A 53,164-nucleotide genomic window follows, 5' to 3' on the forward strand; every position below is an offset into this window, starting at 1 on the left:
AACCCTAACCCTAACCCTAACCCTAACCCTAACCCTAACCCTAACCCTAACCCTAACCCTAACCCTAACCCTAACCCTAACCCTAACCCTAACCCTAACCCTAACCCTAACCCTAACCCTAACCCTAACCCTAACCCTAACCCTAACCCTAACCCTAACCCTAACCCTAACCCTAACCCTAACCCTAACCCTAACCCTAACCCTAACCCTAACCCTAACCCTAACCCTAACCCTAACCCTAACCCTAACCCTAACCCTAACCCTAACCCTAACCCTAACCCTAACCCTAACCCTAACCCTACCCTAACCCTAACCCTAACCCTAACCCTAACCCTAACCCTAACCCTAACCCTAACCCTAACCCTAACCCTAACCCTAACCCTAACCCTAACCCTAACCCTAACCCTAACCCTAACCCTAACCCTAACCCTAACCCTAACCCTAACCCTAACCCTAACCCTAACCCTAACCCTAACCCTAACCCTAACCCTAACCCTAACCCTAACCCTAACCCTAACCCTAACCCTAACCCTAACCCTAACCCTAACCCTAACCCTAACCCTAACCCTAACCCTAACCCTAACCCTAACCCTAACCCTAACCCTAACCCTAACCCTAACCCTAACCCTAACCCTAACCCTAACCCTAACCCTAACCCTAACCCTAACCCTAACCCTAACCCTAACCCTAACCCTAACCCTAACCCTAACCCTAACCCTAACCCTAACCCTAACCCTAACCCTAACCCTAACCCTAACCCTAACCCTAACCCTAACCCTAACCCTAACCCTAACCCTAACCCTAACCCTAACCCTAACCCTAACCCTAACCCTAACCCTAACCCTAACCCTAACCCTAACCCTAACCCTAACCCTAACCCTAACCCTAACCCTAACCCTAACCCTAACCCTAACCCTAACCCTAACCCTAACCCTAACCCTAACCCTAACCCTAACCCTAACCCTAACCCTAACCCTAACCCTAACCCTAACCCTAACCCTAACCCTAACCCTAACCCTAACCCTAACCCTAACCCTAACCCTAACCCTAACCCTAACCCTAACCCTAACCCTAACCCTAACCCTAACCCTAACCCTAACCCTAACCCTAACCCTAACCCTAACCCTAACCCTAACCCTAACCCTAACCCTAACCCTAACCCTAACCCTAACCCTAACCCTAACCCTAACCCTAACCCTAACCCTAACCCTAACCCTAACCCTAACCCTAACCCTAACCCTAACCCTAACCCTAACCCTAACCCTAACCCTAACCCTAACCCTAACCCTAACCCTAACCCTAACCCTAACCCTAACCCTAACCCTAACCCTAACCCTAACCCTAACCCTAACCCTAACCCTAACCCTAACCCTAACCCTAACCCTAACCCTAACCCTAACCCTAACCCTAACCCTAACCCTAACCCTAACCCTAACCCTAACCCTAACCCTAACCCTAACCCTAACCCTAACCCTAACCCTAACCCTAACCCTAACCCTAACCCTAACCCTAACCCTAACCCTAACCCTAACCCTAACCCTAACCCTAACCCTAACCCTAACCCTAACCCTAACCCTAACCCTAACCCTAACCCTAACCCTAACCCTAACCCTAACCCTAACCCTAACCCTAACCCTAACCCTAACCCTAACCCTAACCCTAACCCTAACCCTAACCCTAACCCTAACCCTAACCCTAACCCTAACCCTAACCCTAACCCTAACCCTAACCCTAACCCTAACCCTAACCCTAACCCTAACCCTAACCCTAACCCTAACCCTAACCCTAACCCTAACCCTAACCCTAACCCTAACCCTAACCCTAACCCTAACCCTAACCCTAACCCTAACCCTAACCCTAACCCTAACCCTAACCCTAACCCTAACCCTAACCCTAACCCTAACCCTAACCCTAACCCTAACCCTAACCCTAACCCTAACCCTAACCCTAACCCTAACCCTAACCCTAACCCTAACCCTAACCCTAACCCTAACCCTAACCCTAACCCTAACCCTAACCCTAACCCTAACCCTAACCCTAACCCTAACCCTAACCCTAACCCTAACCCTAACCCTAACCCTAACCCTAACCCTAACCCTAACCCTAACCCTAACCCTAACCCTAACCCTAACCCTAACCCTAACCCTAACCCTAACCCTAACCCTAACCCTAACCCTAACCCTAACCCTAACCCTAACCCTAACCCTAACCCTAACCCTAACCCTAACCCTAACCCTAACCCTAACCCTAACCCTAACCCTAACCCTAACCCTAACCCTAACCCTAACCCTAACCCTAACCCTAACCCTAACCCTAACCCTAACCCTAACCCTAACCCTAACCCTAACCCTAACCCTAACCCTAACCCTAACCCTAACCCTAACCCTAACCCTAACCCTAACCCTAACCCTAACCCTAACCCTAACCCTAACCCTAACCCTAACCCTAACCCTAACCCTAACCCTAACCCTAACCCTAACCCTAACCCTAACCCTAACCCTAACCCTAACCCTAACCCTAACCCTAACCCTAACCCTAACCCTAACCCTAACCCTAACCCTAACCCTAACCCTAACCCTAACCCTAACCCTAACCCTAACCCTAACCCTAACCCTAACCCTAACCCTAACCCTAACCCTAACCCTAACCCTAACCCTAACCCTAACCCTAACCCTAACCCTAACCCTAACCCTAACCCTAACCCTAACCCTAACCCTAACCCTAACCCTAACCCTAACCCTAACCCTAACCCTAACCCTAACCCTAACCCTAACCCTAACCCTAACCCTAACCCTAACCCTAACCCTAACCCTAACCCTAACCCTAACCCTAACCCTAACCCTAACCCTAACCCTAACCCTAACCCTAACCCTAACCCTAACCCTAACCCTAACCCTAACCCTAACCCTAACCCTAACCCTAACCCTAAGTTCGATTTTAATCCCAAAACCTAATCTTTAGCTTTATTCCCTAAACCCAACCCTAAAAACACTTTGTATTTATTTAGAATAATATTATTACGGATTTTAAACACATAAACTGCCCCCACATAGTCACTAGGAAGCAGGATCTAACATACAAATTGAATAACCCTCACATAGCCACTAGGAAGCGGGATCAAACACCATTAAACGGGCAAGGAGGGAGGAACAATTACGTCACGTTGGCCACGCCCACTTGACCCTATAAAAGTCGACAGAGAGATTGGAGGGCAGAACACATAGCCAGGCACGCAGAGAGGTTGCATCTCGAAGTAGCTCTACTATATTTCTCTCACACACGTTAGATACTATTCCCTCCCTTAGATTTCATAGTTATCATTCCAAAATGACCAACGAAGGCGACGGACAACTCTGAGGTAAGTATTTATTATTATTTTTTTATTACTTTATTTAAAACTAAACTATATTTAATTACTTGATGCTATGCTATGTATGAGGTACAGGTTATTTTGTAATTGTTTTAACATTTCCTGGGTTTATGCAATGTATGGAACAATTCTCTTTAGACTTCATCCCTACCACTTATCTAAATCTAAATCCTAACCTTAACCTTTAGCCTTATTCCCTAACCTTAACCCGAGTAGCTATCCCTACCACTTATCTAAATCCTTACCTTAACCTTTAGCCTTATTCCCTAACCTTAACCCGAGTGGCTATCCCCACCACTTATCTAAATCCTAACCTTAACCTTTTAGCCTTATTCCCTAACCTTAACCTGAGTGGCTATTCCTACCACTTATCGAAATCCTAACCTTAACCTTTAGCCTTATTCCCTAACCTTAACCCGAGTGGCTATCCCATCTTAACACCAACCGAACAAACCTTATAAAAAGGAAAAAGTTCTTGATGAGTTGTAGGACATTCCCGGGAGTTGATCGACCTCGGGAGGGCCTCCCTCGGGTGAGAGTGTCTTGTGATAACGGCCGAAACGCTCGATGATCCTGGGGACCACAACTGATGACATGTCCTGCAATTCTTGAAGAGATTTTTCAAAATAATATAAACCAAAACTTTAAAATATAAAAAAACAAAAAATAAAATCTATCCTTTCTTAAAACCAACCGAATAACACTAAAAAGGAAAAATCTTTCCTGTTTTAACACCAACCGAACAAACAAAGAGAAATCTATCCTATCTTAAAACCAACCGAGTAGCACTAACGGAAATTCTATCCCATCTTAATACCAACCGAACAAACGAAGGAAAAATCGATCCTGTCTTAAAAACCAAAACAAACAACGCATCGACCTGGAAAAATCCAAACTGGAAAAACGAAAGCTCTTTCTAAGGAACGGGTCAAAGCATATGAGGACATTAAGACCATGAATAACAAGCGCCGGCCAGTGCCTTGCCTTGGATCTCTATCCTAACTGCGAAGTCGTCGGACGACGTGGGGAGATCCATGAGATATTTCAATTTTCCTAACCCTGCCAGAGCCCTCGGACCATCTGGTCTTTTTTGAACCCAAGTTGTCTTTGACCCCACACCAACCTTAAAAAAGGAACAAACAAATACCAACCTGGAAAACTTGAACGATGAGAATTCTATCCTATCTTAAAAACCAACCGTGGAGCACTAACGAGAAATTTATCTGAAAACTTCCTAAACCTCCAACCTCATCTCGCTCTCTCTAATCCTATACCCTTTAACGTCCTATCACCCCTCTGCCCTCTGGGTTTGAGGGGTGAATAGGATATCAGAGAAGCCCAGACAGGCAGGGGAGGATGTAGCGACAGACATCGCACGCCTCCTTACCTCTGACTCCCCACCCTCCCTTACCCCATTCTTCTATATCTCTCTCTAACTCTATACCCTTCAACGTCCTATCACCCCTCTGCCCTCTGGGTTTGAGGTGTGAATAGGATATCAGAGAAGCCCAGACAGGCAGGGGAGGATGTAGCGACAGACATCGCACGCCTCCTTACCTCTGACTCCCCACCCCCCCTCTCCTCTAACTCTCTCTAGACCTAAGCCCCGTGGAGCACTAACGAGAAATCTCTCCTATCTTAAAACCAACCGAACAACATTAATGGAAAATCTTTCCCATCTTAACACCAACCGAACGATAAGAAATCTACTCTCTCTTAAAAAACCAACCGAGAAGTACCAACGATAAATCTATCCTATCTTAAAAACCAACCGTGGAACACTAACGGGAAATTTACCTGAAAAACGTCCTAAACCTCCAACCTCATCTCGCTCTCTCTAATCCTATACCCTTTAACGTCCTATCACCCCTCTGCCCTCTGGGTTTGAGGTGTGAATAGGATATCAGAGAAGCCCAGACAGGCAGGGGAGGATGTAGCGACAGACATCGCACGCCTCCTTACCTCTGACTCCCCACCCTCCCTTACCCCATTCTTCTATCTCTCTCTAACTCTATACCCTTCAACGTCCTATCACCCCTCTGCCCTCTGGGTTTGAGGTGTGAATAGGATATCAGAGAAGCCCAGACAGGCAGGGGAGGATGTAGCGACAGACATCGCACGCCTCCTTACCTCTGACTCCCCACTCTCCCTTACCCCACTCTTCTCACTCTCTCTAAACCTAAACCTTTCAACATTTAAAATTTAAAAAGTTCGATTTTAATCCCAAAACCTAATCTTTAGCTTTATTCCCTAAACCCAACCCTAAAAACACTTTGTATTTATTTAGAATAATATTATTACGGATTTTAAACACATAAACTGCCCCCACATAGTCACTAGGAAGCAGGATCTAACATACAAATTGAATAACCCTCACATAGCCACTAGGAAGCGGGATCAAACACCATTAAACGGGCAAGGAGGGAGGAACAATTACGTCACGTTGGCCACGCCCACTTGACCCTATAAAAGTCGACAGAGAGATTGGAGGGCAGAACACATAGCCAGGCACGCAGAGAGGTTGCATCTCGAAGTAGCTCTACTATATTTCTCTCACACACGTTAGATACTATTCCCTCCCTTAGATTTCATAGTTATCATTCCAAAATGACCAACGAAGGCGACGGACAACTCTGAGGTAAGTATTTATTATTATTTTTTTATTACTTTATTTAAAACTAAACTATATTTAATTACTTGATGCTATGCTATGTATGAGGTACAGGTTATTTTGTAATTGTTTTAACATTTCCTGGGTTTATGCAATGTATGGAACAATTCTCTTTAGACTTCATCCCTACCACTTATCTAAATCTAAATCCTAACCTTAACCTTTAGCCTTATTCCCTAACCTTAACCCGAGTAGCTATCCCTACCACTTATCTAAATCCTTACCTTAACCTTTAGCCTTATTCCCTAACCTTAACCCGAGTGGCTATCCCCACCACTTATCTAAATCCTAACCTTAACCTTTTAGCCTTATTCCCTAACCTTAACCTGAGTGGCTATTCCTACCACTTATCGAAATCCTAACCTTAACCTTTAGCCTTATTCCCTAACCTTAACCCGAGTGGCTATCCCATCTTAACACCAACCGAACAAACCTTATAAAAAGGAAAAAGTTCTTGATGAGTTGTAGGACATTCCCGGGAGTTGATCGACCTCGGGAGGGCCTCCCTCGGGTGAGAGTGTCTTGTGATAACGGCCGAAACGCTCGATGATCCTGGGGACCACAACTGATGACATGTCCTGCAATTCTTGAAGAGATTTTTCAAAATAATATAAACCAAAACTTTAAAATATAAAAAAACAAAAAATAAAATCTATCCTTTCTTAAAACCAACCGAATAACACTAAAAAGGAAAAATCTTTCCTGTTTTAACACCAACCGAACAAACAAAGAGAAATCTATCCTATCTTAAAACCAACCGAGTAGCACTAACGGAAATTCTATCCCATCTTAATACCAACCGAACAAACGAAGGAAAAATCGATCCTGTCTTAAAAACCAAAACAAACAACGCATCGACCTGGAAAAATCCAAACTGGAAAAACGAAAGCTCTTTCTAAGGAACGGGTCAAAGCATATGAGGACATTAAGACCATGAATAACAAGCGCCGGCCAGTGCCTTGCCTTGGATCTCTATCCTAACTGCGAAGTCGTCGGACGACGTGGGGAGATCCATGAGATATTTCAATTTTCCTAACCCTGCCAGAGCCCTCGGACCATCTGGTCTTTTTTGAACCCAAGTTGTCTTTGACCCCACACCAACCTTAAAAAAGGAACAAACAAATACCAACCTGGAAAACTTGAACGATGAGAATTCTATCCTATCTTAAAAACCAACCGTGGAGCACTAACGAGAAATTTATCTGAAAACTTCCTAAACCTCCAACCTCATCTCGCTCTCTCTAATCCTATACCCTTTAACGTCCTATCACCCCTCTGCCCTCTGGGTTTGAGGGGTGAATAGGATATCAGAGAAGCCCAGACAGGCAGGGGAGGATGTAGCGACAGACATCGCACGCCTCCTTACCTCTGACTCCCCACCCTCCCTTACCCCATTCTTCTATATCTCTCTCTAACTCTATACCCTTCAACGTCCTATCACCCCTCTGCCCTCTGGGTTTGAGGTGTGAATAGGATATCAGAGAAGCCCAGACAGGCAGGGGAGGATGTAGCGACAGACATCGCACGCCTCCTTACCTCTGACTCCCCACCCCCCCTCTCCTCTAACTCTCTCTAGACCTAAGCCCCGTGGAGCACTAACGAGAAATCTCTCCTATCTTAAAACCAACCGAACAACATTAATGGAAAATCTTTCCCATCTTAACACCAACCGAACGATAAGAAATCTACTCTCTCTTAAAAAACCAACCGAGAAGTACCAACGATAAATCTATCCTATCTTAAAAACCAACCGTGGAACACTAACGGGAAATTTACCTGAAAAACGTCCTAAACCTCCAACCTCATCTCGCTCTCTCTAATCCTATACCCTTTAACGTCCTATCACCCCTCTGCCCTCTGGGTTTGAGGTGTGAATAGGATATCAGAGAAGCCCAGACAGGCAGGGGAGGATGTAGCGACAGACATCGCACGCCTCCTTACCTCTGACTCCCCACCCTCCCTTACCCCATTCTTCTATCTCTCTCTAACTCTATACCCTTCAACGTCCTATCACCCCTCTGCCCTCTGGGTTTGAGGGGTGAATAGGATATCAGAGAAGCCCAGACAGGCAGGGGAGGATGTAGCGACAGACATCGCACGCCTCCTTACCTCTGACTCCCCACTCTCCCTTACCCCACTCTTCTCACTCTCTCTAAACCTAAACCTTTCAACATTTAAAATTTAAAAAGTTCGATTTTAATCCCAAAACCTAATCTTTAGCTTTATTCCCTAAACCCAACCCTAAAAACACTTTGTATTTATTTAGAATAATATTATTACGGATTTTAAACACATAAACTGCCCCCACATAGTCACTAGGAAGCAGGATCTAACATACAAATTGAATAACCCTCACATAGCCACTAGGAAGCGGGATCAAACACCATTAAACGGGCAAGGAGGGAGGAACAATTACGTCACGTTGGCCACGCCCACTTGACCCTATAAAAGTCGACAGAGAGATTGGAGGGCAGAACACATAGCCAGGCACGCAGAGAGGTTGCATCTCGAAGTAGCTCTACTATATTTCTCTCACACACGTTAGATACTATTCCCTCCCTTAGATTTCATAGTTATCATTCCAAAATGACCAACGAAGGCGACGGACAACTCTGAGGTAAGTATTTATTATTATTTTTTTATTACTTTATTTAAAACTAAACTATATTTAATTACTTGATGCTATGCTATGTATGAGGTACAGGTTATTTTGTAATTGTTTTAACATTTCCTGGGTTTATGCAATGTATGGAACAATTCTCTTTAGACTTCATCCCTACCACTTATCTAAATCTAAATCCTAACCTTAACCTTTAGCCTTATTCCCTAACCTTAACCCGAGTAGCTATCCCTACCACTTATCTAAATCCTTACCTTAACCTTTAGCCTTATTCCCTAACCTTAACCCGAGTGGCTATCCCCACCACTTATCTAAATCCTAACCTTAACCTTTTAGCCTTATTCCCTAACCTTAACCTGAGTGGCTATTCCTACCACTTATCGAAATCCTAACCTTAACCTTTAGCCTTATTCCCTAACCTTAACCCGAGTGGCTATCCCATCTTAACACCAACCGAACAAACCTTATAAAAAGGAAAAGGTTCTTGATGAGTTGTAGGACATTCCCGGGAGTTGATCGACCTCGGGAGGGCCTCCCTCGGGTGAGAGTGTCTTGTGATAACGGCCGAAACGCTCGATGATCCTGGGGACCACAACTGATGACATGTCCTGCAATTCTTGAAGAGATTTTTCAAAATAATATAAACCAAAACTTTAAAATATAAAAAAACAAAAAATAAAATCTATCCTTTCTTAAAACCAACCGAATAACACTAAAAAGGAAAAATCTTTCCTGTTTTAACACCAACCGAACAAACAAAGAGAAATCTATCCTATCTTAAAACCAACCGAGTAGCACTAACGGAAATTCTATCCCATCTTAATACCAACCGAACAAACGAAGGAAAAATCGATCCTGTCTTAAAAACCAAAACAAACAACGCATCGACCTGGAAAAATCCAAACTGGAAAAACGAAAGCTCTTTCTAAGGAACGGGTCAAAGCATATGAGGACATTAAGACCATGAATAACAAGCGCCGGCCAGTGCCTTGCCTTGGATCTCTATCCTAACTGCGAAGTCGTCGGACGACGTGGGGAGATCCATGAGATATTTCAATTTTCCTAACCCTGCCAGAGCCCTCGGACCATCTGGTCTTTTTTGAACCCAAGTTGTCTTTGACCCCACACCAACCTTAAAAAAGGAACAAACAAATACCAACATGGAAAACTTGAACGATGAGAATTCTATCCTATCTTAAAAACCAACCGTGGAGCACTAACGAGAAATTTATCTGAAAACTTCCTAAACCTCCAACCTCATCTCGCTCTCTCTAATCCTATACCCTTTAACGTCCTATCACCCCTCTGCCCTCTGGGTTTGAGGGGTGAATAGGATATCAGAGAAGCCCAGACAGGCAGGGGAGGATGTAGCGACAGACATCGCACGCCTCCTTACCTCTGACTCCCCACCCTCCCTTACCCCATTCTTCTATATCTCTCTCTAACTCTATACCCTTCAACGTCCTATCACCCCTCTGCCCTCTGGGTTTGAGGGGTGAATAGGATATCAGAGAAGCCCAGACAGGCAGGGGAGGATGTAGCGACAGACATCGCACGCCTCCTTACCTCTGACTCCCCACCCCCCCTCTCCTCTAACTCTCTCTAGACCTAAGCCCCGTGGAGCACTAACGAGAAATCTCTCCTATCTTAAAACCAACCGAACAACATTAATGGAAAATCTTTCCCATCTTAACACCAACCGAACGATAAGAAATCTACTCTCTCTTAAAAAACCAACCGAGAAGTACCAACGATAAATCTATCCTATCTTAAAAACCAACCGTGGAACACTAACGGGAAATTTACCTGAAAAACGTCCTAAACCTCCAACCTCATCTCGCTCTCTCTAATCCTATACCCTTTAACGTCCTATCACCCCTCTGCCCTCTGGGTTTGAGGTGTGAATAGGATATCAGAGAAGCCCAGACAGGCAGGGGAGGATGTAGCGACAGACATCGCACGCCTCCTTACCTCTGACTCCCCACCCTCCCTTACCCCATTCTTCTATCTCTCTCTAACTCTATACCCTTCAACGTCCTATCACCCCTCTGCCCTCTGGGTTTGAGGTGTGAATAGGATATCAGAGAAGCCCAGACAGGCAGGGGAGGATGTAGCGACAGACATCGCACGCCTCCTTACCTCTGACTCCCCACTCTCCCTTACCCCACTCTTCTCACTCTCTCTAAACCTAAACCTTTCAACATTTAAAATTTAAAAAGTTCGATTTTAATCCCAAAACCTAATCTTTAGCTTTATTCCCTAAACCCAACCCTAAAAACACTTTGTATTTATTTAGAATAATATTATTACGGATTTTAAACACATAAACTGCCCCCACATAGTCACTAGGAAGCAGGATCTAACATACAAATTGAATAACCCTCACATAGCCACTAGGAAGCGGGATCAAACACCATTAAACGGGCAAGGAGGGAGGAACAATTACGTCACGTTGGCCACGCCCACTTGACCCTATAAAAGTCGACAGAGAGATTGGAGGGCAGAACACATAGCCAGGCACGCAGAGAGGTTGCATCTCGAAGTAGCTCTACTATATTTCTCTCACACACGTTAGATACTATTCCCTCCCTTAGATTTCATAGTTATCATTCCAAAATGACCAACGAAGGCGACGGACAACTCTGAGGTAAGTATTTATTATTATTTTTTTATTACTTTATTTAAAACTAAACTATATTTAATTACTTGATGCTATGCTATGTATGAGGTACAGGTTATTTTGTAATTGTTTTAACATTTCCTGGGTTTATGCAATGTATGGAACAATTCTCTTTAGACTTCATCCCTACCACTTATCTAAATCTAAATCCTAACCTTAACCTTTAGCCTTATTCCCTAACCTTAACCCGAGTAGCTATCCCTACCACTTATCTAAATCCTTACCTTAACCTTTAGCCTTATTCCCTAACCTTAACCCGAGTGGCTATCCCCACCACTTATCTAAATCCTAACCTTAACCTTTTAGCCTTATTCCCTAACCTTAACCTGAGTGGCTATTCCTACCACTTATCGAAATCCTAACCTTAACCTTTAGCCTTATTCCCTAACCTTAACCCGAGTGGCTATCCCATCTTAACACCAACCGAACAAACCTTATAAAAAGGAAAAGGTTCTTGATGAGTTGTAGGACATTCCCGGGAGTTGATCGACCTCGGGAGGGCCTCCCTCGGGTGAGAGTGTCTTGTGATAACGGCCGAAACGCTCGATGATCCTGGGGACCACAACTGATGACATGTCCTGCAATTCTTGAAGAGATTTTTCAAAATAATATAAACCAAAACTTTAAAATATAAAAAAACAAAAAATAAAATCTATCCTTTCTTAAAACCAACCGAATAACACTAAAAAGGAAAAATCTTTCCTGTTTTAACACCAACCGAACAAACAAAGAGAAATCTATCCTATCTTAAAACCAACCGAGTAGCACTAACGGAAATTCTATCCCATCTTAATACCAACCGAACAAACGAAGGAAAAATCGATCCTGTCTTAAAAACCAAAACAAACAACGCATCGACCTGGAAAAATCCAAACTGGAAAAACGAAAGCTCTTTCTAAGGAACGGGTCAAAGCATATGAGGACATTAAGACCATGAATAACAAGCGCCGGCCAGTGCCTTGCCTTGGATCTCTATCCTAACTGCGAAGTCGTCGGACGACGTGGGGAGATCCATGAGATATTTCAATTTTCCTAACCCTGCCAGAGCCCTCGGACCATCTGGTCTTTTTTGAACCCAAGTTGTCTTTGACCCCACACCAACCTTAAAAAAGGAACAAACAAATACCAACCTGGAAAACTTGAACGATGAGAATTCTATCCTATCTTAAAAACCAACCGTGGAGCACTAACGAGAAATTTATCTGAAAACTTCCTAAACCTCCAACCTCATCTCGCTCTCTCTAATCCTATACCCTTTAACGTCCTATCACCCCTCTGCCCTCTGGGTTTGAGGGGTGAATAGGATATCAGAGAAGCCCAGACAGGCAGGGGAGGATGTAGCGACAGACATCGCACGCCTCCTTACCTCTGACTCCCCACCCTCCCTTACCCCATTCTTCTATATCTCTCTCTAACTCTATACCCTTCAACGTCCTATCACCCCTCTGCCCTCTGGGTTTGAGGTGTGAATAGGATATCAGAGAAGCCCAGACAGGCAGGGGAGGATGTAGCGACAGACATCGCACGCCTCCTTACCTCTGACTCCCCACCCCCCCTCTCCTCTAACTCTCTCTAGACCTAAGCCCCGTGGAGCACTAACGAGAAATCTCTCCTATCTTAAAACCAACCGAACAACATTAATGGAAAATCTTTCCCATCTTAACACCAACCGAACGATAAGAAATCTACTCTCTCTTAAAAAACCAACCGAGAAGTACCAACGATAAATCTATCCTATCTTAAAAACCAACCGTGGAACACTAACGGGAAATTTACCTGAAAAACGTCCTAAACCTCCAACCTCATCTCGCTCTCTCTAATCCTATACCCTTTAACGTCCTATCACCCCTCTGCCCTCTGGGTTTGAGGTGTGAATAGGATATCAGAGAAGCCCAGACAGGCAGGGGAGGATGTAGCGACAGACATCGCACGCCTCCTTACCTCTGACTCCCCACCCTCCCTTACCCCATTCTTCTATCTCTCTCTAACTCTATACCCTTCAACGTCCTATCACCCCTCTGCCCTCTGGGTTTGAGGTGTGAATAGGATATCAGAGAAGCCCAGACAGGCAGGGGAGGATGTAGCGACAGACATCGCACGCCTCCTTACCTCTGACTCCCCACTCTCCCTTACCCCACTCTTCTCACTCTCTCTAAACCTAAACCTTTCAACATTTAAAATTTAAAAAGTTCGATTTTAATCCCAAAACCTAATCTTTAGCTTTATTCCCTAAACCCAACCCTAAAAACACTTTGTATTTATTTAGAATAATATTATTACGGATTTTAAACACATAAACTGCCCCCACATAGTCACTAGGAAGCAGGATCTAACATACAAATTGAATAACCCTCACATAGCCACTAGGAAGCGGGATCAAACACCATTAAACGGGCAAGGAGGGAGGAACAATTACGTCACGTTGGCCACGCCCACTTGACCCTATAAAAGTCGACAGAGAGATTGGAGGGCAGAACACATAGCCAGGCACGCAGAGAGGTTGCATCTCGAAGTAGCTCTACTATATTTCTCTCACACACGTTAGATACTATTCCCTCCCTTAGATTTCATAGTTATCATTCCAAAATGACCAACGAAGGCGACGGACAACTCTGAGGTAAGTATTTATTATTATTTTTTTATTACTTTATTTAAAACTAAACTATATTTAATTACTTGATGCTATGCTATGTATGAGGTACAGGTTATTTTGTAATTGTTTTAACATTTCCTGGGTTTATGCAATGTATGGAACAATTCTCTTTAGACTTCATCCCTACCACTTATCTAAATCTAAATCCTAACCTTAACCTTTAGCCTTATTCCCTAACCTTAACCCGAGTAGCTATCCCTACCACTTATCTAAATCCTTACCTTAACCTTTAGCCTTATTCCCTAACCTTAACCCGAGTGGCTATCCCCACCACTTATCTAAATCCTAACCTTAACCTTTTAGCCTTATTCCCTAACCTTAACCTGAGTGGCTATTCCTACCACTTATCGAAATCCTAACCTTAACCTTTAGCCTTATTCCCTAACCTTAACCCGAGTGGCTATCCCATCTTAACACCAACCGAACAAACCTTATAAAAAGGAAAAGGTTCTTGATGAGTTGTAGGACATTCCCGGGAGTTGATCGACCTCGGGAGGGCCTCCCTCGGGTGAGAGTGTCTTGTGATAACGGCCGAAACGCTCGATGATCCTGGGGACCACAACTGATGACATGTCCTGCAATTCTTGAAGAGATTTTTCAAAATAATATAAACCAAAACTTTAAAATATAAAAAAACAAAAAATAAAATCTATCCTTTCTTAAAACCAACCGAATAACACTAAAAAGGAAAAATCTTTCCTGTTTTAACACCAACCGAACAAACAAAGAGAAATCTATCCTATCTTAAAACCAACCGAGTAGCACTAACGGAAATTCTATCCCATCTTAATACCAACCGAACAAACGAAGGAAAAATCGATCCTGTCTTAAAAACCAAAACAAACAACGCATCGACCTGGAAAAATCCAAACTGGAAAAACGAAAGCTCTTTCTAAGGAACGGGTCAAAGCATATGAGGACATTAAGACCATGAATAACAAGCGCCGGCCAGTGCCTTGCCTTGGATCTCTATCCTAACTGCGAAGTCGTCGGACGACGTGGGGAGATCCATGAGATATTTCAATTTTCCTAACCCTAACCCTAACCCTAACCCTAACCCTAACCCTAACCCTAACCCTAACCCTAACCCTAACCCTAACCCTAACCCTAACCCTAACCCTAACCCTAACCCTAACCCTAACCCTAACCCTAACCCTAACCCTAACCCTAACCCTAACCCTAACCCTAACCCTAACCCTAACCCTAACCCTAACCCTAACCCTAACCCTAACCCTAACCCTAACCCTAACCCTAACCCTAACCCTAACCCTAACCCTAACCCTAACCCTAACCCTAACCCTAACCCTAACCCTAACCCTAACCCTAACCCTAACCCTAACCCTAACCCTAACCCTAACCCTAACCCTAACCCTAACCCTAACCCTAACCCTAACCCTAACCCTAACCCTAACCCTAACCCTAACCCTAACCCTAACCCTAACCCTAACCCTAACCCTAACCCTAACCCTAACCCTAACCCTAACCCTAACCCTAACCCTAACCCTAACCCTAACCCTAACCCTAACCCTAACCCTAACCCTAACCCTAACCCTAACCCTAACCCTAACCCTAACCCTAACCCTAACCCTAACCCTAACCCTAACCCTAACCCTAACCCTAACCCTAACCCTAACCCTAACCCTAACCCTAACCCTAACCCTAACCCTAACCCTAACCCTAACCCTAACCCTAACCCTAACCCTAACCCTAACCCTAACCCTAACCCTAACCCTAACCCTAACCCTAACCCGAACCCTAACCCTAACCCTAACCCTAACCCTAACCCTAACCCTAACCCTAACCCTAACCCTAACCCTAACCCTAACCCTAACCCTAACCCTAACCCTAACCCTAACCCTAACCCTAACCCTAACCCTAACCCTAACCCTAACCCTAACCCTAACCCTAACCCTAACCCTAACCCTAACCCTAACCCTAACCCTAACCCTAACCCTAACCCTAACCCTAACCCTAACCCTAACCCTAACCCTAACCCTAACCCTAACCCTAACCCTAACCCTAACCCTAACCCTAACCCTAACCCTAACCCTAACCCTAACCCTAACCCTAACCCTAACCCTAACCCTAACCCTAACCCTAACCCTAACCCTAACCCTAACCCTAACCCTAACCCAACCCTACAGCAGGGGGCGTTTCTGCCACTGTGGAGACAGAGGTCAGAGGTCAGACTCTATGAGAACATTAAACCAATCATAACAGTAATGATGTTATTATCACCACAGCTAGTATGAGAACCAATCATAACAGTAAAGATATTAATACAACGGCTAGTATGAGAACCATTCATAACAGTAATGATATTATTACCACTGCTGGTATGAGAACCATTCATAACAGTAAAGATGTTATTATCACCACAGCTAGTATGAGAACCATTCATAACAGTAAAGATGTTATTATCACCACAGCTAGTATGAGAACCATTCATAACAGTAATAATGTTATTATCACCACGGCTCGAGGGGGGGATGGGAGGAGTTAAGGTTAGGGTTAAGGGGACGGAGAGGTTAAGGTTAGGGCTAGGGGAAGGGACTCCATCATCATTTATCTATTCAGTCTTCATCCATCATCATTCATCATCCCACTATCACTCCTCCTCCCCCCTCCTCCCTGTGACTCACTGTCAGCCTGGAGGGCCCGATGGGGCCCCAACTATCACTCCCCCTCTCCCCCCTCCTCCCTTTGACTCACTGTCAGCCTGGAGGGCCCGATGGGGCCCCTGAAGAGGAGGTAGGAGATGTCCCCCTTGTCCTTGCCGGCGTCCTGGTCCGAGGTGAAGACGTGAGTCACGCCCGCCGCCCGGATCAGAGGAACACACTCGTCACACGGGCACTTGGTGACGAAGAGCAGGAGCCGCTGTCCGGGGCACACCTCCCGGCTCCTGGGGGACCCACACACATGAATGAATACACCTGGAGCAGCATTCTGCTCAGTGGAGGAGGTCTAAAAGTTGTTCTGACCTGAAGGTTAGGGCGTTCTGCTCAGTGGAGGAGGTCTAAACGTTGTTCTGACCTGAAGGTTAGGGCGTTCTGCTCAGTGGAGGAGGTCTAAACGTTGTTCTGACCTGAAGGTTAGGGCGTTCTGCTCAGTGGAGGAGGTCTAAACGTTGTTCTGACCTGAAGGTTAGGGCGTTCTGCTCAGTGGAGGAGGTCTAAACGTTGTTCTGACCTGAAGGTTAGGGCGTTCTGCTCAGTGGAGGAGGTCTAAACGTTGTTCTGACCTGAAGGTTAGGGCGTTCTGCTCAGTGGAGGAGGTCTAAACGTTGTTCTGACCTGAAGGTTAGGGCGTTCTGCTCAGTGGAGGAGGTCTAAACGTTGTTCTGACCTGAAGGTTAGGGCGTTCTGCTCAGTGGAGGAGGTCTAAACGTTGTTCTGACCTGAAGGTTAGGGCGTTCTGCTCAGTGGAGGAGGTCTAAACGTTGTTCTGACCTGAAGGTTAGGGCGTTCTGCTCAGCGTGGATGATGTATCGATACTTGGTCCTCCCACGGTCCGGATGTTTGGTGTCCAGTTGTGGGTACTGGGCGTACTGGGAGCCCACTGGGTAGGCGTTGTAGCCACAGCCCACCAGGTAGAGTCGGCCAGTCCCGTCCCCACCGTCCTGGGGGGGAGCAGGACGATTAGAACCAAGACATCTTTAAAAGGACTTAAGGCATCAGGACTTCAGTTACCAGGACTTTAACCGACACATCTTTAAAAAGGACTTATCAGGACTAAAGTGCCCTGATGGATGATCACCTCCAGAACCGCCTATGTCCATCTGACATCAGGAAAGACCATCTGGATCTCATACACGGTGAGGTTTTAATAACTTGGGGATTCTATACTTACCAACTCCGCCTGGGCCCAGATCACGGCTCCGACGCCCACCTTGGGGTCCTCTGAAACAGAAACAGAGCCTCTGTTAGGAGCCAGCGAGGGGTCACACCTCCTAGTTAGAAATAGATCAGTGGTTCCAACTGCTTCAATAGAACCACAGACATTAGAAACAATCGAAGCGGATGCAGATGACAGCTTGAACACAATTTGTTTAAGTGAAGCCATGACCTCTGACCTCCTACCACGTGTGAAGGGTTCAGCCCCATGACCTCTGACCTTTGTAAATCAGAAGGCTCACCTGTCCTGAAGGCCAGCAGCGTTGCCTGGATGATGCAGTGGCGAGCCACAGCCTGGGAGACGGGCGGGGGGACCGGACCCCTGGGGGCCACGTCCGGACTCTCCTTAGAGAGCCATGCTGGGGGCGCCGGGTCCCTTAACAAAGCGGGGAGCAGAGGAACGTTACCAGGAGGGACCGGGGCTAGATCAGTGGTCCAGTGGGAGTCATGGTCCACCTGGTCCAGAAGGTATTGTGACAAAGATATCTCTATATGATCGATGCATCTATTTATCTATCTATCTCTATATGATCTATACATATATCTTCTGATAAATACTGCAAGTACAGTTTGTAAACTACAGGGTTTCTGATAGACACTGTAAGTACAGTTTGTAAACTACAGGGTTTCTGATGGGTACTGTTAGTATAGTTTGTAAACTACAGGGTTTCTGATAGACACTGTAAGTACAGTTTGTAAACTACAGGGTTTCTGATGGGTACCGTTAGTATAGTTTGTAAACTACAGGGTTTCTGATAGACACTGTAAGTACAGTTTGTAAACTACAGGGTTTCTGATGGGTACCGTTAGTATAGTTTGTAAACTACAGGGTTTCTGATAGACACTGTAAGTACAGTTTGTAAACTACAGGGTTTCTGATGGGTACTGTTAGTACAGTTTGTAAAGGATTACCTCACCTGGGTGAAGCGGCGCAGTAGAAGCCGTGGTGGAGCAGGGGCAGCCCTGCGCTGACGGAGGCCAGCAGCTCCACCAGCTGCAGCATGCTGCTCCTCAGGGTAGAGAGGTCCGGGTCCTGGCAGAAGGCCTCCAGACCCAGCAGCTCCAGGACCGCCCGGTGCTCCCGCTCACACGGGATCAGGAACGCCCGGGACAGCTCCTGGAGGTGACTCCTCCGCTGCCTGGGGAGAAGGAGGAGGTGGAGGTGGAGGAGGAGGAGGAGGAAGAGGGGGAGGAGGAGGAAGAGGAGGGGGAGGAGGTGGTGGTGGAGGAGGAGGAGGAGGAGGAGGGGGAGAAGGAGGAGGTGGTGGTGGAGGAGGAGGAGGAGGAAGAGATGGAGGAAGAGGAGGGGGAGGAGGAGGAGGAGGAGGAGGAGGAAGAGGAGGGGGAGGAGGAGGAAGAGGAGGGGGAGGAGGAGGAGGAAGAGGAAGAGGAGGAGGGTGAGGAGGAGATGGAGGAGGAGGAGGAGGAGGAGGAGGAGGAGGAAGAGGAGGGGGAGGAGGAGATGGAGGAGGAGGAGGAGGAGGAGGAGGAGGAGGAGGGGGAGGAAGAGGAGGAGGAGGAGGGGGAGGAAGAGGAAGAGGAGGGGGAGGAGGAGATGGAGGAGGAGGAGGAGGAGGGGGAGGAAGAAGAAGCAGAGAAAGAAGAAGAAGAAGACATTTAGTTTCAGACAGACAGACAGACAGACAGACAGACAGACAGACAGACAGACAGACCGACCCCCTACCTCCTGAATAGCTCGTCTCCGTCCTGCTCCGGCTGGTCTTCCTGGACCCGCTCCATGAAGTCGGAGGTCCTGGCCTTCAGATCCACGTACTGGGGCAGACCGGGGGCGAGGGGCCGCAGGGCCACGACCACCGGGGGCCCGCCTCCCGCCCGCAGCCTCTCCACCGCCCCCAGGTCCAGCAGGGCCTCCGGGCTGGGCCCCACACCCGGACCTGGGGCGGGGGACCGGTCCGCACCGCGACCCGAGAGCACGCTGACCTCCGGGTCCCCCGGCCAGAAGAAGACCTGAATCACCCCCGCTGGAACCAGGAGGGGGAGCATCAGACCAGGACCACTGAGGACCAGGACCACTGAGGACCAGGACCAGGACTACTGAGGACCAGGACTACTGAGGACCACCAGGAACAGGACCACTGAGGACCAGGACTACTGAGGACCACCAGGACCACTGAGGACCAGGACCACTGAGGACCAGGACCACTGAGGACCAGGACCACTGAGGACCACTGAGGACCAGGACCACTGAGGTCCAGGACCACTGAGGACTAGGAACAGGACCACTGAGGACCAGGACCACTGAGGACCAGGACCAGGAATACTGACTATAGTTCTAGTTTCTCTCACCTCACTGGAGAAATAGAGCTATCCTCTACTCTAGTTCTAGTTATACGCTAGTTTTAGTAATACTCTAGTTATAGTCATAGTTATATTCCAGTTATAGCTATAGTTATACTATAGTTATAGTTATACTCTGGTTATAGATATACTCTAGTTTTAGTCATAGTTATCATAGTTCTAGTTGAACTCTAGTTCTAGTTGAAATCTAGTTCTAATTGAACTCTAGTTCTAGTTGAACTCTAGTTCTAGTTACCGTTGACCACCATCTTGAGGCAGGCAGAGCACGGCCGTCTGGAGAAGTAGAGCTGGCTGCCCTCTAGCCCCGCCCCCCCATGGCGGAGCACCGCCTCCTGGCCCACGTGGAGGAGGGGCCCCGAGACGTGGAGGCCCCTGACCCGGCCCCCACGGACCACAACCAGACCACAGGGCCGAACCTAGAGAGGGGGGGGGGGGGGGAGAGAGAGAGAGAGAGAGAGAGAGAGAGAGTGAGAGTGAGAGTGAGAGAGAGACACTATCTCTATCATTGTTTCCTGTGACGGCTATATACATGAACGTGAGTGAGTGAGTGAGTGAGTGAGTGAGTGAGTGAGTGAGTGAGTGAGTGAGTGAGTGAGTGAGTGAGTGAGTGAGTGAGTGAGTGGTCCGGTCTACGTACCACCGGGTCGTGGTCTTCAGAAGTCTCTCTGGGGAACCTCTCCATCCACAGGCTGAGGAGGGTGAACAGGTTGGCCTGACACAACCGGGGGACCTGACCTAGAGAGGTTAGTTATAGTTAGTTAGTTATAGTTATATACACAGGACAGACATGGAACCTGACCTATAGAATGGGTAAGGTTATATAGTAATATACTAACACTACCAGTATACACTAACACTACCAGTACTACCAGTACACACTAACACTACCAGTATAGTTAGTCTGTACCAGAGATGGGACAAAGTCACTGTTTGGCCTCAATGGGACCAACTCAAAACGCAGTCAATATGAAACTGAAACTGTTATTCTGAAGAAAGCAGTCGGCAGAGTCCAAGTCATGTGACTCGAGTCCACATCTCTGGGGTCTCATTTATAACCGTTGCGTACGCACAAAACGGGGCTGAAATTGGCGTGACTTTCCACGCCAAGGTTGTGATCTATAAAAAACCAACTTGACAGGAAAATGTGCGCAGCCCTAAGCAAACTCTGACCCATGCGTACGCATGGTTTGGAGGAAAGGAGAATTTGCGACACAGATGGTGTGGTGGTGAACTGAAGTCAGACCGAAGAATTGTAGAGTGAGAAGAACCATTATGTTATCATCGCCCTTCATAAATTTAATTTCAACCTGTATCATGCGTTAAATCTATGTGATCAGAATAATTTAAGTCAACTGCGTTATTTCTCAGTTATAACTCCAGAAACATCTCCTTAGAATAGAAATAAAAAAAAAATCTCTATATTTAATCCCGTCACTCCATAGGCTACTGTCCACTGACGGCGCGACTGCATGGAATAAAGCATCTGTCCAACATGTGTCAATAACATACTATTTTTATGTGACACTGTAAACGCATAATCAAATGTCAATTAAAATCCCAAGTGTGGAAAACCAAGCCACACTCCTCATCACAATCGTTGTCCGTTACTCTTGATGCTTTTCATGACAAATAAGGCATTAAAAAGGGGTTATGTTCAAGAACATTTTACGTGGGTGATTACAAACTGATTATCCAAGGTGTTCTCGGTCAGTCTTATTACCGTAACCCTATAAATGCAGAGGTGAGCGCCGTGGTAATGCTGCACCATATGGCACTTCTGGCGGACCATTCACAATTTATTGGTAGTCTACATAAAAATATGTAACTTTATGTCAGACCACTTCTTTTTTAATTCTGGGACTGTGCGCTCCTTGCTACTGACAGAGTTCACTGCTGCAGCAACATGTTGCCACTCACTCTGCTTTTTGTCGGATCCATGCGTTGGATCCATGCGTTCGCACACTTTGATACATCTGAATTTATTTGTGCGTAAGACAGTTTCTGGGTTTTGGCGTACGCCAAGTTCCAGTATGAAATCCACGCAACTCTTAGTACATGAGGCCCCAGGTTTATACACTACCACTACCACTACCACTACTAACGCTAGCAGTACCAGTACTCCCAGTTCAGTCACCAGCACTCCCAGTCCAGTCAACAGTACTCCCAGTACTCCAAGTCACCAGTACTTACTCCCAGTCCAGTCACCATTACTCCCAGTCCAGTCACCAGTCCGCTCACCTTGTGGTCTGTAGTCGGTCTGCGTCTCGCGGCTCTGTGTCCGCCGCGCCTCGCTGAGGTTCTCTGTCTCCATCCTTCCTCAGGCTGTGATACTACATAATATATATGATATTATATATAACATAATATATTCAATATATAGAGCAGTCTGTGAGGGACTACGGTGACCCACTTTAATCTCTCCTTCCGACAACACGTCCACTTCCGAGTATGATGCGCACTGGAGACGCCACGATATGGGCAGGACCGACCTGTCACTGTGATGACAACGCCCCCTTTCTGAACGTCTCGGGTTATGGAAGTTTCGCCCCTTTGGAGTCAATTTCCCATTCATTTTTTATGCAAGTTTTATCAATATATATCTATATATATATCTATATCAATATATATCAATATATCTAAAGAGAGAGAGAGAGAGAGAGAGAGAGAGAGAGAGAGAGAGAGAGAGAGAGAGAGAGAGAGAGAGAGAGAGAGAGAGAGAGAGAGAGAGAGAGAGAGAGAGAGAGAGAGAGAGATCAATATATTCCCAACCTATCATTAGATATAGGCAAGGCAAGGCAACTATTTTGATATCGCACTTTTCATTCCCGAGACAGACTCAATGAATGTAGAGGGATGCTGTTCGAGTCAGTCCAGCAGGGGGCGCTATAACCTTTACTCCATGATTTTAGGGTCCAGAGGAAGAAGAGCAGTGCCTTGTGCAACGCGGATGTAGAATCAGACTTTATTTACTTTATCATATTCTATCATTTAAAGCACATCTAATCCTATAAACTACAACGCCGCCTAAGTATAACTAGCATAACCTCAGTCAATCATGTCAGTCGGAGGAGTCTCTCCTATTCCTGGGAGATGTGGATTCTTCGTGGAGAGGAAAAGACGGTTTTGTAAAATGATCGTTAGGACTGGAAACTCTTATTGTGGAGAGCATGCTGACGTGGTAAGATATATATATATATAATCATATCATGTAATATAATATATATAATATATAGATAATAATATATAATATATTTTATTCATTACACGGAATAAAATATAATAAATAATAATAATACACATGCATATTGGAAGTAGAAATTGTGGAGAACATGCTGACCTGCTAAGATTGTTTATATAATAATAATTTATCTATTATAATAATATATATATAATATATAATTGAATATACAAACTATAACATCACGTGGTGAGATGCTTTCTAATCATCTTATCTATTAAGCTGGAACAGAAAAGCTTAAGTGCTTGAAATAGTGAAAGGACCCATTTTAACACCAGGTGTGATAAGTAAAATAGGCCTTTTAAATCCTGCAATACATATATTAGACGATTTTCCTGAGTGCTATAAGCTTTACTTATCAGAACAACTGTTTGTCTTTAACACATGTCTGTCCTCGGATGTCTTTTCAGTTTTGTTGTGGTGTAGCCTGATTCAGTTTTCTGTTCAGGAGAATGGAAACTCTAGGCGAAGGATACCCTGCCCGCTGGATCCAAAACAGTAAGGACCTAACTCTGACCCGCAGTTCGTATCAATGTATTCTATGAATATATAATGCAGTTTGCATTCATATTCTGTGAATAAATCAGTTGTGAACTCATCTGTTTCTCTGATGCGCAGCACAGTATTTGAGGAGCAACTATCGAAACATCTACAAAAGTGCAACTCCAGGGAAAAACCCAAACCTGTAAGTGGAATTTAAAATGTGATTGATTAATTTAAAGATTGAAATGTTTTCCATTGTTATTAATTCATGCTTTAACCTTTGACCTCAGGTATATTATGAACAAAACATCAACGCTGGGTCCGGGGACGAAGAGACGTCAGAGGACCAGGTACTGGTACGGAAATATCAATATAATATATAGTATATAAGAGATAATGAACGTAACACTAATTAAAGCGACATGGATTGTATATTAGGTTAATAACCTTATATTATTAACATACAGGTTATGCATACAGGTTATACATACAGATGATGTAAACAGATATACATACGGTTTATACATGCGGATTATACATTTATACATACGGGTTATACATACGGGTTATACAAACGCGTTATACAAACAAGTTAGTCATACAGGTTATGCATGGAGGTTATGTAAACAGATATACAGACGTTATACATAAAGGTTATACAAACAGGTTATTTTGTTATACATTGTGATGTTGGCCTTTTCAGTGGAATGTCGCTGGCTGTATCCTGTTGAAGTGGATGATAATAATGTAGAATGTTTTACATTATGTAGAATGTTATTTATTATGGAAATAAATTCATAATTTTAGGCTTTGGGACATCGCAGCAAAGCAGCGCTAGACTCACACCTGGAGAAGCTAAAGGCAGCCGCTAAAGGTAGGCTCGTTAATTATATTTACTACTAACCCTACTACCACTACCACTACCACTAACACTACTACTGCTACTACTACTACTACTGCAACTACTACTACTACTACCACTACTACTACTACTACTGCTACTACTACTGCAACTACTACTACTACTGCAACTACTACTGCTACCACTACTACTACTACTACTACTGCTACTATTACCACTAACACTAATACTGCTACTACTACTACTACTGCAACTACTACTGCTACCACTACTACTACCACTACTACTACTGCTACCACTACTACTACTACTACTACTACTACTACTACTGCTGCTACCACTACTACTACTACTGCTACTATTACCACTGCTACCACCACTACTACTACTACTGCTGCTGCTACCACTAACACTACTACTACTACCACTACTACCACTGCTACCACCACTACTACTACTACTACTACTGCTGCTGCTACTACTGCTACCACTACCACTACTACTACTACTACTACTACTACTGCTACCACTACTATTACTGCTACCACTACTACCACTACTACTGCTACCACTACTACTACTACTACTACCCATGGGGTAGTAGTAACCCTAACCCAGGTCAGGATAGGGTTAGGTTAGGGTAAGGTCTGCTTAGAGGCTGTGATAAACTATTGTTAGGGTTAGGGCATTGTTTGTTTTCCGGTTGGGGATAATGGGGTGGACTTCAGTGTGTCTTCTTGATGAGATGACGAACATAGAAATGAAAGGAACCAAGGATGATGAGTGGTGTAGATGATCCACAGAGCAGTAAGCTCTGGCTGATAGGGGAGCCACTAACAGAAATAATAAGAATAGTCTGAGTCTAACTAACTAACTAGCTTCTGGTCACTTGTAGCTTTTGGGGAGAAGCTGGAGGACAGCATTTTGTCCCATCCTGTTCTGACAGAACAACTTCACGATCCAAACAACGGCGACTCTGCATTGAAACACTTGAAGCAACAGGTATTAACGTACTTAAACCTGTTATCTATTATTAAGCTTAACCCACTTACCTTAGTTGGTTAACTAACTAGGGTTAATTAACCCTAAACCCTCATGTTGAACAAATCTAACAGGCATCCATATTAGGAAACATGGAGGAGATTGGATTGCTGGGATCCAACAGATGTTTTGTTGAGTTTGGAGCTGGGAAGGGCAAACTATCTCACTGGATCCGTGAAGCCGTGAAGGGACACAACGACCATCACTTCCTCCTGGTGGAGAGATCCAGCACACGCTTCAAGGTTTGAAGCCATCTCATTCAAGTATTCCTCTCTGATCTCGTTCTTATCGTCAGCTGGGGTGAGGGTTAGTGATGCTGTATTACACAAAGCGACCATGGCTTTGTTCATGGCATATAATACAGAGAGAAGTATTATTTAATGATTATATATTATAAACAATATATATATATAACTGTTTGCAGGTGGATGGAAAACACCAACAAGCTGATGGTAGATTTGAGCGTCTGCAGGTGGACATCCAGCATTTGGATCTAGGTAGGGATTCACTGGGTCTAGAACCCTAACCCGTACCCTAACCCATACCCTGACCCGTGCCCTTCTCTAATTTCACACAAAAGTGAATGTTATGACGTTTCTGTTGTACGATTTGTGGGTCGAGCGATGTGATGACTGTGGTATGACTTGTACGTCAAGTGATGACTGGTATGACTTGGAGGTCGAGTGATGACTGGTATGACTTAGAGGTCAAGTGATGACTCTGTGGTATGACTTAGAGGTCAAGTGATGACTGGTATGACTTGGAGGTCGAGTGATGGCTGGTATGACTTGGAGGTCGAGTGATGGCTGGTATGACTTGGAGGTCGAGTGATGGCTGGTATGACTTGGAGGTCGAGTGATGACTGGTATGACTTAGAGGTCAAGTGATGACTGGTATGACTTGGAGGTCGAGTGATGGCTGGTATGACTTGTAGGTTGAGTGATGGTTCTGGTATGACTTGTAGGTTGAGTGATGGTTCTGGTATGACCTGTAGGTTGAGTGATGGTTCTGGTAGGACTTGTAGGTTGAGCGATGGTTCTGGTAGGACTTGTAGGTTGAGCGATGGTTCTGGTAGGACTTGTAGGTTGAGCGATGGTTCTGGTATGACCTGTAGGTTGAGCGATGGTTCTGGTATGACCTGTAGGTTGAGCGATGGTTGTGGTATGACTTGTAGGTTGAGCGATGGTTCTTGTATGACTTGCAGGTCGAGTCCCCCTCCTCATGGAGACTAGGGTCCGTCTGGTCGGAGTTGGGAAGCACCTGTGTGGTTCTGCAACCGGTGAGTTCCTCATGTTGGCATCACCATCATGGTGTGATGCGGTCAATCCGTTTTGTGTCTTGGAACAATGAGTGAGGAAACGTTTGGTCCTGTCCTCTGAGCAGACCTCGCCCTCCGCTGTTTGTTTGAGGGCGTTGCCTCGGAAACCGCACCGCCCTGTAAACGCAGCCGATACCAGGAAGAGCCAGCACCACCCAGCCACCACCCAGCACCACCCAGCCCCCGGCCAGCACCACCCAGCCCCCACCCAGCACCACCCAGCAGGGCGGATGTGTGTGGAGTGGCCATCGCCTTGTGCTGCCACCACCGCTGTGCCTGGAGGCCCTACGTGGGGAAGCAGTTCTTCAGAGAGAACGGTTTGGGGGCGTCCGAGTTCGCAGCTTTCCGGCGGATGTCGAGTTGGGCGACATGCAACGGTTGTCCTGACGACCAAAGCAGAGATCATGATGGAGACGTTGAACCATCAGACAAAGACATCTTGAATGGGTATTACTTATCGTACTTCACATCACCGCATATGTCTTCAATAAAACAAAAGCTAGAATATAACATTTTCAACAAGATCCACAATGTCTAAATAGGGAATCATTGTCCTTAGCCCTTAAAGCCGGCCTTAAAGAGCACCTATTATGCTTTTTCGACTTTTATGACCTATAAACGTTGTTATAATAATTTATAGTCATGTTTAACCATACTAAAGTGTCAAGTAATGACGCACATGCATTTAGACGTATTCCCTGCTGACCGTCTGGGGTGGCTGTGCAGAGCACTAAACACTAGCGACGCCGGTCGCCATTCACTTGTTCAAATTTCCGGGATTTATCTACGTAGAACAATCCAGATTTTCCATTTATGGTAATGCTGCAACATGCTCTTCCGGATGGTAACCAATCACAACGGAGTGGGGTTGGCAGGAGGGGGGCGCCCAGATGAGTTTCCAAAAAATCGACATCGTTTTTTGTGGTGTGATTCATGTCAGGTTGCTCTATAGGAGTCATTAATAAGAAATTAAGACCAGAAAAAATGGAGATCTTTAAGGCCAGAGGAAGGTGTGGTCCAATAGGGTGAAGGTCCCGGCTGAATGACACCCAGAGTTCTATCTCTGTGGCCTTGCTTCCGACTGGTTCATCTTGAAACAAACAAGAGTAGGATGCAGTAGTCATGGGGTGTCGTTGACTAATTGCAGGCAGCGGTGTATTGGGGGTGTGTGGGACAGTTCTACTCAGGTCTACCTTCAACCAAGCCAGAGTGAGGGTCTGACTAACATGTTGTTGGCAGGGTGAGGGTCTGACAAACATGTTGTTGGCAGGGTGCAGGTCTGACTAACATGTTGTTGGCAGGATGCAGGTCTGACTAATGGCGCGTTTCCACTGCAGGGTGCGGAACGGATCGGATCGCAAAGGTGCGGATCGGGTCGCGTTTCCACCGCCAAAAGTGGGCGTGACCCGGACTTTGCCGTACCCGTTCCGGCCTCGTTCTCCGGACTCCTCCGTTGGGGTACCGAAAACGAGACGAGACGCCTGAAAGGGTCCCGGGAAATTCTAGCTACACAGCCCCTCCGTTGATTGGTCGACAGAATCATCACTTCCGGGTGACGCGGGGATAAAAACAAACAAACAGTAGCCTCGAGGTATTATTCTTTACAATTAACATTTCGCGTAAAACGCTTGCTTGGGCGAACAAGGAGGTGGAGACGTTCGTCTGCATTCTTGGGGAGGAAGACGTTGTTTACGATGTTTACGTAGCTGCCGCGGCGATCGACATCCGGCCTACCACAAAGGGTACTGTCGGCAGTGGAAACGCGACCTCGGAACTGAGGTCCCGTCCACACAAAGCCGATTTCATGGCGAAACCGCAAAGGTCTTGTACGGTTCGGCCTTCCGTCCACACGAAGCCGGCGAATCCGCTGACCGAAACTGCAAACTTCTGAAATCACCCTCGGAGGTGGTTTCAAATCTACCCGGTTTCGTTTTGGATTCGTGTGGACGCCTGAAACCGACTGAAACCGTAAACCATGACGTCATCGCCCCACCCCTCGACCCTCTAGCCAATGACTGTTAAGCCCGCGGAGTCTCAGAACTCACAACAACAAGGATTTCTGTAGCAGAAGCAGCGCCCCTTATGGGCCTGGAATGTGTACTACAGCGTTTCTACAGATCTACCCGGTTTCGCTTGGCTTCGTCTTTACAGAGATACTGCGAAACCGGATAGATCGAAACCGTAACGGTTTTGCCTGTTTCGGCTTCGTGTGGACGGGGCCTGAGCTGGGCTATACCGCCCCCTCCCTACCGCACCTTTGCGATCCGATCCGTTCCGCACCCTGCAGTGGAAACGCGGCATAACATGTTGTTGGCAGGGTGCAGGTCTGACTGTAACATGTTGTTGCAGGGTGCAGGTCTGACTGTAACTTGTTGTTGCAGGGTGCAGGTCTGACTGTAACATGTTGTTGCAGGGTGCAGGTCTGACTGTAACATGTTGTTGGCAGGGTGCAGGTCTGACTGTAACATGTTGTTGCAGGGTGCAGGTCTGACTGTAACTTGTTGTTGGCAGGGTGCAGGTCTGACTGTAACATGTTGTTGCAGGGGGCAGGTCTGACTGTAACATGTTGTTGGCAGGGTGCAGGTCTGACTGTAACATGTTGTTGCAGGGGGCAGGTCTGACTGTAACATGTTGTTGGCAGGGTGCAGGTCTGACTGTAACATGTTGTTGCAGGGTGCTGTCTGCAGAGGAGCGGGGTCGTGTCGGTCGTCTCTGCAAGAGGCTCATTGACCATGGCCGAGTCTGTTACCTGCAGAGCAAAGGCTTCATGACCAAACTCCAATACTACACAACACCACAGACCACGCTGGAGAATGTCCTGCTGACCGCCGTGCCCCCTCAGCCCGCTGACGACGAGGAGAGTACCAGGGGAGCCTCCAGAGAATGACATCTCTAGTGGAGCCTTACTTTGTACATTACCAACGGTTCCTGTGTCAGTGTTGAGATGACAACATTCATTTTACCTTTGAGCTATTTGAGATGAGCTTTTTTTTTTTTTAACAAACCGTTTTATAAACATTTTTCGTTGATTTGGAGTCTGGTATAAACGATTTCTTTGTAACTTTTTGACAAAAGCAATTCAGCAAAGGAGAAGGTTGATAATCTTCTTGCTATGGTATTCCTTTTAGCTTTCAGTTTGATACCATAATAATATAACATTTTAATAGAGAACTTATTTTATTATTCATATTCATTTTACTTTTTAATATTATTAGAACATCAAAGCTATCCGTAAACTACTGACGTAAACCGGAGCACGAATACGTCTTAAGTGAAGGTAACATTGGGATACTGGCTTTAGAGTCACGTTGACATCATGTCTCTCCTGCGGGCTTCCTGGATGTACATGTGCATGAAATCAAGCCCAAACATCTCTCTGTCTTCGTCTTCTCCCTCCTCTTGCTGGGTCTTGTTAAAGAGCACCACATCCAATGTGAGGGGATTGTCCCGAAAGTTCACAAATCTGTAACAAGAAGCGTGTATTACATTCTCTATTAAAACCATTGTATTTTGATAAAAGCTGCAGTAAACTGTATCTTTATATTGTATTTACCAGTAGGGGTCAGGGTCTATAGTGGGGTCTCCAGGGTAAGGGTCTATAGCGGGGTTAGGGTCTATAGGGGGTTCTCTAGGGTTAGGGTCTAGTTACATATTGGTCCAATAGATCCGGAGGTGGAAGAGGTGAAAGGCTGACCTCAGGTTTGCCATTCCTTCCATCTGGGCAGGGATGTCTCTCAGTCTGTTGTTGCTGAGGACCAGCGTCTCCAGACTCTGCAGGAGACTCAGATTCTCAGGGAGCTCTTTCAGTTCATTCCTCTGCAGCCACAGGGTGTGAAGGTTCCCCATTCTATAATAACATCCATATACAATCCATGTAACATTATGTAACAACATACATATAACATCCATATAACGTTCTGTAATAACATCCATAGAAATTATGTAATAACATATATATAGCATTCATATAATATTCTATAATAACATCCATATACATCCATACAACATTCTGTAATAACATTCATATACAATTCTGTAATAACATCAATATAACATTCTAGAAGGTGGTATGAAATTAAATTTATTTTTAAAAAAGTTAAAATGATATTGAAGGTCAACGGTTAAAAATTGACCAAGATGCAAAGTCTGAAGTAATTGGAAAACGAAATAAACATATTTGTAGCGCCCGTTTCCAAGCTAATATGAACATAGTTAAAAATAAACGCGTAATGTCTCTAGATGAAAGATTGTGGAAGGAGTAGGGTCTCACATTTGTAGAGAATAAGAAAGAAGGAAAGCCTAAGAAGAACAACAGGTGAGCAATGCTTGAAGCCCTCACCTAATAACATTCTGTAATTCATATGATAAATTTATGTAACATTCCTTACTAACAATTACATTAGTTTATTACACAGCTCTTCTGAATGCTTTGGAACGCTCCGTTCACTTGCATGGGCCTTCACAACTTCCGGCTGAGAATTATTCTTTGATAATGACAGTTGCTAAGCATAATGACAGCTGTCAAGGAAATTCGATTTTTTGCCTCTCATTCAAGTCTTTGGTAACACTCCTTAAGTAGTCCCGTAAATTATCAACCCCAGCGTATTCGGTTGCTAAGCGACGTCAACGTCTTTGGCGGACTACTTCTCTACTGATCGACACTACGAATGGTAATTGTTTCAGTTCAAGCTTTTAATGAATGAATATACACATCAAACGCGCACTGCCTTATGGGCTTCAGCATAACGTAACATAACACTAGAACGTAACGTAACGTTCACACTCAACATCCATAACATCTTCCTTCCTTTAGATCAATGTTCTTAGATTAGATTAACACTTCAAATTCTTCACTACTCAATAACCATTGCAGGCTGTAACAACATTGATATCAACAACTCTGTTATAGTTTCACAATCGAACATGCATGGCATTGGACTCTTTCCACAATCATTCCCCTTTTTTTTTTTCTTAACAGACCAACAGTCTCTCGTGAGGTTTCTTCAAGTGTGTGTGTTGTCACTGTATGTATGTGTGTGTGTGTGTATATTGGGAAAGGGCAGCGATCCGCCTACACCCTAATCAAACCCATGTTCTAATGGCACTTGTCAGTGTATGTGTGCTTTGAACCTAAGTTCTCCTAAAGTCACCAGTTCAGTCTCTGAGGTGGGCGTGAGAGGCGGCCACAACGTGTGAAGACCTCCTGGCCCGGGGTGCAGCTGTGCTTCTCCGGTGTACTCAGGGGGTGAGGAGCCGGACTGCTTGTGGGGGGTGCGTCTTCCATCCCGTCTGGTTCGCCCTGGCTTGACCCATGCCCGGTCTCGGCTGAGGCTGACTTCTCAGTCATATGTCCCTGTTCAGGACTGTTCTGCTCCAGCCGTCCCATCGGCCGTACTTCAGCTGAGCGCTCTGCCACTCGAAGATCCACACGGTTGCGCCTGTAAAGTGTGCCGTTGACATCCACTACGAATGAGCGGGGAGCAACTTTCTGGATACATTGGCCCACCGGCCATCTTCCTGTGCGATCACCTGGCAGCGGTTTCATCCTGATCCGGTCTCCCACATTCAGCTCAGGGAGGTCCCTGGCGGATCTGTCGTAGGTTGATTTCACCACCCGCCGTTTCCACCGCAACTTCTCTGTCACTCCGATCACCACGTGTGGCTGCAGTAGGCTGTCTGCAACTGGCAGCGAGGTCTTGAGCCTTCGTGACATTAAGCGTTGGGCGGGGCTGCTGTCCAACCCCTCTGTGGGCGTGTTGCGCCAGTGGAGGATGGCCATCCATGCATCTGTGCCATCTAACTTTGCCCGCTTGCAAAGTGATTTTACAATTTTCACAGCCGCTTCGGCCTTGCCGTTTGACTTTGGGTGACGTGGGGAGGACGTGACATGGGAAAAACCCCAGCTTGTTGCAAACTTCCTGAATTGTTCACACGCAAACTGGGGGCCGTTATCAGAGATCATTTTGTCAGGCTGCCCATAACGCGCAAACTGGGCTCTGCAGCGTGTGATAAGCGTGTTGGCTGATAGGTCTGGCAGCTGGTCGATTTCCCAGTAATCTGAGTAGTGGTCTACAAGGATGAGAAATTCCTTGCCTGCATAGGAGTAGATGTCCATGCTCACAGTTTGCCATGGACGTGTAAGTATCTCATGCGACATCATGGATTCCTTCTGCTGATTTCTTGCGTACTCATTGCATGCAGAGCAGTTGGCTACATAGTCCTTGATTTCAGCTCTCATGCCCGGCCAGAAGAGGGTATCCCTGGCCCGCCTATAACAGGCCTCGCCACCTATGTGGCTAGAGTGTATCCGCTTCAGTAGCTCTGCTCTCAGGGCCTTTGGGATAATAATGCACTGTCCCCTGTACAGCACACCATTTTGCACATTCAGCTCATCCCGGAATGGCCAGTCGTCCCGCACCGCCAGTGGAGTGTCCTCCTTGAAGTCAGGCCACCCGTCCAGAATCCCCGTCTTCAGCTCTTGGAGTACATCATCTGTTTCTGTGTGTTGTGTTATTTGACGGAATCTGAAAGTAGTGACATTCAGGTGCTGGGCTTGGTCCAGCTGTGTGTACTCCGTCTGGGTGGCAAACACTGCATGTCGCACGTGTGGGGTGTCTGGCCCTTGGTGCGGCAGAGTAGCTCGACTTAAAGTGTCACTGACGTACATTTCTGGCCCAGGCTTGTACACAACATCTAGGTTGTAACACTGCAGCTGCATCAGCATTCCCTGGAGACGTTTCGGTGCACTTAGGAGTGGCTTCTTGAATATTGTGATCAATGGTTTGTGGTCTGTTTCAGCAGTGAGCGTTTCTCTGCCATATAAGTATTGGTGGAATCTTTGGCATGCGAAGACTATGCTCAAGCACTCTTTCTCTATTTGAGCATAGTTTTGCTCCGTTTGAGTCAGGGCTCTAGAGGCAAAAGCCACAGGCTGCCCCCCTTGCAGCAAGCAGCATCCCAGCCCATTCATGCTGGCATCACTCTGGACAGTGACAGGCTTTGTAACGTCATAGTATCTGAGAACGGGTGTATTTGAAACCAGTCGCTTTATTTCTTGCACTGCGTCCTCATGTTTGGCTAGCCAGTGCCATTCTGTGTCCTTGTCCAGGAGCCTGCGGAGTGGCTCACAGACCTCTGAGAGCTTTGGCAGGAATTTTGCAAGGTATGTCACGAAGCCGATGAAGCGTTGGACAGCTTTTGCATCCGTAGGGGTCGGCATCTCCAGCACAGCCCGCGTTTTCTCTGGGTCAATCTTCAGTCCTTCTGAAGACAGAATGTGTCCATGGAAGTGGACTGCTTGAAGTTTGAACTGAAGCTTGCGCTCGTTCAGTCTTAGCTTCACAGCTCTGCATCGCTCCATGAGGGCACGTAGGTTGGTGTCATGATCCCGTTCCGCGTCCACCTCTGTGTCGCCACTCCCAACCACCAGGATGTCATCAGCTATTGGTTCAATGCCAGCCAGGCCTGCTAGCAGTTCGTGTTGTTTGCGTTGGTAGATCTCCGGTGCTACAGAGACACCGAATGGGAGTTTGAGCCACCTCATGCGACCCCACGGTGTCCAGAAGGTCGTCAGGCGGCTGCTTTCATCATCAAGCTTGCACTGTAGAAAAGCATCGCGAGCATCCACCAGTGTGAAAATGCGAGCCTTGGGTAGCTTGTACAACACATCTTCCAGTGTTGGCATGTGATAGTGAGACCTCAGCAATGCTCGGTTAAGGGGTTTGGGGTCAATGCACAGTCGTATTTTTTCTGGTTTTGCGACAGTCACCATATTACTAATCCACGCTGTGGGCTCGCTCACTGGTGTGATGTTGCCTGCTCTGATGTGCCTATCTAATTCTTCCTTGACTTTCTCCCTCAACGCTACCGGAACATTTCGAGGTGCACATTGTACAGGGGGTATATTTGGGTCCTGCTCAAAGTGTATCTCACCTGGGACTGACTCGATTGGGCCATTGAAGATGTCAGTGTAGTTGCTTAGCAGCTGCTCTTTAGTGAGGGGCATGCACTGATCTGCCTCTATCTTATGCAGCTCCTCTGGAATTGTGAATGTCATTAGGCCTAGGCGCTCGCATGTGGCCCCAGAGAGGAGAGGCTCCTGCTGAGTTTCCACTACCTCAAAGACCAGGTCATGCTTTTTCCCTCTAATGACACATTCTGTGTGGAATCTCCCCTGTGACAGCATAGTTTCCCCAGAATATAGTTTTAGCTTAGTTGTGCTCTGTTGTAGCGCTGTCCTAGGTGACAACTTCTCTTTGATCTTTCTGCTCATCACGTTGCAAGTGGCACCTGTATCTAGCTGGCATGCTTGCTTTTTTTTGTTCAAACGCAGGTGCACGAACCATTTGAGCCCTTTAGATTTTATATTGCTGATGCATTCTGTGGCCAGGAACATGTCATCTGTATCTGTGTCCCCTTGCTCAACATCTTCAAGCGCATTTACTTTTTTTGTCTTGCTACTAGCCTGACATACTTTTGAAAAGTGGTTTGAGATGCCACACGATCGGCATGCCTTACCGTAGGCTGGGCACTGCTCTCTGCCCCGCTTGTGGCTGTTTCCACAGTATTTGCAAGCCTGCTGTATATCTCTTCCTCTCCTGTCTTGAGGTCCACGTCTCCCGTATTGCCTGTCTGCGGAGTTTACACTGTCCGTTTGCAATTGTGGGCTCTCCAAGGTTTTCATGCGTGTATCGGTTAGCTCTGCCGGGCGACATACACCGACTGCCGTTGCTAACATCAGATCACGTTCACGCAGCAAGCGCCTCCTGGTGTTTTCGCTTGCGACACCAAGCACGAGCTTGTCCCGAATCATCTCGTCCTTTAGCCCACGGTACTCACACGATGCAGCTCTCTCCCGTAGTCTCGTTATGAAACTGTCAATTGGCTCATCAGTCTCCTGCTTGCAGCATCCAAACTTATATCTCTCATAAATCACATTTTTTTCCGGCTTAAAATGTTCTCCGAGAGCATCTAGGATGGCGGTTGGGTCTTTCTTTTGGTCGTCATCCAAAATCACATTGTGCATATAGATATGACGGCACTCGCTACCCATTAGCCGTCTTAGCGCGGCTGCCTGCACTTCTTCTGCCTTTTCATTAAGGCCCGTAGCTAACACAAAGTCCTCGAATTCCGCACGGAAAACTTCCCAGTTCTTCGCCAGATCCCCGGACATCTGCATGCCCTCTGGTGCCGGAATCATATTGCTCGAGTTCGCCATATTATTCTAGTTAACTTTGTCAACTATCCCACTTCTGACGCCATGTTTCAGTTCAAGCTTTTAATGAATGAATACACATCAAACGCGCACTGCCTTATGGGCTTCAGCATAACGTAACATAACACTAGAACGTAACGTAACGTAACACACTCAACATCCATAACAGTAATTGTACAAAGAAACACGTTGTTGGCAAGTAGCCGTGTAATAAGCGGGATAATGTATGGAACGTCGCTGGTCATTAAAATAATCCCCTTCAGGGCTTATTTTCCCGATACAGACCGCCTGGCGTTCTAAACATTATACCCAGGGCCGGCGACCAAGGCGATCGCCTAGGGCGGCTAATGTGTCAGGGTTACCCTCTGGTGGTGCCCTTAATTAATTAATTAAAATATACGAAACAAGCAAAATGAAACCAAACATGTTCCCAAATTGAAGGACAAGGGAGGGGGCGGGGGATTCATTGTTAGGGCGCACTGTACCCTCACTGTAGTACATTCAGATGACATTGTCTAATATCAGGTAGTGTGTAGTGACCTGTGGATATCTGCAGGTAAACCCTGCAGGTGGTTCCCTCCCATGTCCAGCCACTGCAGCCCGGCCAGGCCCACCACGCACTCGGGGAGGCTCAGGAAGCGGTTCATGGACAGGTCCAGGTAGCAGAGCTTCTTTAGTTGGCTGAGCTGCAGACAACACATTCAGGCATCAGCAGGCAGTGTAGAGCAATGTGTCATGTTGGCAAAAAGTGTGAACAATATGATTTCTTATTAGATTAGGTTTGGGTCGATTGCTGCTATATCATATTCTGATTTCAAAAAGTGTGTAGATGGCTTCATTGATGTTAGGGTCCTAGGATCAGGGTGCTAGGATTTCGGCTATTATGGTTAGATTAGAGTCATAGGGTTAGGTTAGAGAGTCTTAGGGGACAAGGGTGAGGTTAGAGTATTAGGATACTAGGGTTAGGTTAGGGATTTAGGGTTAGGGTTAATCCTACCTCGGAGGGCAAATCACTGAGGTTTCCATTCATCGCCAACTCCAGTCTCTCCAGATTTTCACAACGACCAAGTTCCTCAGGAATGTCTTTTAGTTGGTTGTAACTTAGCAGCAACTCGCGTAAGCGCCTCATCTCACCTGGATGTTGATAGAACAAGCCTTCAATGGTAAAGAAAAATGTAGGACTCAAGGATATGGTTAATGAGGTGGAACGTGAATTGAAATGACAAAGTTTTGTTTGTTCATACGTTGAAGGACGATAACTTTATTAGTTTACATTCTGCAGGTCTGCTAATGCTGTGAACTATATTTAATAGATACTGGTTGCCATTATGGTATTTCAACATCCGTTTAAAGATTTTGGTGGCCCATGATTCAAGCCTATCCCTAACCACTAACCATGAATATTACTAAAATATGAACTTCATGATTTCTATAATACCTAATGTTTCAAAGGAGTGAAGTTAAACATACCAATCTCTCTTGGAATCACGTTGATGGCATTGCGGGACAGGTCAAGCACAACCACATGTTCAAATCTGCAGATGAAATTAGGAATGCTCTGCAGTCCTGTTCTGTGGATCTGCCATTCCTGAACTTGAGTGAGATGTACTAATGCTTGAGGTAAAGTCTGTTATGGGAAACAAAAGCTAAATTGGTGTACAGCTCAAAAGGGTTAGGATCACCTAATAACCTTAGCCCCAAACCTGCTTTTACACTCAAATGTTGAAATGAGATTTAAAATATAAATGAGATAATATGCATGTCTTCTTCTGTGTCAGCATATTGCATATAACTTGCATTAAAAATGTGCTATCCCCTGGTGGATCATACAATTTTTCCTAAAATTAAGTGACTAATTTACTCAATCTTGGGAGCCATGCTTTGTAGTCTCAGGGGCAATATGCTGGGGGACCAGTGCAGCAGGATAATTAAGACCGGGCCGTGCCTTCCCCCACCGGGCTGCTTGTTGTTTACGGTCCGATTAGAGACTTGAGACGTAGCGATAGAGGTGGAGGGACAGACGACTACCACCGGATTGTTCCATTAGACTTGTCCAACCTTTCTCCACAGATTCTCAAACTCTAGATCTTTTGTTTCCGGTCCAGGCGTCATGTCAGCTAATCTCCATAAAGAGATATCAAAGCTCAGTCGTCGTGAGATGATTGTTGCTCCACGGACGGTTGACTTGGATTTAACCGAAGCCCGCTCAAACGTGATTGGTCAATACTATTTGGCCTACGATGCCAAATGCATTCATATGCAGATACCTTTTTTTCTTTTTATTAATCGTTGCATTTTTATGCTTTATTAAAGAGTGAGATAGAGAGGAGGTGTGGGGGGAGTGCCCCTGAGGATCAGAGTCTGGTCTCGGTGTATCAGCTGTCAGTTAGCAGTCCCAAAAGCAAGTAGAAGAAGAGACTTAAGGGTTAGTTAGGACCCTTAAAAAAGAGTGGGGCATAGTGATATTCTATTTAAGGGTTTGTTAGGACTAGCATTAGAAAAAGATGGGCTACAACCTTCCATTCTTCTTTCTCCAGCCTGAAGATGAGACGTCCGTCCTCGTTGACCAACTTCTCTTTCAGTTTGGCCAAAACGATGCGATTCTCCCAAACGTCACTCAGTCTATGGGGTTAGGTTCTGGGTTAATATATCCAGATTGTGCGGGACTCTCTATATATAATTCCCCATTGTGTTTTATTTACATGTTTTCCAATGTACTATCTCTTTCTGTGTTAAAGGGACGCTGTCTCTTTAAGATCGCGCGATATGTTTGTTGATATGCGGGCGGTGCGATGTTTGAATTTAACAGTTTCGGTTTAATAAGTAAATGGCACTCCACGCTGTTAAAGACAGTCAAACTTTCTGATGCTGACAGGGCTGGCCGGCAGTTTTCTCTGCAAGAGTTGACAGAAGACCCTGTGAACCTATGGACGGATGTTGGATCTGCTTGGGGAGCACAGGCCAGATTTCCGCTCTCTTACATCAACTCCCTTCTCAGGTACGGGCTGCTTTAACCATCACTGACCGCGGTTCACTGGCCGAGGAGGCTGACAGGTCTAACCCTCACCCCATGGCTTGACCACCTGGAAAATGAAAACCTGAAACGAGTTATGATATTATAACTCTAGTTCTATGATTGTTGTCACAGCCGTCTAGGCTTCACTTTATGGGCTTGTCCCGTGCGCGTGCTCGCGCGCACTGACAATTTCAACTATGCACCAATCAACGTGGGCACCGCCCACATTTCCCACGGCACCGTGTATATAATGCGGCGCATACCGCCGCTCATCCTCCCTTTTCTTTCAGCATTCTACTGATCAACATGACTAAACTTCTAGAACCCTGTGGCAGCGGCGTGGGCGAGGCGTCAGACCCTGTGGCAGCGGCGTGGGCGAGGCGTCAGACCCTGTGGCAGCGGCGTGGGCGAGGCGTCAGACCCTGTGGCAGCGGCGTGGGCGAGGCGTCAGACCCTGTGGCAGCGGCGTGGGCGAGGCGTCAGACCTGCCCTTTTCAGGGCCACTGGGGAGCGCTTCCCTAAGAGCTGGGCCTCATTGTGCTTCCTGTCCCGGTTCCCTGGCGCCGGGTGACGGGTTTGACTCCAACGACGTGTTTCAGATGCCTCGGCGCTGAACACGCCGCGGGTGCCATGGTTACACCTGCCTCCCGCGCCGCCTACCACGCGCAGCCTGAAGAGGGGCTCCTCTCCGGGCACCTATTCTTCTCGCCGTCGGTGGACCTCTCCGAGGCCATGGACATTTTTGAGGCTGGAGTTCCGGACGTCGACGACGACCACATCGAGGTGGACGACTTCGCCTCCTTGGACGACGTCTTTGCGGTCTCTGCGTCCGGGTTCTCCCTCTCCAGGGCTTTCACCGCCACGGTCGTCCCCAGGGAGAAGCCACGCCGGATGGCCGATCTATTCGGCAAAATCATGGGCGAGGCTGCGGCCATCAAGGGCATCCCTATGCCAGCCCCACCTCTCTCCCCCATGTCGGATGAAATGCAGGGCGAGTGCTTTCGCACCCAGTCTTTCTCCCGGCGGGCTACCCAGTGCCCCCTGTTCCCACCGGTTCAGCATTTCTTAACTGCTGCGGGTGGAGACCCTTCTACCCTGAAGGCCCCGGTGAAGGCCTTCACTGACTTCACTACCGTGGAGGGGTGGGCTGATACAAGCCCATAAGTCGAAGCCTAGACGGCGTAGCCTACATGAAATAGGACCGTTAAATTCAAACATTGCGCCGACCGTCAGAACAACAAACAAGCCACGCGATCTTAAAGAGACAGCATCCCTGTAACACAGAATGAGACATTACATTGGAAAACATAAACATAATAACACAGTATGGTGAATTATATCTATATAGAGTCCACCACAAAATACTATAACCAGTCTGTGGGATTAGGTTAAGTTCATGGTTACTATATCCATTTGTTATTATTATATATATAGGTATTATTAACAGTCTGGTACTATTACCAGTCTGGTGCTAACGCCAGTCTGGTGCTAACACCAGTCTGGTACTAACACTGGTCTAGGTACTTCTACCAGTCTGGTACTAGCATTTGATAGCAGGTGAGTAGGTTCAGGGTAATATTATTAGGTACCTATTTAGGCCGTCTTGGTCCTTAGGCTTTGGTCTCTGAATCTCCTCTTGATTCTTTAGGATCCTCCCCTCCCACAGAGCCTTGATTGAGCCGACAGATCCGCGACGCACGGCAAATCCCGACATCTGGACTGGAAAACACACAAAGTATAGATGCTAACTATTTACTATCCTACATTCATATTTAGGGGTATGTCAGTGATAGGTAAGGGTTGGGGTTGATAGGTTAGTGTTAGTGATAATTAGAGGTGGGGTTGGTAGTTTAGTGTTAGGGTTAGTGATAGTTAGGATTAGGGTTGGTAGTTTAGCTAAAGCCTGTTAGGGGTAGTGATGGTTGGGGTTGATAGGTTAGTGTTTGGGTCTGTGGTAGTTAGGGGTGGTAGTCTAGTTAGAGCCTGTTGGGGCTAGTGATAGTTAGAGTTGGTAGTTAAGGTGTATACCTGATGTGTTCTCAGCATCCTGGTTGGGAGGTGCGGTCACAGCCCTGATGGTTCATCTCAGAGTCACTCCTGTGGAGAAGAGGTTCCTGTCTCAAACCCTCTTTGACGTTGACCAAACAGAAGGATGCTTTTTAAAATAGATAAGCATGTTACCATTCAACGACATGAACACTTGACTCCAGAACGGTAGGGAAAAGTCTCAGTAAAATCACTTAAAGGTTATAATTAAGTTACCTTCCAACGTCCACAAAGCAAAAGGCTCTGAGTTAAATCCAGTGAAGGACTGAGTTAGTGTGCCTCTGACGGTACTGTGAAATCTGAAGCCCAAGGAACTAAGTTTAGCCCCGACAGCATGTGATCACGTGGTTGTAAGATAGCATACTTGGAGCCCACTAGCCCCATGCCCAACGCTACGACAACACAGTATGGTACGGTCTAGATGTTGCTAGCTTACAGGGCCTGCTACTGTATGGTACAGTCTAGATGGAGCTATCTTACAGGGCCAACTACTGTATGGTACAGTCTAGATGGAGCTAGCTTACAGGGCCTGCTACTGTATGGTACAGTCTAGATTGGAGGGGGTCATCCCTATGTTCCCCAGGTCCTATGTTCCCCGGGTGCAAAGGGTTAGGGTCAGGTTTAACCATAACGAATCACAGGCGAATCACTGGCGAAAAAGGCGGGGCTAAAAAAATATTTCCTATGCTCCCCGGTCACATACAAAGCGGGGAACATAGGACCCGGGGAACATAGGTACGCTCCCAGATGGAGCTAGCTTACAGGGCTTGTTGCTGTATGGTTCGGTCTTGATGGAGCTAGCTTACAGGGCCTGCTACTGTATGGTATTGTTTAGATGGAGCTAGCTTAAAGGGCCTGCTACTGTATGGTATTGTTTCGATGGAGCTAGCTTAAAGGGCCTGTTCCGTATGGTATTGTTCAGATGGAGCTAGCTTAAAGGGCCTGCTACTGTATGGTATGGTTCAGATGGAGCTAGCTTAAAGGGCCTGCTACTGTATGGTATTGTTTAGATGGAGCTAGCTTAAAGGGCCTGCCAGCCCAAAGCTACTGGGGTTAGTTAGCATCTTGGAGACCAGGCCTTCCACTGACATGACGAGGAACTGGATAGCATATATCATCCTGGAATGCTAGTCTACTGGGATAGCAAACTGGAATACTAGTCTACTGGGATAGCATCCTGGAATACTTGTCTACTGGGATAGCATACTGGAATACTAGTCTACTGGGATAGAATCCTGGAATACTTTTCTACTGGGATAGAATCCTGGAATACTAGTCTACTGGGATAGCATCCTGGAATACTAGTCTACTGGGATAGCATCCTGGAATACTAGTCTACTGGGATAGCATCTTGGAATACTAGTCTACTGGGAAAGCAGACTAGTCAAATACCTGGGTATTTGGTTGGATGATAAACTGTCTTTTGGGGTCCATATTGACAGCCTTTAAAATAAACTCAGTCTTGGATTATGGAGACCTCATTTATATGCATTCGATTGTCTAGACTGTTTTCCACTGCTAAAGCACTAATGGGTAAATGACCCCTCTACAGTTCAAATGTTACTTACCATGGTAGTGTTTACAGGGTAATCAAAAATAAATAAACATGCTGGAAGACTAATAAAAAAGGTATAATATAATGTGCGCACAAAATATAATATAGTAACTTCATGAAAAGTAGCAAATTCTAGATACTGCTGAATCCCATTCTGCTTTGTAACCTTTATAGGAGCTGCTGGAAAATGAAAGAAATCTGCTGATGCGTTTGTTATATTCTTTATTGCTAGGTAACAAGGCATAGATATATTATACATATATATATGCATTTCAGTTGAGAGGGTTAATAAAAGCATACCACAGGCGTGTTTAGTGACTTAATGGTCCTAACACCACTAACCTAATTAACTAACACCACCTATCACGTCGTAGAACACTTGGTAGAAAGACGCTCCATCACAAAGTGCAATCTTCTAGTCTCAGCCAGACCATTTCAGTTCATAAAGACAATACATACCCAACAGTTGCACTCGTTACTTTTAGACTTGTAACGTAGCGCACAAAAAACAGGATAAAATAGTCTGCTATCAAGAGACAAAGTTGTGTTGAACACCTGACTAACCCAAGGGAAAGTTCAAAGCCCAAATGAAGGGTTAGCAGATGAAAGAGCGACCCCATAAGCCTCGTCCACCAATCACACAGGAAAGAGGTGCCGTAACGTAAGGCCACGCCCACTGGAAGGAGGTGCTGTAACATAAGGCCACGCCCACAGGAAGGAACAAGGCATGGAGGAGGTCTTCAGGAGATGAGGCTGAGGTTTCATTTCAGATCCAGGACCATGGACGCTGGGTTCTCCAGGTACTGCCGCCACAGGTTGGAGAACCTGCACATGGTGGCCCCGTCGATGACCCTGTGGTCAGCCGACCAGCTGACGTTCAGAATGTGAGCTTTAACCAGCTCTCCGTTGGAGTCAAACCTTGGAAGGATCTGGAAAGGGACCAGAAAGGTTTGATTAATATAGAACAAGGCATTCTTTTGGTTAGTGATGAGGACATAAGTATGGTTCCAGATGTTTCCATGGTAGAAACAGGCCTCACCTGGATCTTGCCCAGAGCTCCGATGGCCACCTCAGGGGGAAGAATCACCGGCTTGGCATAAGTTCCTCCAATCTTATTCCGAAATTAAAGGAATTTCATCATTAGCCTATTAGTGCAATTGCAGGCCTCGCCTCTCTACCTCAGAGCTAAAGGAGACTTACGGAGCCGATGTTGGAGAGCGTGAAGGTTCCTCCGGTCAGGTCGGAGGTCCCCAGCTGACCGGAGGACCCCAGCACCTGGAGGCGGTTCAGCTCTCTGGCGATCTCAAACACGCTGAGAAGCTGAACGTTCTTCACGTTGGGCACCAGCAAACCCTGGCTGGTGTCCATGGCCAGGCCGATGTTGTGAGCCGCCTACACAACAACATTCAAAATCACTTCATAGAATCAGCAGCAACTATTGGGTTAGGGTTCTAACCCTAACCCAACTGTAGGTCGCCAAGAGTAGATACCGGTTTTAAAGTAAAAAGAGTAGAATCCTGTTTCACATCTGCTCAACAAGAGCAGAAACCCATTCTCCACCGACTTAGGAGTAGGAACGTATAGTATAGTAGACAGATGTTCTCAGAGCTCCTATGCTGACCTTGTAGGTGATGTTCTGACTGGCCTCGTCCAGAGACGCGTTGAGGACGGGGAAGTGGAGCAGGCCGAGGGACGCCGCCTGCAGACCAAGAACATCATCAAAGAGATCCCAGGGACCCAGAGACAGACAGATAGTCCAGAGCCAGAGGGACAGAGTCTCCAGAGACAGAGAGACAGCAAGCCTAGAGACCCAGAGACAGAGAGCCAGAGACAGAGAGCCCAGAGACAGAGAGAGCCCAGAGACAGAGAGAGCCCAGAGACAGAGAGAGCCCAGAGACAGAGAGAGCCCAGAGACAGAGAGAGCCCAGAGACAGCGAGCCAGACCTCACCTTGATGAAGAAGGGCATGTAGCTGAGTTTAACACCACGAGCCTCACTGATGCCCCTGAGATCTGATCTCAGAGCAGCCAAGCGACTCAGGTCCACCTCATCACAGAGGCCAAAGTGGGGGATCTTCAGGGCCGCCGTCATCGTCTTCATCATGGCTCTATGGAAGCCTGTCCAGAAACAAGAAGAATGAACCATCATGAAGTACTCCTCCTCATCACTACTACTACTACTACAGTGGGGTACTAGTACTACTACAGGGGGGTACTAGTACTACTACAGGGGGGTACTAGTACTACTACAGGGGGGTACTAGTACTACTACAGGGGGGTACTAGTACTACTACAGTGGGGTACTAGTACTACTACAGTGGGGTACTAGTTCTACTACAGTGGGGTACTAGTTCTACTACAGTGGGGTACTAGTACTACTACAGTGGGGTACTAGTACTACTACAGTGGGGTACTAGTTCTACTACAGTGGGGTACTAGTACTACTACAGTGGGGTACTAGTTCTACTACAGTGGGGTACTAGTTCTACTACAGTGGGGTACTAGTACTACTACAGTGGGGTACTAGTTCTACTACAGTGGGGTACTAGTACTACTACAGTGGGGTACTAGTTCTACTACAGTGGGGTACTAGTTCTACTACAGTGGGGTACTAGTACTACTACAGTGGGGTACTAGTACTACTACAGTGGGGTACTAGTACTACTACAGTGGGGTACTAGTTCTACTACAGTGGGGTACTAGTACTACTACAGTGGGGTACTAGTTCTACTACAGTGGGGTACTAGTACTACTACAGTGGGGTACTAGTTCTACTACAGTGGGGTACTAGTTCTACTACAGTGGGGTACTAGTACTACTACAGTGGGGTACTAGTACTACTACAGTGGGGTACTAGTACTACTACAGTGGGGTACTAGTACTACTACAGTGGGGTACTAGTTCTACTACAGTGGGGTACTAGTACTACTACAGTGGGGTACTAGTACTACTACAGTGGGGTACTAGTACTACACTGGTGCAGTGTCCTCTACCTTTCAGAGGCTCGGTGACATCCTGGCTGCTGAGGACTGGTTGGGGCCTGGCTGGCAGGCTGGCTGGCAGGCTGGCTGGCAGGCTGGCTGGCTGCACCTCCTTTGGTCTTTGGGACTCACGGGTCTCATGGAATGGAGATGGAGGCAAGATGGCTCCCGTCTGCTTCGCCAGAAAGTTGAGAATATCCTCCTTGAGAATACGTCCATCTTTCCCAGTCCCGACAACTTCGCTCAGTTTGATCTGACAGGAGAAAAATGGAGTTAAGACCCAACAGCTAGATACCAACAAGCTATGCTGTCTATATTATCAGGTCAGATACCAAACAAGCTAATGCTTATGATATTACCAGTGCTAGATACCAAACAAGCTAATGCTAATGATATTATCAGGGCTAAAAACCAAACAAGCTAATTTTAATGATATTCCCAGGCCTAGATACCAAACAAGCTAATGCTAATGATATTACCAGTGCTAGATACCAAACAAGCTAATGCTAATGATATTACCAGTGCTAGATACCAAACAAGCTAATGCTAATGATATTATCAGGGCTAAAAACCAAACAAGCTAATTTTAATGATATTCCCAGGCCTAGATACCAAACGAGCTAATGCTATTGATATTACCAGGGCTAGATACCAAACGAGCTAATGCTAATGATATTATCAGGGCTAAAAACCAAACAAGCTAATGCTAATGATATTCCCAGGCCTAGATACCAAATGAGCTAATGCTATTGATATTACCAGGCCTAGATACCAAACGAGCTAATGCTATTGATGTTGCCAGGGCTAGATACCAAAACCAGACCTTCTGTTAATGATATTATCAGAATCTACTGTATATGTTGTTTACGGTTCTATTCTACTACAAGTTCTTTAAGATTATATTCTAGTACGCATTATGTTTAAGGTTATATTCTACTATATGTTGTTTAAGGTTTTAGGGTTAGGATTAGTTCTAGTTGTATGTTGTGTTTAAGGTTCTATTCTAAGGTTCTATTTTCGGGTTGCGTTTTAGGTTCTAGGGTTAGTTCTAGTTGTACGTGTGGTCCTACGTTGTTCTCCAGGGCCAGTCTCCGGACTGCGGGTGTGGCCTGGGTCTTATGGCCTTTGATCTCCTGATGGGTGTGCTCCTCACGAGACATGGCCGGGGTCTCCACAACGTCTTCCTCCTGGGCCACTTCTGGAAAATGACATAAAACATATCGTACATGTAGAACCTCTGCAGCTTCTATAGCAAATAGAAAATATGCAACACATATAGAATATACATGTATCACACAGAGATAGGGTTAGCCTACAAGACTAGAGATAGGGTAAGCCTACCAGACTATAGAGATAGGGTTAGCCTACCAGACTAGAGATAGGGTTAGCCTACCAGACTATAGAGATAGGGTTAGCCTACCAGACTAGAGATAGGGTTAGCCTACCAGACTACAGAGATAGGGTTAGCCTACCAGACTAAATCAGGACCTTCTCATTACCCGGTATCATCAGGACCCTCTCATTACCCAGTATCATCAGGACCCTCTCATTACCCGGTATCATCACAACCTTCTCATTACCCGGTATCATCACAACCTTCTCAATACCTGGCCCGGTGTCGGTCTCGATGTCCACTAGGGGCTTCCCCACCAGCGCTGTGTCGTCCGCGGCGTAGTGCAGTCTGCGGATGACGCCGTCGTAGCGGCTGGTGATGGTGACGGACGCCTTGTCGCTCTGCACCTCACATATGCTGTCGAACTGGGAAACCTTGTCGCCCTCCTTAACGTACCTGAAGAGACCAGGGATCAGAAAGGGGACACCAGGAGACACCAGGGGTCACCAGGAGACACCAGGGGTCACCAGGAGACACCAGGGGTCACCAGGAGACACCAGGGGTCACCAGGGATCAGCAGGAGACACCAGGGGTCACCAGGAGACACCAGTTATTTTGGTCTGCAAGCGTGACACGTTGGACACACACATACTGCATGAATGCTTGAAGTAGTAAACGCGGAAGTAAGGCGGAAGGTAGTTTGCGACGTCAGTTCAAGACGACCCCACTGATTGGTCAAATTTGGGGGAAAGTTGCGGTGGTTGGTTAAAATTGCGACACCGCCCTGAATTCGCGGTGATTGGTTGATGTTGCGCTGGATTTGCAAATCGCAACATGGCGAAATCCTGGATGGTCTGTTAAATGGTTGAACTGCCCATTTAAGGCCCTGATATACTTCCAACTGATTTTTTTTAGCTTGGTTGCAAAGGCTGTGGAACATCTGCCGAATTCTACAGAAAATGTTGATCTGATTGCACCGGACTCGCCATTTCTGCTGCTTCATTGAATCTGTTTGGTTTGTGCATGTGCGTGCGTGCGTGTGTGTGTGGTCGTGGCGCGCGAGTCCTGGCTTGTGTTTGAAAACACCAGGAGACTCTCTGTGGACCCATTTTACTGATCCCTAAACTGTAAAATCAGGTAAGATTTTTTTTATAAAAAAAAAAAAAAAAAAAAAGGTACAAAATATATTGATGAACATAAAAAAATACAAATAAAAGTTAATATACAGGATTATAGCCGTAGGCTCATTTATATCCTTATTCCTTAGTTAGGGTTAGGGTTAACCCCAACCCTATAAGGACACTCACCATTCCTTCACTACGACCTCCATGATTCCTTCTCCGATGTCGGACAGTTTGAACTGCATGATGGGTCCGCTCCACGCTACGGGGCAGAGAAGAGGTGAAAACACCAAGAGGGGTTCTTTCTAGATCTAGGGTTAGTGTTGGGGGCCAAGGTGAGTTCTAGGGCTAGTTCTAGGGTTAAGGTCAGTTTTAGGGTTAAGGTTAGCGTTAGGGTTAAGGTTAGCGCTCGGGTTAAGGTTAGCGCTAGGGTTAAGGTTAGCGCTAGGGTTAAGGTTAGCGCTAGGGTTAAGGTTAGCGCTAGGGTTAAGGTTAATAGTAGGGTTAAGGTTAATAGTAGGGTTAAGGTGAGTGCTAGGGTTAGTTACATGGCTACTCAGATGCAGTGTTTCCCACACATTGACAAGACTATGGCGCCCCGCCATAGTCTAATTTCGGCCGCTGTCACGTTAAAATTGTACCGGGGGCGAAAATTGTACCGGCCTACGTCATCGTTTGTTTACATCCTGACAACCTGCCCGGCAACAGACGAAGCGATGCAGAAAACATGTTTCCAAACGACGAAATAACATAATACAGATAGCGGATCGCTATCTGTATTATGATAGATAGCGATAACACTTGTTTTTACTTTATATTTGTATTGTATTTAATTGTTTAATCGAAACAATAAAAAAATGTGCCCGCGAAACGGGTTAGGGTTAGGGTTAGGGTTAGCTAGTAAACTGAGAGCTGAGAGACCGATCGCGTCAAATGACGTAGGAGGGTTCTTGAAACATAATAGAGATAACGGATCGCTAGATAACACTTGTTTTTAGCTAGTAAACTGAGTGTTTTACGCAGGTTTCATAGTCTAGAATGTTCAAGAACCTTCCTACGTGATTTGACGCGTCATTTGACGCGTCATTTTTTTATTGTTTCGATTCAACAATTAAATACAATACAAATATAAAGTAAAAACAAGTGTTATCGCTATCTATCATAATACAGATAGCGATCCGCTATCTGTATTATGTTATTTCGTCGTTTGGAAACATGTTTTCTGCATCGCGTAGTCTGTTGCCGGGCAGGTTGTCAGGATGTAAACAAACGATGACGTAGGCAGGTACAATTTTCGCCCCCGGTACAATTTTAACGTGACACCGCCATAGTCTCTGCGTGCACATGAAGTTTTTTTTTTTTTTTTTTCTTTTTGCTCAGACGAAGTTCGTGTCGCTCTCATTGGGATTCCATGAGAGCACGACGTTCGGCTGTCTGCCTGCGACTGTGCCGAATAGCCTTCTGCAGCCGAATCCAAGTTGGCAATCCTTGAACTTTATTTAAATGAGTCTGGCGAATCGTGATGAAAGCCAATCAGTTTAGCGTGCGTGTGCTTACGTTGCAGAGGGTCTTGAGTTGTCTAAAAAATAGAGAGAGCGCGACATTCGGAATTTTGCATTAACGTATGAGCACTACCTTAACAGCATCCATGATCAGTAAGTTAACTAACTGTAAACATACGATGCTCACAGAGGTGATGCATTTTTAGATGCATACTGTTTGAGAACATAGAACTCCGTTTGACCTAGTGCACACGCAAACATAAAAACTGAGTTTTTATAAATGATTGTTTCCCATGATAAAAACTCAGTTTTCGTGTAGCCTAAATGAAAGGGCAAAACGTATGAAAACATGTGTTTTCCCATTGTGTAAACGGGGGGTTTATACAAATGTATAGCCTATGAAACGATTGAGAAGGTGACATTTAGGCCACGCCATTGTGTTTAAATAGGCGTACACTGAAAAAAGGAGATTGGCCATCTGTTGTGTAGAATGTATATCTGCAGAAATATACGCCAAGAACGGCTAAAGATAATTCCATAATTTATTATTTCATCTGAATGCAACGTGAGCTGCAACAATAGTGCACCACAACTCAACAAATACAAAGTCCATAATCAATACCAAGGAATTAGTTCTTTGTTAGTGTTAGTTTACCATTAGTAGGCAAACCACCGCGCATGTCCAGTTGGATGCCGCCGCCCCCCCCCCCCCCCCCCCCCATAGTCTCCAAAATTTCTGTGGGAAACACTGAGATGGTTAGGGACTAGGGTTGGTTAGGGTTAAGCAGTAAGAGACCATCGTACCGCATCACATAATAGGAGCATGCGTACAATAACAGGATTTAATTGAATGGATCGGTCCGTTGTCACGATACCCAGTCCAGCTGTTGGCGTCAGTGTCAGACCGAAATCAGATATCAATATCAGTGCATTAAAGGCTAAGGGCTAAGGTGAGTGCTAAGGTTAAGGTGAGTGCTAGGGTTAAGGTTCTAGGGTTAAGGTTCTGGGGTTAAGGTTCTGGGGTTAAGGTTGTGGGGTTAAGGTTGTGGGGTTAAGGTTATGGGGTTCTAGTTCGGGGGCTGGGCTTTGTAGCACTACAGCCCAATCTGATGTTTTCTAGAGTTGGTTTCCAGAGTTGCATCTTGAGGTTATTTACCACTGGTTGTATGGAAGAGCCTCTCATTGTAGAGGTTGGACAGGCAGGCCCGCGGGGGCTGGTCCCTGGTGGCTTTAAAGACCCGCACACACCGACGCTTGTAGTGGTGGGAGAGCTGAGAGACCAAGAACAACCAGGAGACTATTGACACCATTATAGAATATAGAGCCCACTTATTGACACCATTATGGAATATAGAGCCCACTTATGACACCATTATAGAATATAGAGCCCACTTATTTACACCATTATATAATATAGAGCCCACTTATTGACACCATTATAAAATATAGAGCCCACTTATTGACACCATTATAGAATATAGGGCTCACTTATTGACACCATTATAGAATATAGGGCCCACTTATTGACACCATTATAGAATATAGAGCCCACTTATTGACACCATTATAGAATATCGAAAAATACTGTAAAAGGTTTCAAATCTAAAACCCTGTTATGATAATGTTGTGGTAGGGTAATTATCATGTTATAGTAAGGTTGTAGTCTTTAGATTGTGCTGTTATAGCCACGGTAGGGTAATTTTATGGTCATTAGGTCATGTTATGGTTATTAGGGTAATGTTATGGTGTTTTATGATAAAGTTGGGCTATGTTATTATCATTATCGTACGGTTGTTGTCGTTTTCTGGTGAGGTTCTGATGTTGTGGTAATGTTAGGGTCATTAGGGTAATGTTATGTCGGTCATTTGGGTAATGTAATGGTACTGTTATGGTCATTATGATTATGTGTGGAATAGTTGAATAGGGGTTTGTTACAGATGTACTTGATCAAAGTACTATGAAGTCTTCCTAAACAAATAAATATTTAACCAATCGTCTCACTAAAGCAATCCTTTAATAGTCTTTTGGATTGTTAAAAATAAACCCAGCAGCTCAATTATAGCAAATATAGATGTGTTCCTTAATAACATGCATGATCCCTTGTTAACATAACAGATAAATGATAACTTACCAGTCTTCTCACTAAACTAACTGAGCACCTTGTAACCGCCGCCATCTTGCCTCCTTGTAGCCCAGGGTGTGACGTAAACCACACGCCCCTTTGAGCAGCCAATCGCGTGTCGTCTTCTTCTTCGTATCCATTATGGGGTTAAAAGACGTCCTGATGACGCAATACCGCCCCCTGCTTGGGTCAGCTGCACGTTGGACCTAACCCTAACCCCCTAACCCTTAAGTTAGTAGAAGAAACAACCTACCGGTTTCACCATACATCATAGATTAGTTTTAAATGTATTCAGGTTAACGAGTTAATCATTAGTAGAGGAATGAATCATGGATGCATAATGACAACATGTGGATAGATTACTTAATATAATATATATTAATATTAGTATATATATAAAGAGTCCTGCATTCGACACTGTAGACCATACAATACTTTTGGACAGGTTAGAAAACTGGGTGGGGCTTTCAGGCACAGTCTTAAATTGGTTCAGATCCTACCTACAAAATAGGAACTACTTTGTTTCCATCTGCGACTTTGTATCAGAATCAACCAACGTGATGTGTGAAGTCCCACAAGGTTCGATCTTAGGACCCTCTTTATTCAACATGTACATGCTCCCACTAGGGCAAATCATGCATAATAACAATATTGACCATCATTGCTATGCTGATGACACGCAAATCTATGTATCGCTATCACCAAATGACTATCGGCCCATAGATCTGCTGTGCCAGTGCATTGAGCAAGTGAAAGACTGGATGTGCCGAAATTTCCTTCAGCTAAATGAGGATAAAACAGAGATAATTGTATTTGGTGCTAAAACGGAAAGGCTTAAAGTAACCCAACACCTTCACTCTCTGTCCCTGAAAACCTCAATCAAAGCCAGAAATCTAGGGGTTATCATGGATTCTGATTTACATTTCGAAAGTCACATCAAATCAGTTACAAAATCTGCATATTATCACCTTAAAAATGTAGCAAGACTTAGAGGGCTCATGTCCACCAAAGACTTACAAAAACTTGTACATGCCTTTATCACTAGTAAGCTTGATTACTGCAATGGTCTCCTTACAGGTCTCCCAAAACAAACTCTAAGGAAGCTTCAGCTTGTTCAGAATGCTGCTG

General features: G+C 45.8%; 4 protein-coding genes across 10 annotated transcripts; 1 reads left to right on the forward strand and 3 right to left on the reverse strand.

Moving 5' to 3' along the window:
- Positions 1-16,132: 16,132 nt before the first annotated feature.
- cdadc1 (cytidine and dCMP deaminase domain containing 1) lies at positions 16,133-22,676 on the reverse strand. The gene is made up of 10 exons (XM_030372128.1): positions 22,445-22,676; positions 20,844-20,941; positions 20,442-20,622; positions 19,572-19,869; positions 18,805-19,026; positions 18,130-18,263; positions 17,844-17,893; positions 17,444-17,613; positions 16,707-16,896; positions 16,133-16,156 (listed from the first exon to the last, which is right to left on the reverse strand). The coding sequence occupies exons 1-10, from the start codon at positions 22,515-22,517 to the stop codon at positions 16,133-16,135; spliced, it is 1,440 nt and encodes a 479-aa protein (XP_030227988.1). The 5' UTR covers positions 22,518-22,676.
- Positions 22,677-23,104: 428 nt separating this feature from the next.
- Positions 23,105-30,667, forward strand: trmt13 (tRNA methyltransferase 13). Of its 2 annotated transcripts, none has more exons than XM_030372434.1 (11): positions 23,105-23,384; positions 23,893-23,942; positions 24,063-24,129; positions 24,218-24,283; positions 24,735-24,801; positions 25,685-25,791; positions 25,905-26,072; positions 26,255-26,327; positions 27,035-27,109; positions 27,214-27,595; positions 29,822-30,667. In XM_030372434.1, exons 1-11 carry the CDS (start codon positions 23,262-23,264, stop codon positions 30,033-30,035), a joined length of 1,392 nt encoding a protein of 463 aa, XP_030228294.1. In that variant the 5' UTR covers positions 23,105-23,261; the 3' UTR covers positions 30,036-30,667. The 2 variants fall into 2 exon arrangements, with proteins under 2 accessions (XP_030228294.1, XP_030228295.1); XM_030372435.1 differs by having other exon boundaries at positions 24,218-24,277.
- On the reverse strand, positions 30,127-41,799 carry lrrc39 (leucine rich repeat containing 39). 6 transcript variants are annotated; one of them, XM_030372439.1, is made up of 9 exons: positions 41,641-41,799; positions 41,407-41,475; positions 40,968-41,097; positions 38,879-38,984; positions 37,833-37,989; positions 37,360-37,517; positions 36,903-37,048; positions 30,843-30,995; positions 30,127-30,611 (listed from the first exon to the last, which is right to left on the reverse strand). In XM_030372439.1, the coding sequence occupies exons 3-9, from the start codon at positions 41,090-41,092 to the stop codon at positions 30,452-30,454; spliced, it is 1,005 nt and encodes a 334-aa protein (XP_030228299.1). In that variant the 5' UTR covers positions 41,093-41,097; positions 41,407-41,475; positions 41,641-41,799; the 3' UTR covers positions 30,127-30,451. The 6 variants fall into 6 exon arrangements, with proteins under 6 accessions (XP_030228299.1, XP_030228297.1, XP_030228300.1 ...); XM_030372437.1 differs by having other exon boundaries at positions 41,407-41,506; XM_030372440.1 differs by having other exon boundaries at positions 41,407-41,533.
- Positions 41,800-43,184: 1,385 nt separating this feature from the next.
- On the reverse strand, positions 43,185-52,155 carry dbt (dihydrolipoamide branched chain transacylase E2). The gene is made up of 11 exons (XM_030372433.1): positions 52,046-52,155; positions 51,071-51,185; positions 48,599-48,674; positions 47,566-47,747; positions 47,029-47,156; positions 45,971-46,211; positions 44,929-45,095; positions 44,601-44,678; positions 44,180-44,371; positions 44,019-44,090; positions 43,185-43,908 (listed from the first exon to the last, which is right to left on the reverse strand). Exons 1-11 carry the CDS (start codon positions 52,088-52,090, stop codon positions 43,741-43,743), a joined length of 1,464 nt encoding a protein of 487 aa, XP_030228293.1. The 5' UTR covers positions 52,091-52,155; the 3' UTR covers positions 43,185-43,740.
- Positions 52,156-53,164: the final 1,009 nt, after the last annotated feature.

Source organism: Gadus morhua, chromosome 12 (genome assembly GCF_902167405.1).
Source record: "Gadus morhua chromosome 12, gadMor3.0, whole genome shotgun sequence".
Lineage (NCBI taxonomy): Eukaryota > Metazoa > Chordata > Actinopteri > Gadiformes > Gadidae > Gadus > Gadus morhua.

What these genes read in the sequence shown, in the direction of transcription:
- cdadc1 (XM_030372128.1), bottom strand. Translation starts at nt 22,517, where the DNA reads ATGGAGACAGAGAACCTCAGCGAGGCGCGGCGGACACAGAGCCGCGAG. An exon ending in TACTGCGCCGCTTCACCCAG is followed by an intron (nt 18,264 to 18,804) that starts GTGAGGTAATCC and finishes CGCTTTGTTAAG; the next exon opens with GGACCCGGCGCCCCCAGCAT. An exon ending in TCGGGCCCTCCAGGCTGACA is followed by an intron (nt 16,157 to 16,706) that starts GTGAGTCAAAGG and finishes CTGTCTCCACAG; the next exon opens with TGGCAGAAACGCCCCCTGCT.
- trmt13 (XM_030372434.1), top strand. Translation starts at nt 23,262, where the DNA reads ATGTCAGTCGGAGGAGTCTCTCCTATTCCTGGGAGATGTGGATTCTTC. An exon ending in GTGGAGAGCATGCTGACGTG is followed by an intron (nt 23,385 to 23,892) that starts GTAAGATATATA and finishes TTTTCTGTTCAG; the next exon opens with GAGAATGGAAACTCTAGGCG. An exon ending in CGTCAGAGGACCAGGTACTG is followed by an intron (nt 24,284 to 24,734) that starts GTACGGAAATAT and finishes TCATAATTTTAG; the next exon opens with GCTTTGGGACATCGCAGCAA.
- lrrc39 (XM_030372439.1), bottom strand. Translation starts at nt 41,092, where the DNA reads ATGTCGGGATTTGCCGTGCGTCGCGGATCTGTCGGCTCAATCAAGGCT. An exon ending in TGGAGAAAGAAGAATGGAAG is followed by an intron (nt 37,990 to 38,878) that starts GTTGTAGCCCAT and finishes TTCCCATAACAG; the next exon opens with ACTTTACCTCAAGCATTAGT. An exon ending in CGTGATTCCAAGAGAGATTG is followed by an intron (nt 37,518 to 37,832) that starts GTATGTTTAACT and finishes TTACCATTGAAG; the next exon opens with GCTTGTTCTATCAACATCCA.
- dbt (XM_030372433.1), bottom strand. Translation starts at nt 52,090, where the DNA reads ATGGCGGCGGTTACAAGGTGCTCAGTTAGTTTAGTGAGAAGACTG. An exon ending in GTCAGAACATCACCTACAAG is followed by an intron (nt 44,372 to 44,600) that starts GTCAGCATAGGA and finishes GTTGTTGTGTAG; the next exon opens with GCGGCTCACAACATCGGCCT. An exon ending in GAGCTCTGGGCAAGATCCAG is followed by an intron (nt 43,909 to 44,018) that starts GTGAGGCCTGTT and finishes GTCCCTTTCCAG; the next exon opens with ATCCTTCCAAGGTTTGACTC.